Source organism: Tamandua tetradactyla, chromosome 14 (assembly GCF_023851605.1).
Source record: "Tamandua tetradactyla isolate mTamTet1 chromosome 14, mTamTet1.pri, whole genome shotgun sequence".
NCBI classification, from domain to species: domain Eukaryota; kingdom Metazoa; phylum Chordata; class Mammalia; order Pilosa; family Myrmecophagidae; genus Tamandua; species Tamandua tetradactyla.
Window position 1 is genome coordinate 43498797 of NC_135340.1, and position 72089 is coordinate 43570885.

Consider the following 72089-nt stretch of genomic DNA (forward strand, 5'->3'; position numbering starts at 1 on the left):
TTTAAGCATAAGAAAAGAGAGAGTGTCAATCAAAGCATAAATTAATGAAGTGAACTACAGGAAATAGTAGAAAAAATTAATGAAACCAAAATCTGGTTCTTTGAAATGATCAATAATACTGATAAACATCCACCCAGCTTAACTAATCCTTAAAAATGAAATATAGGGAAGCCCAATAAGACTATGGGTAGATTTCTCAGCAGAAACCATGGAAGCTAGGAGACAGTGAGATGATATATTTAAATTACTAAAAGAGAAAAACTGCCAACCAAGACTCCTATATTCAGCAAAACCGTCCTTCACAAATGAGGGAGAAATTAAAACATTCTCAGACAAAAAGTCACTGAGAGAATTTGTGACCAAGAGACCAGCTCTGCAAGAAATACTAAAGGGAGCACTAGAGTCAGATACGAAAAGACAGAAGAAAGAGTTATGGAGAAGAGTGTAGAAAGAAGGAAAGTCAAATATGATATATATAATACAAAAGGTAAAATGGTAGAGGAAAATATTATCCAAACAGTAATAACACTAAATGTTAATGGACTGAATTCCCAATCAAAAGACATAGACTGGCAGAATGGATTAAAAAACAGGATCCTTCTATATGCTGTCTACAGGAAACACATCTTAGATTCAAAGATAAACATAGGTTGAAAGTGAAAGGTTGGGAAAAGATATTTCATGCAAATAACAACCAGAAAAGAGCAGGAGTGGCTATACTAATATCCAACAAACTAGACTTCAAATGTAAAACAGTTAAAAGAGACAAAGAAGGACACTATATACTAATAAAAGGAACAATTAAACAAGTAGACATAACAATCATAAATATTTACACACCGAACCAGAATGCCCCAAAATACATGAGTAATACACTGCAAACACTGAAAAGGGAAATAGACACATATACCATAATAGTTAGAGACTTCAATTCACCACTCTCATCAATGGACAGAACATCTAGAAAGAGGATCAATAAAGACATGGAGAATCTGAATATTACTATAAATGAGCTAGACTTAACAGACATTTATAGGACATTACATCCCACAACAGCAGGATACACCTTTTTCTCAAGTGCTCATGGATCATTCTCAAAGATAGACCATATGCTGGGTCACAAAGCAAGTCTTAACAAATTTAAAAAGAATGAAATCATACACAACACTCTCTTGGATCATAAAGGAATGAAGTTGGAAGTCAATAATAGGCGGAGTGCCAGAAAATTCACAAATATGTGGAGGCTCAACAACACACTATTAAACAACGAGTGGGTCAAAGAAGAAATTGAAAGAGAAATTAGTAAATACCTCGAGGCGAATGAAAATGAAAACACAAGATATCAAAACTTATAGGATGCAGCAAAGGCAGTGCTAAGAGGGAAATTTATTGCCCTAAATGCCTATATCAGAAAATAAGAAAAGGCAAAAATGCAGGAATTAACTGTCCACTTGGAAGAACTGGAGAAAGAACAGCAAACTAATCCCAAAGCAAGCAAAAGGAAAGAAATAACAAAGATTAGAGCAGTAATAAATGAAATTGAAAACATGAAAACAATAGAGAAAATCAATAAGACCAGAAGTTGGTTCTATGAGAAAATCAATAAGATTGATGGGCCATAGCAAGATTGACAAAAAGAAAAAGAGAGAGGATGCAAATAAATAAGATCAGAAACGGAAGAGGAGACATAACTACTGACCTCACAGAAATAAAGGAGGTAATAGCAGGATACTATGAACAACTTTATGCTAATAAATACAACAATTTAGATGAAATGGATGGGTTCCTGGAGAGACATGAACAACCAACTTTTACTCAAGAAGAAATAGATGACCTCAACGAACCAATCACAAGTAAAGAAATTGAATTAGTCATTCAAAAGCTTCCTAAAAAGAAAAGTCCAGGACCAGACGGCTTCACATGTGAATTCTATCAAACATTCCAGAAAAAATTAGTACCAACTCTCCTCAAACTCTTCAAAAAAATCGAAGTGGAGGGAAAACTACCTAATTCATTCTATGAAGCCAACATCACCCTCATACCAAAACCAGGCAAAGATATTACAAAAAAAGAAAACTACAGACCAATCTCTTTAATGAATATAGATGCAAAAATCCTCAATCAAATTCCAGCAAATCATATCCAACAACACATTAAAAGAATTATACATCATGACCAAGTAGGATTCATCCCAATTATGCAAGGATGGTTCAACATAAGAAAATCAATTAATGTAGTACACCATATGAACAAATCAAAGCAGAGGTATCACATGATCATCTCAATTGATGCAGAGAAGGCATTCGACAAGATTCAACATCCTTTCCTGTTGAAAACACTTCAAAAGATAGGAATACAAGGGAACTTCCTTAAAATGATAGAGGGAATGTATGAAAAACCCACAGCTAATATCATCCTCAATGCAGAAAAATTGAAAACTTTCCCCCTAAGATCAGGAACAAGACAAGGATGTCCACTATCACCACTATTATTCAACATTGTGTTGGAGGTTCTAGCCAGAGCAATTAGACAAGAAAAAGAAATACAAGGCATCAAAATTGGAAAGGAAGAAATAAAACTATCACTGTTTGCAGACAATATGATACTATACGTCAAAAACCCGGAAAAATCCACAACAAAACTACTAGAGGTAATAAATGAGTACAGCAAAGTAGCAGGTTACAAGATCAACATTCAAAAATCTGTAGCATTTCTATACACTAGCAATGAATAAGCTGAGGGGGAAATCAAGAAACGAATTCCATTTACAATTGCAACTAAAAGAATAAAATACTTAGGAATAAATTTAACTAAAGAGGCAAAAAAACTATACAATGAGAACTACAAAAATATGTTAAAAGAAATCACAGAAGACCTAAATAGATGGAAGGGCATACCGTGTTCATGGATTGGAAGACTAAATATAGTTAAGATGTCAATCCTACCTAAATTGATTTACAGATTCAATGCAATTCCAATCAAAATCCCAACAACTTATTTTTCAGAAATAGAAAAACCAATAAGCAAATTTATCTGGAAGGGCAGGGTGCCCCGAATTGCTAAAAACATCTTGAGGAAAAAAAAACGAAACTGGAGGTCCAGCACTGCCTGACTTTAAGGCATATTATGAAGCCACAGTGGTCAAAACAGCATGGTATTGGCATAAAGATAGATATATCGACCAATGGAATCGAATAGAGTGCTCAGATATAGACCCTCTCATCTATGGTCATTTGATCTTTGATAAGGCAGTCAAGCCAACTCACCTGGGACAGAACAGTCTCTTCAATAAATGGTGCCTAGAGAACTGGATATCCATATGCAAAAGAATGAAAGAAGACCCATCTCTCACACCCTATACAAAAGTTAACTAAAATGGATCAAAGATCTAAACATTAGGTCTAAGACCAAAAAACAGTTAGACAAAAATGTAGGGAGATATCTTAGGAAACTTACAATTGGAGGCGGTTTTATGGACCTTAAACCTAAAGCAAGAGCACTGAAGAAGGAAATAAATAAATGGGAGCTCCTCAAAATTAAACACTTTTATGCATCAAAGAACTTCATCAAGAAAGTAGAAAGACTGCCTACACAATGGGAGACAATATTTGGAAATGACATATCAGATAAAGGTCTAGTATCCAGAATTTATAAAGAGATTGTTCAACTCAACAACAACAAAAAGACAGCCAACCCAATTACAAAATGGGAAAAAGACTTGAACAGACACCTCTCAGAAGAGGAAATACAAATGGCCAAAAGGCACATGAAGAGATGCTCCATGTCCCTGGCCATTAGAGAAATGCAAATCAAAACCACAATGAGATATCATCTCATACCCACCAGAATGGCCATTATCAACAAAACAGAAAATGACAAATGCTGGAGAGGATGCAGAGAATGAGGCACACTTATGCACTGTTGGTGGGAATGTCAAATGTTGCAACCATTGTGGAAAGCAGTTGGGCGGTTCCTCAAAAAGCTGAATATAGAATTGCCATACGACTCAGCAATGGTATTGCTGGGTATCTACTCAAAGGACTTAAGGGCAAAGACACAAACGGACATTTGCAGACCAATGTTTTTAGCAGCATTATTTACAATTGCAAAGAGATGGAAACAGCCAAAATGTCCATCAACAGACGTGTGGCTAAACTGTGGTATATACATACAATGGAATAATATGCAGCTTTAAGACACAATAAACTTATGAAGCATGTAATAACATGGATGGTCCTAGAGAACATTATGCTGAGTGAGTCTAGCCGAATACTAAAGTATAAATACTGTATGGTCCCACTGATGTGAACTGACATTTGAGAATAAACTTGGAATATGTCATTGGTAACAGAGTCCAGCAGGAGTTAGAAACAGGGTAAGATAATGGGTAATTGGAGCTGAAGGGATACAGACTGTGCAACAGGACTAGATACAAAAACTCAAAAATGGACAGCACAATAATACCTAATTGTAAAGTAATCATGTTAAAACACTGAATGAAGTTGCCTCTGAGCTATAGGTTTTTTTTTGTTTGTTTGTTTTTTACTATTATTATTCCTTTTGTTTTTTTTCTCTATATTAACATTCTATGTCTTTTTCTGTTGTGTTGCTAGTTCTTCTAAACCGATGCAAATGTACTAAGAAGCGATGATCATGCATCTATGTGATGATGTTAAGAATTACTGATTTCATATGTAGAATGGTATGATTTCTAAATGCTGGGTTAATTTTTTTTCCATTAATTAATAAAAAAAATGAAGTATACAGAAATTGGGATCAGAAATGAAAGAGGAACATCACTATAATCCCATGAAAATTATAAAGATAGCACAAGAATATTATGGGTCAGGCTATGCTCACAATTTTGTAACTTAATTTAAATGGACAAACTCTTTGAACAACCAATCTATAAAAACACATGCAAGAAAGAATCAGTACTATAAAAATTTAATCAACAATTAATAATATACTAAAGAAGATATTACCAGGTCCTCTTCATTTCACTTGTGAGTTCTATCAAACATTTAAAGAAGAAACAATAACAATTTTCTGATATTTCTCGCAGTAAATAGAAGCAGAGAAAATATTTCTTAATTGATTTTATGAGGCAAGCATGTCACTATTACCAAACCCAGAAAATAATATTAGGAAAACTTTAAAACGAATATCTCTCAAAAAGCAAAATTGAGAAGAAAGAAAGAAAACTCTTTTCACAGAGGATATGTCAATTCTTTATTGACAATCATCAAAATTGTGGAGCTAAAATTTAATAGCTAATGTAATAAAATATGGACAAAAACTGCATGAGGAAAACTATGAAATCTGATGAAAGAAACAACAAAAAAGCCCCTAAATAAATGGATAGAAAATCCATATCCATTGATTTATCTTATTATTGATAAGAAGTATCAATATTATTAAGATTCCAATTCTTCCTAACCTGATGTATACATTTAAAGCAATACCAATGAAAACTCCAAAAATTATTTGTGGATTTCAACAAACTGATTCTAAAGTTCATTTGCAAAGGCAAAAGAATTATAGTAATCAACAAAATGCAACAAAGAAAGAGGACTGACATTATTGGCTTCAAGATTTAACTATAAAGCTTCAATGATCAAGACACTTTGGTAAATATCAATGGAACAGAACAGAGATCACAAAACAGACCCACGCAAATATAGTCAACCAATCTTGATGAGAAACAAAGCAATTCATGGAGAAAAGAAATTCTATTATTAAATTATCCTTTCATTCATTTATTCTTTAATGCAATTTCCTGAGATATATTTGTACACTATACAATCCATTCAAATATACAATCAATGGCTCACACTGTCATCACACAGTTGTGCATTCATCACCACAACAAATTTTAGAACATTTCACTATTCCAGGAAACAACAACAAAAAAGAGAACACACAAAATATCCTGTGCTTCCTATATACTTACCGTCATAATTGAACCCTAGCATTGGTACAGTGCATTTATTACTGTTGATGACTAAGTATTAAGTATTACTGTTAACTAGAGTCCATAGTTTGTAGTTGGTTCATTTTTCCACATATACCACTCTATTATTAACTCTTTGTAAAAGTTTCATACATTTGTTCTAGTTCATGTAAGAAATGTTTATATTTGTGCTGTTAAACACAGTTGTCATCCAGCACAAGCTTTACTAAGTTATACATTCTCATGTTCTAACTTCTGCCTTCCCTCCTGTTGACATATATGATTCTAATTTCCCCGATCAACCACATTTACTCACAGTTCAGTACTATTAGTTATACTCACATAAAGTGCTACCATCACCTCTATCCATTTCCACTCATTTATATTCAACTTAGTTAAAATTTGGCATATTTTAAATAACTTCTCCCCATTCTCTAGCCTCATTCTATCTCCTAGTAATCTATAGTCAAGATTCTACATCTATGAATTCAAATAGTATAGTTATTTCATATTAGGGAGATCAAATCATACACTATTTTTGCTTATACGCTTGACCTATTTCACTCAATGTCCTCAAAGTTCCTATAAGTTGTCACATACATCAGGACTTCATTATTTCTCACTGTAGAATAGTTCCACTGTATGTATATAACAGATGTTATTCATTCATTCCACAGTTGATTGACACTGAGACTGTTTCCATATTTTGGAAATTGTGAATAAGTCCACAGTTACCATCTGTATACAAATGCCTGTACCAATCACTTCTTTCAATTCTTTAGGGTAATTACCAAGTAACAGGACAATTCTATACTTAGCTTTCTGAGGAGCCATTGAACTACCTTCCATAGTGTCTATATAATTTTACATTCCTACCAGCAAAAAATAAGTGTTCCAATTTCTCCAAATCTTCTTCTATATTTGTAGTTTTCTGTTTGTTTAGTAGTGGCCATTCTAGTAGATATCTCAATGTGGTTTTTCTTTGAATTTCCATAATAGCTAAGTGAAAATGAGCATCTTTTCATATGCTTTTTAGCCACTTGTTATTTTATCATCAAAAAACTATATATTCACACACCGTACATATCATCCAAAGTACACAATGACTATTTCTCAACATCATCACATAATTTTGCATACAACCTATGATCAATTTTAGAACATATTCATGATTCCAGAAAAGATATAAAAATAAAAAAAAAAAAACAAATCCTGTTGGGTGTATTTTGATGACTGATTCAATCCCTTTACTTGTGATTGGATTGTTGAGGTCTTCTGTTTCTTCTCAAGTCAGTGACAGTTGTACATGTGTTTCTAGGAAATTAACCATTTCATCTCAGTGGTCTAGCTTGTTGATGTGCAGCTGTAGTATCCTTTTATAGCATATTTTATTTCCTTGGGGTTTTTGGTAATGCCCCCCTCACATTTCTATTTTTATCTATTTGTATCTTTTCTCTCTTTGTCTTTGTCAGTCTAGCCAACGGTTTGTCAATTTTTTTAATTTCTCAAAAAAGCCAACGTTTGGTTTCATTGATTTTCTCTATTTTTTTTATTTATTTGTTTCATTTATTTCCATTTTTAATTTATTTCCATTTCAATCTTTGCTATTTATTTCCTTCTGCTTGCTTTGGGGTTAGTTTGCTGTTCTTTCTCCAGTTTATCAGTGTGTACAGTAGGGTCTTTGATTTTAGCTCTTTCCTCCTTTCTAATGCAGATGTTTAGGGCTATAAATTTTCTTCTCTGCACTGCCTTAATTGGATCCCATAAGTTTGAAATGTTACCTCCTCACTTTCATTCTTCTCAAGATACCTGCTGATGCTTCTTGCAATATCTCCTTTGACTCACAGATTGTTTAAGACAATGTCCTTTGTATAATTTCAATCTTTTAAAATCTATTAGTACCAGTTTTGTGCTGCAGTATGTAGTCTATCCTGGAGAATGTTTATGAGCATTTGAGAAGAACATATATCTTGTTGTTTTAGAGTGTGATGTTCTATATACGACTGTCAGGTCTAGTACATTAATCAATTTATTAGGAGTTTGTTTTTCATTATGGATGCTCTCCCACTATTACTGTAGAGATGTCTATTATGCCCATCAGATTTGCCAGTGTTTGCTTCATGTACTTTGAGACATCTTGATTAGGTGCATAGATAGTTATAATTGTTATTTCTTCTTGGTTAAATGCCTATTTTAATGTAGAGTGCTTTTCTTAGACTCATACAACATTTTTGCATTTAAATTCAATTTTGTCTGATATTAGTATAACTACTCCAGCTATTTTTGGTTACTGCTTGCATGGAAAATGTTTTTCTGCCACTTCACCTTCAATGTTTTGTACCTGTTCTATCTAAAATGTGTCTCTTGTAAACAGCATATAGATGGATAATATTTTATCCATTCTTCCAATCTTTCAATTGGGAGTGTAGTTCATTAATATTCAATGTCATTACTGTAAAAGCAGTCCTTGCTTCAACTATTTTATTTTGGCTTTATTTGTCAGATCTGTTGTTTCTCTTTTTTTCTCCTTTTAGTTGCCCTTACTGATTTTCTTTATTTCTATACTCTTCTTTGAGTGTCTCTTTCTTGTCTTCATTTTTATACTGGCAGAACTCTCATTAGTATTTCTTGCATGGCAGATCTATTGTTAACAAATTCTTTCATCTCTTTTTAACTGTGAGTATTTTAAACTATCCTTCATTTTTTAACCAAAAGTTAGCTGGATATAGAATTCTTAACAGGTAATTTTTCTCTTTCAAGGTATTAAATATATCATACCTGTACCTCCTTGCCTCCATGGAAACATTTTCCCCGTAGCTCTAAAGCAGTAAAAAAATTTTGACTCTGTCTGTTTCTGAGGCAGATGGAAATAATGGGAAGTCAGCACTTAAACTTATGTGGGTTCCTTTGTACGTGTTGAATAGCTTTCCTATTGTTTCTTTTAAAATTATCCATGCCCCCTTTTTTTCAGCATTTGGCAGTCTGATTACTATGTGTCATGGAGTGGGTCTATTTGGATTTATTCTTTTAGACTACGTAAGCTCCTTCAATTTGCATATATATGTGTTTTTTTTATAAGGACTAGGAAGTTTTCAGCTGTTATTTCCTCAAATATTCTTCCTTGATCTTTTCCTTTCTCTTCACCTTCTCATACACCTATGATGCATATGTTTGTGTGCACTTCAGGTTGCCAATCATTTCTGTGACACAAAGCTCAAATTTTTCATTTTCCTCTATTTATTCTTTAGTGCATTCAAATTCAGTTCCTTAATCTTCTACTTTTCTATTCCTTTATTCTGCTTCTTCAAATTTGCTGTTGTTTGCCTCTTACATTTTTAATTTCATCTAAAGTGTCTTTCATTTCCATAATATCTGCTATTTTTCTATATATTCTTTCCAATTCCCCTTTATGCTTTCCTAGTGTCTTCTTAGGGTCTTTTATTCCTTTGCCATCTCATTGAAATTATTTAGAGTTGTTCAAACATCTTTGGTTACTTTCAATTTCTGTACCTCCTCTGATTTTTTCATTTGATCATTTGGCTTGATCATAACTTCTTTTCACTTGCTATGCTTTGTAATTTTTTGTTGTATTTGTGTATGTGATTATCTGGATATGATTATTTTGAAAGCTCTTTTTCCTTTCTTGTATAAGATTTGTTATAGAATGTTTTCAGGTTAGAAGTCTTCTTTGGCACTTGGGTTGATTGCATTTCTCAGCCAAAACAGGCCAGAGTCCAATGCATGGGGTGCAGATGCATGCACATCCAAAATGTCCTAGAGGAAAGGTCAGGAAAGTAGCTTCCCAAAAGTGCACTTTTCCAGACTTCCCAGTACATGGTGTACTTCAGCAACATATTCCCCACAGTGCTAAAATGATAAAAAAAAAATTCCCTCTGACCCTCTGTTTCTGAGGTAGCTTGGAATTGTGACCCCAAAGTGCTATTGTGTCTGTCTAGGAAGAACTAATGCTGTAGGTCCACATTGCCCAATTTTACTTGTCAAGAGTTATATCAAGACTGTGCTACACTCCTTTTTTCCCTAATGGGGGAGACTCAAACTTTTCCAGACTGCAACAACTTCCCAGGTAAGAATCAGGTGGGCATGAATCTGGGAACAGCTATAATGGCTTTCAGGCACTTGCTGTAGCTTCTCTGTCTGTGGATATAGTGAGACACAAGTGCTTTGGGCTCCTTTGTAGAATGGTTCAAAGCTGCAGGACCCAGAGGCTGAGAAACAGTTAGATCAGAACAGTTTCATTTCCCCTTTTTACCAAGGGGAGGCCTCCATATCTATCCTAGATCACAGGTGCCAGCCAGGTGGGAATTGAGCAGGATCACACCTGCCAACCTTGTGGTGGAAGGTATACACTGGAGCCACAGAGATATCAGTCACTGGCCTCTGTCTTGCTGTTTGTGAAATAATGGAGCTCTGAACACCTCAGGCTCCTGAATGGAAATGATCAAGTCTCTGAGACCCAGTAGGTTAACTTTGCTGGTCAACAGTTGGTTCAGGACTCATACATATATCATCAGCTGGGTGAGAACTAGGCCAGTCCACAACTCTCAACCTTATGGGTGAAGATGGGCAGGGGGAGCCATAGCTGAATTCATGCAGCACAATTTCTCAGTCATAGTTTCTTTATTTTTTCAATCTTCCTTGTATGTTGCAATAGTCCTCCCATGGTCCCTAGACCCAGAGCCACAGCTTTGGACAGTTTTGTCCTGTACTCTAGGTGTTTTTCATGGAGATGTGAGACCTGCCTTGCTTTATGCCACCATCTTCCCAAAAGTCTGACTAAGTGTTTTTAGTAAATGATGCTGGAACAACTGGACATCTACATTCAAATATATGAGTTTAGTCACAGACATCATACATCTCAAAAACATTGACTCTAATTGGAACACAGATCTAAATGTAAAACACAAAACTATAAAATCACTAGAGGATAACAGAAAATCTAAGCAACCTTCACCTTGGTGATTATTTCCTAGATACAACATCAAAACATGATCCATGACAGAAAAGCATTGATGAATTTGACTTCATTAACATTAAAGTTTTATGCTATGTGAAAAATGCTGTTAAGAGAATGAAACAAAATCCACATATTAGGAGAAACATTTGTTAACAGATCTATCAGATAGACTTGTATCCAAAAAAAAACCCCACAAATAATTCGTAATATTATGCAAGAAAAAAAACAAACAATCCAATTTTTTTAAGTGGGCAAAAGATCTGAGCAGACACCTCAATAAAAATATATACAGATGACAGTAGGATATAAAAAGTGCTCTAGAATGATTGAAATTCAAAACAGAAACTGTACCAAATACTTGTGAGGATATGAAGCAACAGAGACTCATTCATTGTAAGTGGGAATGTAAACTAGTAAAGTACCTTGGAAGAGTTTTTGCAATTTCTTAGAAAGGTAAGATCCAACAATCATGCTTCTAGGTATTTACCCAAATGAGATGAAAATGCATATCTGTGCAAAAAAAAACCAAAATATTGTAATAGATTTATTCATAAATGACATGACAAAAGGTGGAAGCAAATAAGATGTCCTTATGCTATACCAAAGATGAATGTCAATAACAGGGGAATACAGGAGTCTGTGATTTTTGTTTGTCTCAGAAGAAATGAGAATATTCTCCTGTTGACTATTGTGGTGAATATATAGTAAGATGGATTGTACAGTGTGTGGATAGCACTATGTAAATAATAATTAAATAAAAACATGAAATACAGAAAGAAACAAACAAATACATAAATAATAAGATGCCCTTAAACAGGTGAATATGTAAACAAAGTTCGGTGCAACTGTAGAATGAAATATTATTTTAACAATAAAAATATAACCCCTATACCATGGATATACATGGAGAAATCACGAATTCATACATTTAAATGAAAAAAGCTCCTTTGCAAATAGTAAATATTGTATAGTTACAATGAAATCTCATTTTGGAAAAGGAAAAAGTCTACAGAGATAATATAAACACCAGTCATTTAAGGCAATTCAAGGAGAAGAAGGGAGTGAAGAATAGGTGGAGCACAAGGCATTTTCACAGCAGGGAATCTACTCCATATTATATTTTAATGATGGACGATATGCATGGGTCAAATCCCATAGTACTCTATAACACAAAGACTGAACTTTAACATAAATTATAGACTTTAATCAATTATAATGTGTCAATATTATAATCAAATATAATGAATGCATAATACTAAAACAATATGTTAATACTGGAGGAAACAGTGTGTGCAGGAAAAGGGGGTTCAGGGGAACTTACATATTATTTGCACAATTTTTCAGCACATCTAAACTATTCTTTTAAACAAGTGTATTTTTTAACTGGGAGTATAATGGGTCCATCATCAGGAGGATCCAACCTTCCCCTCATTCACAGGGGCTTTATGTTGTAAACTGAACCAAGTATAACAATTGTTTGTGGGGCCACAACTCTGTTATCGTGACTGAGGTCAGCCTTATGTTGACCAGACCTAGAAATTTTCTGCTCGTACAAATCGGAAAGACTTTAAATCTGCACCTCCATTTCAGTTCTGGGAACACTCTGAACATCAAGCCAATGACAAATATCTCAGTACCTCAGACCATTCTGATTACTGCTAAGGTGTTATTTCTGTTACAAGAAAGCATGGCTAACTTGCCATTGCACTTAAGTATCACTACTTGGACCCTGTCACTCTGGAAATCCTATTAGATTCAAAGAGATAAGGATACTTGAACAAATCTCACTGTAATTTCTGACCATCTCAGAGCTCTTCATGGATGCCAGGATTTTTCTTAAGAATGTATTTCTGGAAGTCTAGGAGAAGGGAGTGTTAGCTCGACTCACTAATGACACATGGAAAAGTCGGAGGGTGAATAGATCTCATGTGATAAATCCATTCTAGCATTCAAGTATTTATAAACCTTTCAGTATCATCTTCAATAGTATAACAATGAAGTTTAAATTTTCACCTCAATTTGGGGAGTCCACCTTTGCACCCAGATTGTAGTAGATCAGCCAAGCAAATCAATTCAGGCAATTCCAAACCTCTGAGGTAAAACAGAGTCTATAATCTCTGCCCAGAGATTCCAAGTTAAAATTTCAGCTTAATACAACTTTGTATTTCTTCTACCCTGATCCCACCTCCTTAAAATTCCCATATATGTTCGCCAGTTTTCTACTGATATCTTTTGACAAAAATGTGGTTCTTTGGTATTGCACTTCCTCATGAGTCACGCTCTGTATCTCACCATATGAGGCATATTTTAATCCTGGATACAGGTCTAGAAGTGATGAGAGATGATGAAGGTAGAACCTTAGGAGGATCAGGAAACTTCTCAAGCAATTTACCAAAAGAAAACCATTATGCATTCTTCAGAAAATTTTATCAGACAATGCTAGGAAGTTTGTTTCTATTGAGAAAAAGTCTCAGAGGAATTCAAATTCAGAGATTAAAGGTTCACAGCTTCATCACAATCTGCCCAGATGACTCCATTCCACTTTGCAGGGTACCACTCCATTGTGATAAACACCCTCAGTACAACATAAGAGAACCAGAGAGGTTGCAATTAAATTGTTCAGCAATTCAACAGCCTACATACCTAGAATTTGTAATTTATTTTCAGAAATAGCAACTCTCAATCTATAGAAGAAATGGATTTCTTTTCAGGCAATGATAGAAGCTTTTAGTTCCCTTAAGTGAAGCCACATACCGAAAAATGTGGTACCCAAAAGCATCATTTTCATTCTTCTACTTCTCATGAACACTTTTAAGCCCCAGCTAACTCCATTATATTCTTAATTTCCACTAAACTATACAGTGACATATATTATCTATTGATACGTATATTAATATTGATTTTTATATTACATATTTATATTACATATTGCTGCTGTAAGAATTTGATCGCAAGTGTCTACAGTAAAATTTTAGTACCTATTTTGACAAAGCATTCTATAAAAAACCAATGTCCTTTTTAATATGAAAACATGTTTATTGATACCTTTATAACTAAATAGTAGTCCAGCATGAAGTGCATAACCTAAAAATAAACATAAGGAAATATCAGACAAACACCAAATTAAGTTGTTCTATTAAAAAAGGGATGCTAATATCCAGAATATATAAAGAACCCATATAACTTAACAATACAAAAAGAAAACCAATAGAATTAAAAATGCCCAAAGGACTTGATAGACATTTCTATAGTGAAGATATACAATTTGTCAATGAGTTAATGTAAAGATCCTCAACATGATTAGTCATTAGAGAAATACAAATCAAAAGCATAAAGCCATTTCATACCAACTAAATGACAAATACTTAAAAAATGGAATGCAACAAGTGCTGGAAAGGATATGGAGAAATAAAGAGATCTGTTAATTATTCATCAGCATTTGAAATGCTTCAGCATCTATGGAAAACAGTTAGGCAAACCTTTGAAAATAAACAAAAGTATTCCAATATGATCCAGCAATGCCACTTTTAGGCATATCCTCAAAAGAATTGAAAGCAGGAACTTGAAAGTTATTTGTAGACCAATGTTCATAGCCCCATTTTTACAATTATCAAAAATGGAAAAAAAATAGAAGCAAGCCAAGGGTCAATCAAATAATGAATGGATAAACAAAATGTGTTATAAATGTATAATGAAAATTATTCAGCCATAAATAGGTATGAAGTTCTGATACATGCTACAACATGGATGAACCTTGAAGGCATTGTGTTGAGTGAAATAATCCATATACAAGAGGACAACTATTATATGATCACACATATGAAATAATTAAAATATAAACATTTATAAAATAGGAACTTAGAATATAAGTTGCTAGTGGCAGGGGTAGTATATGGAAAGGGGATTCAATGCTTAATTGACCCAGATTTTTGTTTGGGGTGATAGGAGACATTTGGTTAGGGATCAAAGATTTCATTGCACAGCAGTATGAATATAATTGACACTATTGAATTGTACATTTAAAAGTGTTTAAAATAGGCAGTTTAATCTTGTGTGCATGTTATAAGAACAGCAATTTTAAAAACCATAACATTGAACACAAACAGTGAACCCTAATGTAAACTGTGGACTATATATAATAGTGCTATTATAACATTGTTTCATTCATTGTAACAAAGTGTCACACCAATAGAAACTGTTAATAATATGGAAAACTGTGCATGTAAGCTTTGGCATATTGTGATTTTTTATCTCTGCATCATTTTCCCATAGGCTTATACTTTATCTAATTAAAAACATATATTAAAAATGAGATACCACCTCCTCATACTGAAATGGACAGTATCAAAAATCAGGTCAACTAATATTGTTGATGAAGAGTTGGAGATATCAGAACTTTCACATTACTAGTAAGAATGAAAGTATGCAGCTACTTTGGAAAACAGTCTAGCAGTTTCTCAAATGATTTAACAGAGACTTACCATATGATGCAGCCTTTCTACTCATATGTATATACATAAAGAATTGAAAATAGAGACATAAACAGATACTTCTACTCAAATGGTAATAATAGCATTATTCACAGTAGTCAAAGTGCACACAAGCCATAGTTCTATCAACAGCTGAGCAGATGAACAAAATTGGAAACACATATAATTAAATATTATACAGCCATTAAAAGAACCAAAATACTGATAAATACTACAGCATGCTATTGGTCCATGCTAGTTCATGGGCTTGAATCTGATATTGATAATAAACATATAATATTTGTAGTTCCTATACCTATAATTTAATAAATGTCTAAAATGAGCACTTAACATTCTTAAATCGAAAAATAAGATTGTCACAGCTACAAAGTTAATCACCATCACACTCGGTTACTCTATTTCCCTAATGCTCTTTTCAGCAGGACACTTGGCCCTTGGGAAATCCAAGGTGCATCAAAGACCCAGTTTCAGTGGAAAGTTAATAATGGAGTAAAGCATTCGTCATTATTAATACCCAGCAGTCTTAATTGGTTTCATTCCTAATGGTAGGAACTATTTATACCTCAATATTGAGCAATGTTGATAAATCTAAAAAGGAATCAATATCTGTCTTTCAATCCTTGACGCTGTAGCAGTTCAACCTGAGCCCGAGCAGCTAGGTAGGAAACCCATTCTTTCATTCTCTAGCACTTACTTGGATAATTAACCACTTCTTGTCTTTTGTTTTTTGAACCCCCAACACGCATTCTATTTCTTTTTGGTTTTTCTCTTACTCTAATTAATTCTCATAAATTAACAATTTTCATGCATGTTATTTTACATTCCTGGTCTATCTGTCCTTAGTTTTCATTGAACATAAAATAGTCTTCAAAGCATGAATCTCTTTGTTAAAGTGGAATGTAAGATATCTTGAATAGTCTATCCTTTTCTCTCTGAAAAACAGGGTCATAAAAAGTTGTGTTTATGTCTTTGCTATTTCATTCCAGCTGAGCACAACATAATAAGGTGGGCTAGTTTTAGTTTTGCCAAAACAATGCAAAAACTACTCCTAATCTGAAAAAAATTCTAGATCTGTTTCCTAAAAATCATCAAAATGATCATAACAGATTACAATTTGCACACTTACTATTTGCCAGAGCATTTTCTGATATTTTTTCTTGTTCCACAGTTGTCCTGAAAACAACTATATCAGGTAGATACACTTTATCTGTCTTTTACAGATAAGAAATTGAAGCACCAGGCAGTTAGTAACCCAGCCCAGGAGGACCTGGGGATTCAAACACTTTGGCTATACATGAAACCATTATATTGCATATTAAAAATAGCTTTAATGCAAATTTTCTAATCTTCTAAATTAATTTTGATACATCTCATTCTTTTCAAGAAACAATAAATAATACCTCTAAGTATATAGCAACACAGTTTTAAATAAATAACATTATTGAAACTTCCTCTACCTATAGCACTTTTGGATAAATCCTAAATGTTTACTCAAATGAAATACCATTTGGCAAATTCAAAAATTAAAAATCAAAAGGTTTATACTCAACATCTGTTTCATTGGCTAATTAATATATTTCCATGCTGGTATTAGTAATATAGACATACATAAGAACCTTATAGTCCACAGGCATTACTGTGTGTACTTTTAGTTATTTTGTAATTTCCTTACTGTTGGACAGTTACGTTTTTCTCTTTAGAAATAGTGATAAGTAAAATAACTTTGCAAACATATTTTGTCCATTGACCAAATTACTTCCCTATAATTAATTCCTGAAATAGGATTCCAGTGTCACAGTTAAAAACTTTTTACTTATATTTCCAAACTGCTCTCTGGAGTGACTGGACCACCTACCATGCCTAACAGCTGAGAATGAGAAGTGCTGCTTCTTCCAATTGTGTAATGGGTGGAAAATACAAAAAATAAATGTAGTATATGAATTTAGGGTATACTTAAAAAAGGCTTCTTAATGTCAAGTTTGCAAAATTCAATACATATATCTCTTATTAAAATATACAATTTTACCTCTATATTTAAATCTTCAAATAATCCAGAATTTATTTTTCTGTAATACGTATGGTAAGATACTTACAATTTTATGCTTCTAATTGGGTTCCCTGATTAACAACTTTTGAATATTAATAATTTATCTTATAATCATTCATTTTCCTACATAATTTTAATGACTTCTTTATCATATGCAATATTTCCTAATATGAATCTAATTCTTAACTCTATGTTCCATGAATTTGTTCAATTCTAGTCAAATTAATCAGTAATTACTGGAAGTTTTTGATATATTCTAATGCCTTTTAAGAAAACATTGTATTCTCTCCTTTAACTACAATTACGTCTTCTTTTCAAAACTTCACTGCTTATTGACATATTCTTTTGAATCATATTTTATGGTTCCAAAAATATTCACTGAACTTTGATGAATGCTGCAATTGTTTAGATTAGTTCTGTCAGAAGTGACCTTTTTTTAAAAATAATTTTGAGAGTTTTTTCCCATTAGCATGGCTTGATCTTCCATTTTATTAAGGGTTTCAAGTATTTCATACAAATTTATATCTTTTTCAATAGATTCATGCATATTTATACATCTATTTTAATTGTAAGTGAGATTCCTTTTATTATACTGTAAAAGTTACAACATTGTTTATCAAAATACTTAGATTAAAAATTTTCTGTTTATTACCTTAAGGTTTTCAATTAGTTAATTCTATTGTTGGCAAATGATAGTAGCTCTTCTACCTCATTTTTAATAATGTTTACAGTGCATTTATGAATCATAGTACTAGAAAATTTGGTTGTATTCTTGATTTTAATGCTTTATCATATAATCATGTTGATTAAAATTTCTTAAAAGCAGAATGTTTAACGATGTTGTCTTATTCTTCCTAAAAGTTTCCTTAATTTTTCCAATAAATGTTCAGTACATCCATAACCTATTTTTTTAATTCTCTCTGAAATAAAATATTGCTAATCTTCTCTGCTAAGTGTCTTAAATGATAAACTATAAGATAGCATCAGTTCTCTTTTGATACAACCACCAAAGGCTTAAAGTTGGAGTATCACTATATTTCATCATTGGATAGGCAGATCTTGAAGGAAGATATGATGAGCTACACTGGATAAGGTTGGAGGCAGAGATATATTTCAGGAGCCTTTGAAATTGCCAATATGAAAAGAATGTACCAGGAGAGCAGGAAAAACACAATAGAAAAAAGAAGAGGAAACTATAAGAAATATTTGGAATGTGCAATCAGGGATGGAAGGTGAAGTAGGAACAAGATTTCCCCAAAAGTGTCTATACTTAGCATGTGGGAGATTGGTAATGATATTCACTTAGGCATTGGAATAGATTATATGAGCAATTTTGAAATACTAATCTACAGTGGAGGTGAGATTTTCATTTGGGTATACCACATTCAGCTTTGGACATAATACTCTGAATTGCAAAGATAACCTATGTAATTAGAAATCATCCCATGTAGGTACTAGTTAAAATCAGCAAACTGGAACTTAATAAAAGCAAATACTTAGTCAGAAGCATGAGTTACACAAAAAATTAGGGGTGATAGAAGATAAACGATCATTATGTCAGTGAGACACATGAAGAAGAAGTAAGAAATTTGGAGAATAACTCAGGAAGTACTGTTGTAGAACTGTTAAGAATGAATTCACCCTGAACTGCAAGTAACATTAAACCTGATTGACAGTGCTTAAACAAATGAGAGTTAATTATTCACATATTACAAAAATTGGAAGGGAGAAAATGACTGACTTTTCTTGGATGGCTCAAAATGTCCTTTAGGTCCTAATCCTTTCTAACCTTTCACTTTATCATTTTAAATATGTGAGTTGTAGAATATCATGATTTCTGCATTGTAGATAAAACATTAATATTAAATGCCAGAAAAAGGGTTTGGGGAAAAGTACTTCTACATGAAGCTTTGTTCTTTTACTTGGGAAGGAATCCTCCCAATAGCTCACACTGCTTTACAGCTCATTAAACATCTCTAAACCACAGTTCCATTTTTTTAAACAATTCATTGCCAAATAAAATGGAATTATACTACCTGGTTCAGAAAAATCATGTTATGTCCCTTTGGCCAAAATACGGGTACTTACTACTAAAATGGAGAAATGTTTAATCTTATACTTACACAAATATAATTCATTGAAAGAATTTGGAAGGGGAATGACTTGATAGATGGCAAAGGGAAAGGGTGTTACAGAAACAAAACAATGATAAACAATATCAAATCATGGAGAGAGAACAAGAAAAATGATGGTGAAGCAACTTTTTAATTAGATTGTCAGAATCCAGAGTTGCTTCTCAAAAAAGAAAAAAAAAAGATCTGTGGAAACAAGAATAAATTCTGGTTGAATGAATAAAATGTGAGAAAAGCTCATCACTGTAGGGTTTTACAAAGAAATGAGGAATTAAATTAGAAAGTAACAAAGATTTAGAGACTAGACTTTTTGTAAAGAAACTTGACTGTTAATAGGTCAAGTCATGAAAAACAGTTCAAGAAAATTAAATTGATGGAATCTTGAGGAAGATTCAAGGACACTTGAAGGAATTATTCTTGAAAATCATACTTTGGGGATAAAAGCAAATAAGGTACTTCCCTATTAACTACAAATTCGGGCTCTGATACTGGATGTTTCTTAGACTCAGTTTTTTAATTTGTAAAATGAGTCTAATGGAACTGCTTCTATCTGTGGAATTTTTGTAAGTTTTGAAATGAAATGATTTCATTTGAGATACCCAAATGAAAATCTCACCTCCACTGTAGATTAGTATTTCAAAACTGAACTCATTTCAAAATTAACTCTCATTTGTTTAAGCCACAAGTAACTTCCTTTTGTAAGAAGGAAGCATTTAGTACATGTTATCTATTATGACTATCTTTCTGTAATTATCATCTATACTTACAAAAAGGTATTCAATCTTGTATTCAATGTGCTATTAGAGGTAACATCCCAATAATAAAATGTGCCATGAGCTGTGCAATATGAATAATCTTAAATTTATATACCAGAATTCCACTGAAATTTTTTTCAAAGAAAAATATTAAACACTTTTGGCCTGATAATCTCTATTTAGCCAGTGAAGTAAGACATTCAGTCAAAAAGAAACTTAAGTTGAGTGTAAGTGTTAATTTGAAGGCAACTGAAAGTGCCTCAGCTTAAAGAGGTGGGAAACACCTATATAAAGGATCACCAAAAAGTTCTTAGAATTTCTGGAAAGATTAAAAACAGATCTGAGAATCATATAGGAAGAGTAAAAGTCTTATTAGACTTCATCTATAATATTCATGATAACCATTTATTTTTCTTCTTGTCCTGCTCAAATACATAAAATGATATTACATTTATTATTTGGGGAAAAAATAAACAGGAAATGTACTTTAGTGTCACTGATACTGACTCTACCACAATTTCTACCTCCAGATCATTTGAAATACAGACATTTCTGTACCAGACAATGGATGGACTAAATGACACTGTGGTTTCTGAATTTGTGTTGCTGGGCCTCTCTATGTCTTGGTAAACTGAAGTGTTTCTCACATTGATATTCTCTTTACTCTATTTAGGAATCATCCTGGGAAATCTTTCCGTTTTGATATTGGTGATATTTGATGCTCATTTGCATTCCCCCATGTACTTCTTGCTGGCCAACCTGTCCCTCATTGACGTAGGGGTTTCCTGTACCACAGTCCCCAAGATGATCAAAGACCTTCTGAATGAATACAAAGTGATTTCTTTTCAAGTCTGTCTAACCCAAATATGCTTCATTCATATCACAGGAGTAGTGGAGATGGTGCTCCTCATAGCCATGGCATTTGAAAGGTACATGGCAATCTGCAAGCCTCTTCATTACTTGAAATTCATGAACCCTAAAATATGTGTTTCATTTTTAGTCACTGCCTGGGTAACTGGGGTGATCCATGCCATGTCTCAATTTTTGTTACAAACTTATCATTTTGTGGCCCTCATAAAATAGACAGCTTTTACTGTGACTTCCCCGGGGTCATAAAACTTGCATGCACAGATGGAGCCAAATGCGAGTTTATTATTGCTGCCAACAGTGGGTTCATGTCCATGGGCACCTTTTTCCTGCTGATCTTTTCCTATGTCTTCATTCTGGTCACCGTCTGGAAAGGCTCTTCAAGAGACTTGTCCAAGGCATTTGTCACTTTGTCAGCTCACATCACTGTGGTTGTTCTTTTCTTTACTCCATGTATATTTCTCTATGTGTGACCTTTCCCAACATCATCACTTGACAAATACCTGTTTATTGTTGACTTTGCTATCACACCTGCCTTGAATCCTGCCATCTATACATTAAGGAACAAAGACATGAAGATAGCAATGAAAAGATTGGGCAAACTCCTATATTATGTTCAATTTTGCTGACCAGAATTCTTTTTGGAGTTCTAAAACTATACATCCACTGCCTGTTTGATATCTTCACTAGACATCCTTAGTTTCACACATCCAGAACTGAACATTTTATCTACCTCCATTAAACTATTTCTACTACTTTTATATAATATTTATTTAGTGCCTTTATTACCCTGGGAAATTTGAATCCACTGTTTACGAGTTCATATGATGACAGCCAGCAGAGATATCTACTAATTATTGTCATATGGTTAAAAGTGTGAAAACTTCTACAATAATAGATACACTGAAATCCTTTCTGATTTCGATTGGGTCTGAAAACAAACTGGAACCCTGCTTTGGTGAATGTTAGGAATCTTCACTTTGAATGGTTACAACATGGAAAAGTTACAGCACTACTTAACTATTGAGTAGGTTGCATTGCCACAAAGGAGAGCCAAAGGCAAAATTTCACTGAAGGTAGTTTATACCTAAGCTGTTTCCTGGAAGCATCAACTAGTAGGCGAGGAAGCAAGACAGACAATGGAAGTTTGTTTATCTTGATAAGTATAACTGGATGAAAGCCTACTGTGGCCTATTGAGAGATTATATATGCTCTTTATTGAGACAATTGTCTCAATAAAAATGCAGCAAGCTGGGGTATTTCTTCAGTTTTAGAGGACTGATTTGCAGCATTAGTTCTTTGCATATTAAGCCTGCACATTCTGAAGATTTAGCATATTAGGAAGGTGAAAAAAGTCTATCAGATGCTCTGATCCTGACAACAGAGAATCATATTGTTTGATGAAAACAATAAATGCACATGTATATGAGTGAAATGGACATTGATAACTAAAAGTACTCCCAAATCCTAAAATCACACAGGCACTATTAATCTCACTCAAATGCATCCTTTATTCTTTAAAATATTAGCTGTTCGTGGCTTCAAAGAACAAATGTTTAGAAAAAGGGGAATAGGACAAGTGATACACACACTTCTGCTTCTTGTCCCAAAATGCTGATTAATACTTATCTCCCTCTTCAACCACTCATTATAGATTTCCCTCACCCTCAAATCTCATATTTTGGTCGTCAAAGTTATTTACTCAGTGAGGTGACACAGGTTTTCATTCATGAGCAGTATAAATCCCTGTTTAAATGCTCTGCCAGTCTGTTATTGATACAATTACACTTTTGAAATTATTATCAATGATGAAACCACCATGTGGTATCCCAATGTCTCCTAACTTGTAGATAAACTTTTCTTCATCAACCATTATGAAGTAGCAATTCCGTCTCTTCATGGTAATGATTGTAATTATACCTGACATTGAGGTAATGAAGTAACACATCCAATCAGCATTATATCATCAATGTAATCTACCTTATTGATTTGGAGTGAAGAATGAGAGAGTTAGTAAAACCCTGAGATAGACCAGTGAATGTATATTGCTAGACCTTACAGCTGAAAGTAAATTGCTTCTGAAAGTCTTTATAACAAATACAGAAGGGGAAAAAAGGTATTAGTTTGGTCAATAACTAAATACTCATTAGAAGTGTTGATTTGCTCCAGAAATAAATTAATATCTAGAAATAAATATGATAAGAATCACAATATGATAAAGTTTAACAATCATTCTAAAAGATCCATCAGTCTTCTGACAGGTCAAATAGGCAAGTGGGGAAAAATGCTTTCAGAATCAAAGTCTCTGCATCTTTCATGTCTGTAATGGTAGTAAAAGTCTGCACAATTCCTTGTGAAATACAGTATAACTTTGGTTTGTCATTTTGGAAAGTAGAGTACTAGTTTCCATTTGCCTTTCATGTCATACCAGTCATTGCTTGACTCAGGTAACCGATGTGAAAATTTTGCATCTGGGTAAGTCCATTCCAATTCTGTATTATGGAATTATGAATATAATTAAGGTGACCCACATTGTCCACATCAGATGAATGTAGCCAAAACTACATTGTTTGTCTGAGCTCTGCAAGCTGCTACTTGTCACTGGTGGGCCCCCAAAGCTTGTTGGCTTGACAGAAATGATTGATATTTCAGAGACACTGTGCCATTATTCTCTCAATGTCTGATTACTCTGGAGTCCCTTTAGCAAAAGAAAAGAGGAAGATTTCTAGGAAAATTTGGATGGGTTTCTGGGTTTCCACGCAGAAACAAAGTATCCTGGACATCAACACTCCTATTCTAACAAAAGGAACATAGATGAATTGACTGGGAAATGCAACTCTTCTGACATCATGAAAAGATTGAAGTCTTAATGTGATACAGCCACCTGTTTACCCAAAAGTGGAAAGAGAGTCAGGGACAGACCCACAACTTATTTGGTGCAGATACCCAGGACCAGAAGCCCTTTCCTAGAGATAATTTCCCTAATACCATTTAAATTGTAATTGACAAGTGCTAGAGGCTCAGTGTGGACTACTATGTGAAATAAAACTTCCATGTACTTTTGACTGGGGTTGTCCCCTACTTTCCTGACATATGCTTCCAGGAATCCTATATCAATGCTAAGATTTTAGAAAAACTTTAATATCTTTCTAGCTAGAAAGATGATAAGTAATCATCTTAAAACTTGCCCCAGAGCTGTCCTTCTCTTTAACCAGGAACAAATCAATTTTATCAGAGTCCAATTGACCTCAGGTAAGGAAGCACCCAACCACAAACCCTTTTAACCTTCAAAAAGGAGATAAAACTAAATTCCAGGCATCCTGGCCTTCTGTGTGAAGGAACCAATTTCTTTACTCTTCAAAACATATCTAAGGGTTCAGTGGGTGTAGCTGAGAAATCCTTGTGAGTTTCACAGCCTGAGAGTGATCACTAAAATACTGAGACATAATAATAAGATTATAGAGCACTTCTCCTCTTTCCACACCTTACCTCTGCTTCAATAGAAAAACCTGTATTTTACAGGAGATTACAATTGAAAGATCAGAAGGTTTTATATACCAATTAAGACGTTCTATGAAAATGACAGCATAAGAACAAAGTAAAGACATTGAAGAACTGTTAACCTTTGATTGTGAATTTAAAATAACTATGATTTATATGCTAAGAATCATAAATGGAAAAAGTGGCCAATATGCAAGAACAGATAGGTAATTTAAGCAAAAACATAGAAACTTTAGAATGAATCAAGATGAAGAGCTAGTAATTAAAAACTCTGTAATTGCAATATGGATTTCCTGTGGTGGGTACACCAGTAAAGAAAAATAGTCAAAGGAAGTATCACTAAACTTAAAATATGTCACTAGAACTTTCCAAACTAAAAAGCAAAGTGAAAAAAAACACTAAAACTAAGACACAGACTATCTAAGAACTCTTGGACACTTACAAAAGGTATAATAAATGCATAATAAAAGGAGTTGAAACAGAAAGGAGCAGAAACAATAGTTGAAGTAATAATGATTGAAAGTTTTCCAAAATTAATGACAGACACAAAATTACAGATACAAGAAGCGCAGAGTATGGAACATGTTACATACTAAATAAAAAAAAACTATACATAAGTATATCATTCTAATTGCAGAAAATTGTTGAAAATCTTAAAAGAGGAAAAGAGGTAAAACATTTTAGCCATGTTTTACCTCTTTTAAGAGATTAAACCTTTAATCTCTTTACACCTGATGGCATGAACTTCTCTCTAGAAACAATGCATGCAAAAAGTGAGTTGAGTTCAATATTTAAAGTGAAGAACTAAAAAACACTGGATTATAATTCTGAAATTTCAGACTATAATTCTGAAATTTTCTTCAAAAGTGAAGAATTAAAGAATTTCTCGTACAAACAAATTTGAGAGTATTTGCCACCAGTAGACAAATGTCCTGAAAGAAATATTGACAGAAATTCTTCACAAAAATGGAAAATGGTACAGGTAAGCAAATCATAGATACATAAACAAAGGAAAATAATTACACAAGGAATAAATGAAGGTAAAATACAATCTTTTATTTTTATTTTTCTATAATAGTATAACAGATAATGCCTTATTTAAAGTAATTATAGCAAAAGCATATTGGATAAACTACAGCTTACAGATATTTGTAATAAATGACATTTATAATAAAGGCTAAAAAGAACAAGAAGGAACCAGAACTCTCTGTTACATGCATTACTTGTATCTCTGTTACAAGTATGGATATGTTACTTTCCATAAGCAGCTTGGTCTTAATTAAAAGTAGATATAAGTTAGTTACAAATGTATGTTGCAATATCTAGAAAGCAGCTAAAAATAGTCCAAAAGAACTGTCATTAATATGTAAAGAAAAGAGAAAAATGGAATCATATGAAATGCTTAACTAAACCCAAAGAAGGCATCAAAGAGTAGAAGGCAATAAAAGAAGTGAAGAAAAATATAAAGAATAGAAAAAAGTCACAATATGGAAAATGCTAACAGATTCATCAATAATCACTTTAAGGAGAGTAGTCTTAATGCACCAATTAAAAGACAGACTGAAAGTGGATTTTAAGAAAAAGATCCCATTATATGGGGGCCACAAGAAATTCCCTTTAAGTAAAAAGACACACAAGGGAAAATTAAATGGAAAGGGAAAGACATACCACGATAACATTAACTTAAAAATCTGATGTACTACATTAATTCAAGGAAAGATTTCAAAGAAAGAAATATTATCAAAGCATAAAAAGAGGCTTTACATAATGATGAAGAGGTCAATTTTCCTAGATGGCATGACAGTCTTGAATTTATATGTACCAAGCCAGGGCATCAAAACACATGAAGCAAAAGCTTATAAAATTACAAGAAGAAATAAACAAACACTATATTTTAGTTGGAGCCTTCAGTACCCCTCTATTGGCAGTTGCATGATCCAGCAGGCAGGAAATCCCTAAGAATATAGTTGAACTGAACTGAACTATCAATTAATTGAATCATATAGAATACTTCATCCAGCAATAATAGAAGCAACATACTTCTTAATTCATGCGGAATATTCACTAAGACAGATCAAACCCTGCCCCATATAATGCACCCTAACTACTCTAAATAATATAAATCATGCATAGTACAATCTTTAAAAATAATTCAATTAAATTAGAGATCAATAAACAGAAAGACAGCTGAAAACACTGAACATATTTGAAGATCATATAACACACTTCTTAACAACACAAGTGTCAAAGAAAGAGTCTCAATAAAAATTTTAAAATATGTTTGCTAGTTTGAAACTGTTGTGTACCTCAGAAAAGACTTTGTTCTTTTTTGTTATCCAATTTTGTGAAGGCAGGGCCTATTGTTTAGGGTAGGGCCCTTTGATTAAGTTGTTCCATGGGGATCTGACCCATATAATTGTGGGTGGGATCTTTTGGATTAATTCATTTTCATGGAGATGTGGCCAACCCCACTATAAATGGGACTTTTTGATTAAGTGGCTTCCATGCAGAAGTGCCTCCACCCATTCAAAATGGGTCTTAATCCATTTAATGGGTTCTTTAAGAGAGAACCATTTTGGAAAAAGCTCAGAGTCAACACAGATACATTTGGAGAAAGAAAACACCCAGGGGAAGCTATTTGAAACCAGAAGCCAAAAGACCAGCAGATGCCATCATGTGCCTTCCCAGAACTGAGGTTTCCAGACGTCATTGGCCTTCTTTTAGTCCAGGTATCTTTCTCCAGATACCTCAGTTTGGACATTTTTCTGGCCTTAGAACTGTAAACTTGTAACTTAATAAATTTGCTTTATAAATACTAACCTGTCCCAGAGTATATTAAGCAGGTAATCAAAAAGTAGTGGCAAAGTTCCTTGCGGTATGGGAAAAAATATATGAACTATTAAATTTTGCTACCAGGAAAACCCCTGATACTATGTCAAACACTAGGAACACCCAAATCAATAGGCTAAGCCATTGATCTTGAGGCTTGCCCTTGTGAAGTTTATGTATGTAGTGGAGAAGCTTAGCCCACATATAGGTATGTTGCTCAGTTGTGGCCTCATTCTCTCTAAGCCCAACTCTACAAGTGAAATCATTGCCCTCCCCTCAATGTGGGACATGACATCCAGGGGTGAAAATCTCCCTGGTGGCATGAGAGATGTCTTCAGGGATGAGTTTGACCCTGGCATGATAGGGTCCTGACCGAAAGGAAAAAAAGAAGTGTAACAAATATGGTATCAGTGACTGAGAGAGTTCAAATAGATTCGAAAGGCTATGCTGGAGATTGCTCTTATGCAAACTTGAGTTAGACATTGCTACTTATCATAACTTGCCAAGCCCCAACCAAAACCATTCCAGGGAATCTTAAAGAACACCTACAGCAATACACAAGATTCTACAAAGGTTCCATGCACTTGGGTAACTTTCCAGAAACCTAAAACCTCCAGTTAGGTCCCTGGACCAGATACGTCCTAAAACCTAGAGGGGTCAGCCTTTCCATAACATCAGCTAGTTCCATCTCCCTACCCTTTATTAGAGACAGCCCTCCCAACCTGAAAAAGTTACAATGGGCATAGTCCCAATAACCCTAGTGAGTCGGAGAAAGATCAAAGGTGAAGGTAGAGTTATACAGAGAAGGTATGGTTTAACAAACAAGTATGATTTCTGAATCATTATATTGATATCTCTTTTAGTCTCTAGTATCTTAGAGCAGCTAGGAGTAAAAACCTAAAATTGCAGAATTGTAACCCATACCAAACTCTGAAATCTGTTCTGCAACTAACTGTTGTGTTGTGCTTTAAAATTTATCATTATATATTTATATATATGTGTGTGTATATATATATATATTATTTTTCATAAAAAATAAAAAAGGAGTGATGATAAAAATATATAGTCCTTCTAACCTCCAGTGTTCTGGAGTAGCTAGAAAGAAAAATCTAAGATAGTATGGTAGCCCATAACAAACTATTGAATCTGTCCTATAAGAACAGTGCTTTGAAAACTACTGCTTTTTTCTGTCTTTGCTTTGTATATATGTTACATTATACAACGGAAAAAGTTTTTAAAAAACCCAACCTACTTCTCATATATTGCACTCCAGCAGCTTTAGCAAACAAAACAATACATTTAAATGCAAAATAAAATACAACTTTTCAAAATTTGTGAGATGCAGCAAAAGCAAGCAGTGCTTTGAGGGAAATATAGAGCATTGGATGTATGTATTAGCAAAGAAAAAATATCTAAAAGCCAACATATAAACTTCCACACTAACACACTAGAGAAAGTAGACCAAATCAAATCTTAATTAGGCAAAATAAAAAAGTGTTATAATCAGAGCATAAATAAATGAGATGGACAACAATAAACAGTAGAAAAAAATAATGAAACCAAAATCTGTTTTTTTTGAAATGATCAATAATACTGATAAACTTCTAACCCGCTTAAACAACCCTTAAAAATGAAGTATACAGAAATGATTAAGATCAGAAATGAAAATGGACTGGGTTATGCCCAGAAATTTAGTCACTTAGGTTAAATAGACAAAGTCCTTGAACAACCAATCTACAAAAACATATACAAGAAGAAATAAATATTAAGAAAATTGCATCAAAAATTAAGAACATACCAACGTATATATTACCAGGTCCACTTCATTTCACTGGTGACTTTTAGCAAACATTTAAAGAAGAAATGATACCAATTTTCAGAAAGTTCTCCCAGTAAATAGAAGCAGAGAGAATATTTAATTCATTCTATTAGGTCAGCATTGCACTATTACCAAACCCAGGCAATAATATAACTGGGAAAAAATTCAAAACTAATATCTCTCAAGAAGCAAAATCAGGAGGAAAAAAAAAACTATTTACAGAGGATATGGTTCTGTAGAAACAAAAACAAATGATCAATAAAAAAAGAATCTTGGAACTAAAATCTGATAATAAATGTAAAAAAATGTACAAGAACTGTTATAAGGAAAACTATGAAATCTGAAGCAAGAAATAAAAAAAACTTAAATAAATGGAGAGAAATTCCATATCCATAGATAAGAAGACTCAATATTAATAGAAAGTCAATTCTTTCTAATCTGATGTATACATTTATGCACTCCCAATCAAAATACTGGCAAGTTATTTGCGGATTTCAACAAACTGATTCTAAAGCTTACTTGCAAAGCCAAAATAATCAGAATAGTCAGCAAATTACAACAAAGATGGAGGACTTACATTAAGTGAATTCAAGATTTAACTATAAAGTTTCAGTAATCAAGACACTTGGTAAACATCAATGGAACAGAATAGAGATCTCAGAAACAGACCTGCACAAATATAATCAACTGATCTTTGATAATAAAAGAAAGCAATTCATAAGAAAGGAAAGTATATTATTAAATTTATTAAATTCTGTATTTGTTCATTCATTCATTTCTTACTTCAATTTTACTGGTATGTATTCAACACACAATACAATCCAGCCAAAGTATAAAATCAGTGGTTCAGCAGTATCATCATATAGTTGTGCATTCATCAACACAATAAGATTTTAGAACATTTTCACTACTCCAGGAAGAAAAAAAAAAAGGAACAGAGAGAACAAACAAAACAAATTGCACTTCCTACCTTGCCCCCTATTATTGATCTCTAGCATTGGTACACTACATTTATTAATGTTGATGAAAGAATATTAAGGTGTTACTTTTAACATTAGTCCATAATTTGCAGTAGGTTCATTTTTTCCACATATACCACTCTATTATTAATTTCTTGTAAAATTGTCATACATTTGTTCTAGTTAATGGAAGAAATACCTATATTTGTAATGTTGAACACAGTACATGTCATCCAACAAAGATTTACTAAGTTATACATTCCCATGTTTTAATCTCTGGCTTTCCTTTTGCTGACATATATGGCACTAAATTTCCTCTAACAACCATTCTCACACAGTTCAGTACTATTAATTATACTCACAATAAAGTGCTGTGATCATCTCTATAATTTCCATTTATTTTAATTCAATTTATTAAAAAATTTTGCACATCTTAAGCAACTGCTTTCCATTCTATTCTTTCTCCTAATAACCTATATTCTAGATTCTCTGTCCATAAATCTGCATAGTGTATTTAGTTATGTTATTAAGAGCATACAGTATTTGTCCTTTTTTTTTTTTTTTTTTTTTTTTTAAAGGAAAGACAGAGAGAAGGAAGGAAGGATAGAAGGAAGGAAGGAAGGAAGAAAGGGAAACATTTTTTCTTGTTTTATTGTATTTTTGTTTTTCCGTTTTTTGTTACATGGGCTGGGGCCGGGAATCGAACCGAGGTCCTCCGGCATAGCAGGCAAGCACTTTGCCCGCTGAGCCACCGCGGCCCACCCCTATTTGTCCTTTTTTGAATGACATTTCACTCAATGTAATATCCTCAGTGTCCCCACATGCTGTCACATGCTTCAGGACTTGGTCACTTTTTCACTGCATAATAATATTCCATCATGTATATGCCACAGTCTGCCTATCCATTCATCAGTTGATGGACACTTGTATGTTTTCATCTTTTGGCAATTGTGAATAACTGTACCAGGAATATCATTGTGAAAATATCTGTACATGTCTCTTCTTTCAGTTCTCTTGGTATATACCGAGTAACAGGACTGTGAAATCATACAACAACTCTATACTTAGTGCACCAGCTTGAAACTGTCATATACCCCAGAAAACCAATGTCCTCATTCGATGTTGCTGTGTGGGATCCTTTTTATTATTTCCATGGAGATGTGACCCACATAATTGTGGGTGGTAACTTTTGATTAGTGGTATCCATGGAGATGTGACTCCATCCATTCAAGGTGGGGTTGCTTACTGGAGACTTTTAGGAGGGACCTTTTTGGAAAAAGCTTTAAAGCCAACAGAGCCCACACAGCCAAAGATCTTTGGATATATGGAAGGAAAGCACCCATGGGGAAACCTTATGAAATGAGAAGGGAAAGCTAGCATGCATCTCTGTGTGTCTTCCAAGCTGAAAGAGAAACCCTGAATGTCAGCAGCCTCCTTGAGCCAAGGTATCCTACCCTGGATGCCTTAGTTTGTACATTTTCACAGTCTTAGAACTGTAAACTTGCAACCTAATAAGTTCCCATTTTAAAACCCATTCCATTTCTGGTATATTGCATTCTGACAGCTTAACAAACTAAAACACTCAGGTTTCTGAGGACCACCAGACACCTTCCACAGTGGGTATACTATTTTATATTCCCACCAGCAATGAATAAGTGTTCCAATTTCTCCACAACCTCTCCAACACTTGAAATTTTCTATTTGCTTAATAGTGGCCATTCTAGTAAATGTGAAATTATATTGCTTAGCGATTTTGATGCGCATTTCTGTAATAGCTAATACAGATGACCACCTTTTCATATACTTTTTAGCCATTTGTACTTCCTCATTGGATAAACATGTATTCACATCATGCAGACCATCCAAAGTACACAATGAGTGGCTCACAGTACCTTCATATAGTTTTGCATACATTCTGATGATCAGTTTTAGAACATTTTCATGACTCCAAAAAAGAAATCAAAATTTAAAAGAAAGCCCAAATTCTGTTGGATCGTTCTTGATGACTGAATCAATCCCTTTACTTGTGATTGTATTGTTGAGGTCTTCAATTTCTTCTCAAGTCAGTGAAAACACATGTCACTATACATATGTTTCTAGAAAATTGGCCGTTTCATCGCAGTGGTCTAGTTTGCTGACATAGAGTTGATCATAGTATACTCACAGTACATTTTATATTCTTGGGGTTTTGGGAAATGGTTCCCCTCATATTTCTGTTTTTACTTATTTTCATCTTCTCTCCCTTTGTCTTTGTTAGTCTAGCTAAGGGTTGTCAATTTTATTAATCTCAAAGAACCAACTTTTGGTTTTATTGATTTTATTGTTTTTCATTTCTCTGTCTTATGTATTTACATTTTAATCTTTGTTATTCCTTTCTTTCTGCTTGCTTTGGGATTAGTTTGTTGTTCTTTCTCTAGCTTCTAAGTGTGTACACTTGGATCTTTGATTTTAGGTCTTTCCTCCTTTCTAATGTAGATATGTAGCACTAAAAATTTCCCTCTCAGCACTTCCTTCACTGAATCTCATAAGTTTTAATGTGTCGTGTTCTCGTTTTTATTAACCTCGAGCTATTTATTGATTTTCCTTGCAGTTTATTCTTTGACCCAAAGATTCAGAACATGTAATTTAACCTCCACATGTTTGAGTTTCCCAGTTCTCCAGTTGTTATCGATTTCTAGCTTCATTCCATTATGAACAAAGAAAGTGCTTTGTATAATTTCAATCTTTAAAATTTATTAGGACCTGATTTGTTCCATAGCATGTGGTCTATCCTGCAGAATGTTCAATAAGCACTTGAGAAAAATACATATCCTGCTCTTTTAGGATGTATTGTTCTATATACAGCTGTTAGGTATAGTTACATTTATCATATGATTTGTGTTCTGTTTCCTTATTGATTCTCTCCCATTATTACTCTAGAGATTACTATTATTTATTCCCTTCAGTTTTGCAAGTGTGTGCCTCATGCACATTGGGGTAGCTTGACTATTTGCACAAATATGTATGATCATTATTTCTTCTTAGTGAATTGCCCATTTTATTGATATAGAGTGTCTTTCTTTGTCTCATAAAAATATTTTGCATATAGAGTCAATTTTGTCTGACACTAGTATAACTTCCCAGGCTGTTTTTGGATATTGCTTCCACAGAAAACCTTTTTCTACAATTTCATCTTCAACATTTTTGTGTCTTTCATTCTACAATAGATCTCTTGTTAACATTGAATTTTAATCCATTAACATTCAACATTAACTGTAAAAGCTGTCCTTACTTTGACTGATTTGTCCTTGCATTTTACTTGTCAAGTCTATTATTCTCTCTCCTTTTATCTTTTTATTTACCCTTACTGATACTCCTCATTTCTATACTCTCCTTTGAGTCTCTATTACCAGTCTTTTTTTTTTACATCTGGCAGAACTCCCATTAGTATTTCCTGAATGGGATTTCTCTCATTGTTTGTTTATCATTGAGTAGTCTATACTCCCCGTCATATTTATACCATAGCTTTGCTGGATAAAGTATTCCTGGCTGGCACTTTTTCCCTTTAAATACCTTAGATAGGTTGTACTTCCTTCTTGCCACCATGATGTCTCAGGGGAAGTCAGCACTTAGTCTCACGTGGCTTCCCTGTATATGGTGAATCACTTTTCTCTTGCTGCTTTCAAAATAATCTCCTTCTCTTTGGCATTTGACACGCTGATTAGCATGTGTCCTGGAGTGAGTCTATTTAGATTAATTCTATTAGGAATATTTTGAGGTCCTTTGATTTGCATATTTATGTCTTTTATGAAGGTTGGAAATTTTTCAGCCATTATTTCCTCAAATGTTCTTCTTGGGCCTTTTCCTTTCTCTTTTCCTTCCTGTAGACCTATGATGCATATGTTTGTGAGTTTGTTAATTTTATGAATCTCAGAGAATCAATGTTAGGTTTTATTGATTCTGTCTATGACTTATAGTTCATTGATACTTTCCTCTGACTTTCAAATTTGCTGTTGAGTGTCTCCAGCATATTTTTAATTTCATCTACAGTATCTTTCATTTCCATAAGACCTGTTACTTTTCTATGTATTCTTTCAAATTTCCCTTTATGCTCTCCTGCTGTCTTCTTAATATTCTTTATCTCTTGCCATCTTATTGAAATATGTAGATTTCTTCGAACATCTTTGATTAGTTCCAAATTCTGTATCTCCTCTGACATTTTAATTTAGTCATTTGGCCTGTCCATGTCTTCTTGTTACTTACTGTGACTTGTAATTTTTTGCTGGTATCTAGGCATCTGAATATATTGATCAGATTATTATTTTGAAAGTGGTTTTCCTTCTTCTGTCTAAGATTTCTTATTGATTAGGATTATATTAAAGGTCTTCTTTGGCATTTGGTTTGTCAGTAATTCCTGATCAAAATAGGTTCAGAGTCCCAAGAAGGGAATGTCTTGTAATTGTTTTGTTGGCATCTGGGTATCTGATGATCTTAATAAGATTACTTTGAAAGCTGTTTCCCTCTCGTGTTTAAGATATATTGTTGATTGGTATTTGGTTTGCTAAAGCTGTGAGAATTCAATATATCAGAAAGAGGTTCACTTTTACAAGGGTAGCTTAGTAGCTTGCAAATTTGAATTCCTAAATCTATGAAAATATCCAAATTAAGACATAAACAGGGTGATACCTTTTCTGAAGACAGGCTGCTAGCATCCAGTGTTTCTCACTCAACTGAGAAGACATATATGGTCATTGTCTGCTGGTTCAGCTTCCATGTATCCTTTTCTGGTCAGCTATCTCTAAATTTCTGTCTTTTATTCTCTCTGAGATGACTCTAGTAAAGATTTAAGGCACACCTTGAATATAATGGGTCACCTTTCAATTGTAACCACCTAATCAAAATGTCCCAACCAAAATAGGTCTGCCTCCTATTTAAGGCAGGCATTGAAAGTTCATGATCTTTTCTGGGGAAAATAACAGTTTCAAACCAGCACAATTGAGTTCATGCTAAAGGTCTTCCTTGGCAATTGGTTCAATACCATTTCCCAGCCAAAACATGACAAATGCATGCTGCGCAGATCCATCCCAAATTGTCCTAGATAGAGGGTCAGGAGAGCAGCTTGCAAATAATGTGCTTTCCCAACCTTACCAGGAGATTGTACACTTTGGTAATTTATTTCACACTGCCCTGAAACTGTAAGTGATATTGTACCCTCTGTCCCTCTGTTTCTGAGGCAGATATGTATAGTGTCTCCACAGTGCTATAGGTGCCTGTCCTGAAAGGACCAAAACTATGGAACCCACTGCCACAATTTCCCAGCTATTATTTGTATCAGGACTGTGCCACATCCCCCTCTTTTCCTGGGGAGAGTGAGTCCCAATCTCTTCCAGACTATAGCAATAAGAAAACTGAGAACCAGGAGGGTCCTTCATGGATGCCAGAACTTTCCTTAAGAATGTATTTTTGGAAGGCTAGAGAAGGAAGTATTTGCTGAACTAGCCAATGGCACATGGTAAAGTTGAAGATGTATAGGTTTTATAAGATAAATCCATACTAATGTGCCAGTATTACAAGACTTTCAAAGTCTTCCTCAAGAGCATAACAATGAAGCCTAAATTTTCAACTCAATTTGGGTAGTCCACCTTTGATCCCAGGCTTTAGTAAATCAGACAAGCAAATCAATTCAGTCAATCCAAGCCCCTAAGGTAAAACACTAAGTCTATAATTTCTTCCCAGTGATTCCAAGTAAAAGTTTCAGCTCGATACAACTTTGTATTTCTCCTAACCTGATCCCACTTCCTTAAAATCCCCATACATGTTTTCCAGTTTTCTATTGATACCTTTTGACAAAACTGTGATTCTCTGGTATTGCACTTCCCCAGGATCACATTCTGTACTCACCTTATGAATATCTTCTAATTTTGGATATAGGTCTAGAAGTGATGAGAGATGATAGACATAGGAACTTAGGAGGATCAGGAACCCATTTCAAGTCAATTTCCCCAGTAAAAATCATTGCAGATTCTTTGAACAACAGGAGAAAAACCTTATCAGACAATGCTAGAAAGTTTGTTTCCATCAATAAAAAAGACTCAGAGTAATTCAAATTCAGAGATTAAATTCAGAGGTTAAACATTCACAGCTTCATTAGAAACTGCCCATATGCTTCCATTCCACTTTTCAGGATGCCACTCCATTATGATCAATGCCCCCACTACAACATAAGAGAACTTGAGAGGCTGATAATTAAATTGCTTAGTAATTGAATGACTTACATAGAATTTGTAATTTGTTTTCAGAAATAGCAACTCTCAACCTACAGATGACAAAGATTTATTTTCAGTCAATCACAGATGCTTTTTGTTCCCTTATATGATCTACAAAAATTGTTGAATTTGAAAATAGAGACTCAGATACTTTTACTCAAATGTTAATGACAACATTATTCACAATAGCCAAAGTGCAATAAAAACATGGGTCTATCAACAGTTCAATAGATGAGTAAAATGTTGTACACATGGAATTAAATAGTATAGAGCCATAAAAGGGAAAGAAATACTGATTGCTTTAAATACTGCAGCATAGAGATCCTTGAAAATTTTCTGCTGAGTGAAATAATCTAGTCACAAAAAAACCACACATATTGCTTCTGTTCATATGAAATGTCCAACAGGACAATCTATAATGATGGAAAGTAGATTAGTAATCGGGGCTGTGTACAAGTAGGAATCATTAATAGCTAAATGATGTAGGGTTTCTTTTCAGGTAAAGTACTCCAATATAGATTCTGGTAATTGTTGTGCATATACATTAATATATTTAAAACCAATTTTTAAATGGGAGAATTGTCTATTTTAAAACAGTTAAAATGCAAACTCAATTGTGTTTAATGAAATTGCTGTTATTCATTTCTGGTTTAATAAATATTATATCAAGTTTGTCATAAACCCTAAGCTGGGGAGTTTGTGAGAAGTTGACAAATTTGTTGAGTTAATTATTTAAAAGTCTAGCAGACAGAACATACACATAAGTGAGATTCTTTTAAACCATACTTGTACACAGTGATGAACAAATGTATAATTAATAACAGAAAATAACCTGTTGCAAAATGATTGAAAACTGTTTTAAAATTAAACAGAAAAATGAATGATTGATGTAAGTATAGAGTATACATATTTCAGCTTCTAAGCTGAAATTTAACCATCACACAGTTAGGAAGTGAGCCTTCTATCAATCCAAGAAAATGTGTACATGGATCATCATCTGTCTGAATTGCATAGGAACACTTTATATACCCTTAATTCTTAGTCTTTTGAGATGAAAGTGTTTCTGCCTCATTAACATAACTTCTCTTTTTGTAGTCTGATTTTGAAGTGCAAGGAATATATTAATTTTCATAATTATCAAGCTATAAACTACAATTCAACACTCAGTAATTTAAATAATACATTGCCAAATCAACTTAATTGGCACTGTCTTATAATGTATCCATCAGTACTAACAGGAACAAGGCAAAAGTAGAACAGCTAGTAAATAATACAACTCTTTGATTTTCATGATGCTAAATCAGATATTCTATATGAATGAGTAAGTTGGCATGGGATTGTGAGGGCAAACCTAATCTTAAGCGGAATTGCTTGCCTATGCATTTCAGACTGAGAAATGTCAAAGATTTGAGCACAACCAATCATGAGCAATAATCAGTGCTATGCACAAGTGGGAAACATGCGATCATTATTTTGATTGTTAATGTATAATGCAAATCTTTTGATTGTTAAATTAGTAAGAACAGAATTGTTTGGAAGGTTAAACTCTCATACCTTCTTTTTTTTTCATACCTCCTTTTAAAAGGGTGTCAATGAAGGAGGCCAAATCTATGCTTTCATGGTTTGAGGTCTTGAAAACGTTGCCTGCTCAAAATTCTATGGCCTATTGAATTGAAATACACCTGATAGTTGTATGATAAAAGTTGCTTCTTTACAGTTTTATGACAAGTATCCAAACTAAAGATATAAGCATATTACTTTGAACATATCTCTTTTTATTTGATAGTAATTCTTATATGAGAAAAGAATTTCAAGAAGACTGTGTTAAACTCCTTCTCTTTTCCTAGTTCTTTTTCTTTTGCATATATTGAAAATATCCCCTATATGTATACTGCATCTCTTTTAGACACACATAAAAGATCATAATATATATGAATTCTAGAATGTATTTTAACAAATTTTTCTAAGAAGCTGACCTTGGTCAAGATGGGAAGCCAGAAATTTGAGGCATGAAATTCTAAGATTTCTTATAACAGGAGCAGAAGCATTGTATATTTATCAAGCACTCAGAATCATATTAGGAACCCATGGTATGGGTAAAGGCAATTTTTTAATGTAAAAGCTATACAGAGGAGATCAAAGTCTCAGCAAACAGCTTTCTAAGTAACTGTGTAATAATAGGAGAAGAATAAATAAGTGAAAGATTATTTACAGTCTAGCAGTAAACTTTGAAAAATACAAGCCTGGATTATCAAAGAAAACTGTTGGAAATGATGTTGCACTTTATCTATTTCTAAGGCCTCAGACATGCACATGTCCCTGAAATGATGGGTCAATTTTCTCATTTACAATGGTACTTTCTGCACATCAGGAATGCCTTGAATTTCAGTGCCACTATAATTTATAGAAAATTAATTTGTTAATGTTGTTTTCTCCAGATTAATGGGTCTGTTTTTTTTCTGTTTTAGAAAATGACTTCTAGATTCAGTTTTGGTAATACATATTTTCTTTTATAGTTATCAGTTCAATGTCATACTACTATTTTAATTATAAAACTCTTTATATAATTATCTTAAAATTCATCTATGCCTGACATGATCTGTTAAAATACTGTGGTTCTATTTTCTTACTGAAAAATACCAGCACTCTTCCATGCAGGAGACTCAGGTTCTCCAGAGGGGACACAGACTATGGGACAACTAGTCAATAATATTTATAAAGAAATAAAACATGTCATATAGACACCAGAAGAGCATAAGGAAAAATTCAAAAGATTAAATAGAAAAATAGTGGACCTCACAGAGAGGAAATGTACAGTAGACCAAATTAGAAGTATACTAGAAACATACACTAGCAGACTCAAGGATGCAGAAGAAAGAAAAAGTGACCTAGAAGGCAAAATAATTGAACTAGAGCAAGCAAGAGAATAAATGGCAAGAAAGATGGAAAAAATGAAACTGGATCTTATGGAAATGATGGATGACAAGAGGTGAACAAATATAAGGCTCACTGGTGTCCCAGGAGGAAAAGATAAAAGGGCTTGGAAAGTTAGCTGAAGATATAATCGTGGAAAACTTCCCAACCTTTATAAAATACCTAAATACACAAATAAAGAGTTCCAATGAACTCCAAATAGAATAAATCCAAATGGGCCTACCCCAAGACACATACTAATCAAACTGTTAAATGTTGAGGAGAAACAGAAAGTCTGAAAGCAGAATGAGTAAAACAATTTACTACACAAAAGGGAAAACACATGTTTGAATTTGGACTACCCAACAGGTAACATGGAAGCATGGAAGCATGATATATTTAAAATCCTGGATGAGAAATCTTTCCAGGCAGGAATTCTTTATCCAATCAAGTTGTCCTTCAAAATTGATGGAGAAATTAAAATCATCAAAGACACATAAAGACTTAGAGAACTATGCAAACAATAGGCCTGCCCTATAAGAAATACTGAAAGGAGTCCTGTTAGCTGAAAAAAAAGGAGAAGGAGGTATGGATGGGGACACAATTAATTGAACAGCATTGCTAAGTAACTTCAAGGATAAAAAGAAAGAAAGCATAATCAATTTATAGATCTGACTATTAACACCTAAGGATAAGATGGTAGATTTAAAAACAGCTAATACAGTAATAACTTTGAAACTTAGCAGTCTAAACTCACCAATTAAAAGATGCAGATTGGCAGAATAGATTTAAAAATGGAATCTATCTGTATGTTCTTTACAAGAGATGCACCTTAGACGCAAGGACAGAAGTTAATTTAAAGTGAAAGGATGGAAAAAGATGTTCTGTTCAAGCTGTAACCAAAAAAAGCTGAATAGCTATATAACATCAGATAAAATAGACTTAAAATGTGAAGATGTCATAAGAGACAAAGAAGGATACTACATATTAATAAAATGGACAATTCTCCAAAAGAAACTAAATATCATAAATGTTTATGCTCTCAATCAAGGTGCTCCAAAGTACACACAACAAATATTTGCAAAACTGAAAGGAGCAATAGACATTTCTACAATAATAGTGGGAGGCTTCAGTATACCACTCTCCATTATAGATAAAACAACCAGACAGATGATCAACAAAGAAAACCAGAAACTAAATAATATGATAAATGAATTAGACCTAAATAGACATATATGGATCATTATACCCAAAAACGCCAGGATATGCATTCTTCTCTAGTGCACACAGAACATTCTCCAGGATAGATCATATGCAGGGAAACAAAATAAGTCTTTATAAATTTAATGTGATTAAAATTGTCCAAAGCACTTTGACCCCACCAAATAGAGGCTTGAAATTAGTAATCACCAAAGAACCAGAGCTTTCACAAATATATGGAGATTAAACAAGAAACTTTTTTATTATTTATTTATTTTTTATTAATTAAAAAAATTAACTAACACAACATTTAGGAATCTTTCCATTCTACATATACAATCAGAAATTCTTAATATCATCACATAGATGCATATTCGTTATTTCTTACTACATTTGTATCGATTTAGAAAAAGAAATAGAAAGACAACAGAAAAAGAAATAAAACGATAATAGAGAAAAAATAAAAAATATATTAAAAAAAACTATAGCTCAGATGCAGCTTCATTCAGTGTTTTAACATAATTACATTACAATTAGGTAGTATTGTGCTGTCAATTTTTGAGTTTTTGTATCCAGTCCTGTTGCACAGTCTGTATCCCTTCAGCTCCAATTACCCATTATCTAACCCTATTTCTATCTCCTGATGGTCTCTGTTACCAATGACATATTCCAAGTTTATTCCCTAATGCCAGTTCACATCAGTGGGGCCATACAGTATTTGTCCTTTAGTTTTTGGCTAGTCTCACTCAGCATAATATTCTCTAGGTCCATCCATGTTATTACATGCTTCATAAGTTTATTCTGTCTTAAAGCTGCATAATATTCCATCGTACGTATATACCACAGTTTGTTTAGCCACTCATCTGTTGATGGACATTTTGGCTGTTTCCATCTCTTTGCAATTGTAAATAATGTTGCTATAAACATTGGTGTGCAAATGTCCATTTGTGTCTTTGCCCTTAAGTCCTTTAGTAGATACCTAGCAATGGTATTGCTGGGTCATATGGAAATTCTATATTCAGCTTTTTGAGGAACTGCCAAACTGACTTCCACAGTGGTTGCACCATTTGACATTCCCACCAACAGTGGATAAGTGTGCCTTTTTCTCCACACCCTCTCCAGCACTTGTCATTTTCTGTTTTGTTGATAATGACCATTCTGGTGGGTGTGAGATGATATCTCATTGTGGTTTTGATTTGCATTTCTTTAATGACCATGGACATTGAGCATCTCTTCATGTGCCTTTTGGCCATTTGTATTTCCACTTCTGAGAGGTGTCTGTTCAAGTCTTTTTCCCATTTTGTAATTGGGTTGGCTGTCTTTTTGTTGTTGAGTTGAACAATCTCTTTATAAATTCTGGATACTAGACCTTTATCTGATATGTCGTTTCCAAATATTGTCTCCCATTGTGTAGGCTGTCTTTCTACTTTCTTGATGAAGTTCTTTGATGCATAAAAGTGTTTAATTTTGAGGAGCTCCCATTTATTTCTTTATTTCTTCAGTGCTCTTGCTTCAGGTTTAAGGTCCATAAAACCACCTCCAATTGTAAGATTCAGAAGATATCTCCCTATATTTTCCTCTAACTGTTTTTTGGTCTTAGACCTAATGTTTAGATTTTTGATCCATTTTGAGTTAACTTTTGTATAGGGTGTGAGATACAGGTCCTCTTTCATTCTTTTGCATATGGATATCCAGTTCTCTAGGCAACATTTATTGAAGAGACTGTTCTGTCCCAGGTGAGTTGGCTTGACTGCCTTATCAAAGATCAAATGTCCATAGATGAGAGGGTCTATATTTGAGCAGTCTATTCGATTCCATTGGTCGATATATCTATCTTTATGCCAGTACCATGCTGTTTTGACCACTGTGGCTACATAATATGCCATAAAGTCCGGCAGCGTGAGACCTCCAGCTTCGTTTTTTTCCTCAAGATACTTTTAGCAATTCAGGGCACCCTGCCCTTCCAGATAAATTTGCTTATTGGTTTTTCTATTTCTGAAAAACAAGTTTTTGGAATTTTGATTGGTATTGCATTGAATCTGTAAATCAATTTAGGTAGAATTGACATCTTAACTATATTTAGTCTTCCTATCCATGAACACGGTATGCCCTTCCATCTATTTAGGTCTTCTGTGATTTCTTTTAACAGTTTTTTTGCAGTTTTCTTTGTACAGGTCTTTTGTCTCTTTAGTTAAATTTATTCCTAAGTATTTTATTCTTTTAGTTGCAATTGTAAATGGAATTCATTTCTTGACTTCCCCCTCAGCTTGTTCATTGCTAGTGTACAGAAACACTACAGATTTTTGAATGTTGATCTTGTAACCTGCTACTTTGCTTTATTCATTTATTGGCTCTAGTAGTTTTGCTGTGGATTTTTCAGGGTTTTTGATGTATAGTATCATATCATCTGCAAACAGTGATAGTTTACTTCTTCTTTTCCAATTTTGATGCCTTCTATTTCTTTTTCTTGTCCAATTGCTCTGGCTAGAACCTCCAACACGATGTTGAATAACAGTGGTGATAATGGACATCCTTGTCGTGTTCCTGATCTTAGGGGGAAAGTTTCCAATTTTCCCCCATTGAGGATGATATTAGCTGTGGGTTTTTCATATATTCCCTCTATCATTTTTATGAGGTTCCCTTGTATTCCTATCCTTTGAAGTGTTTTCAACAGGAAAGGATGTTGAATCTTGTCAAATGCCTTCTCTGCATCAATTGAGATGATCATGTGATATTTCTGCTTTGATTTTTTGATGTGGTGTATTACATTAATTGATTTTCTTATCTTGAACCATCCTTGCATACTTGGGATGAATCCTACTTGGTCATGATACATAATTCTTTTAATGTGTTCCTAGATTCGATTTGCTAAAAATTTGTTTAGGATTTTTGCATCTATATTCATTAGAGAGATTGGTCTGTAGTTTTTTTTTTTTTTTTGTAATATCTTTGCCTGGTTTTGGTATGATGGTGATGTTGGCTTCATAGAATGAATTAGGTAACTTTCCCTCCACTTCAATTTTTTTGAAGAGTTTGAGCAGGGTTGGTACTAACTCTTTCTGGCATTCTTGTCAGAATTCACATGTGAAGCCGTCTGGTCCTGGACTTTTCTTTTTTTGGGGAGGGGGAAGCTTTTGAATGACTGATTCAATTTCTTTACTTGTGATTGATTTGTTGAGGTTATCTATTTCTTCTTGAGTCAAAGTTGTTTGTGCATGCCTTTCTAGGAACTTGTCCATTTCATCTACATTGTTGTATTTATTAGCATAAAGTTGTTCATAGTATCCTGTTTTTACCTCTTTTATTTCTGTGAGGTCAGTGGTTATGTCTCCTCTTCCATTTCTGATCTTATTTATTTGCATCCTCTCTCTTCTTCTTTTTGTCAATTTTCCTAAGGGCCCATCAATCTTGTTGATTTTCTCATAGAACCAACTTCTGGTCTTATTGATTTTCTCTATTGTTTTCATGTTCTCAATTTCATTTATTTCTGCTCTAATCTTTGTTATTTCTTTCCTTTTGCTTGCTTTGGGGTTAGTTTGCTGTTCTTTCTCCAGTTCTTCCAAGTGGACAGTTAATTCCCGAATTTTTGCCCTTTCTTCTTTTTTGATATAGGCATTTAGGGCAATAAATTTCCCTCTTAGCGCTCCCTTTGCTGTGTCCCATAGGTTTTGATATGTTGTGTTTTCATTTTCATTCGCCTCGAGGTATTTACTAATTTCTCTTGTATTTCGTCCTTGACCCACTAGTTGTTTAAGAGTGTGTTGTTGAGCCTCCACATATTTGTGAATTTTCTGGCACTCTGCCTATTATTGATTTCCAACTTCATTCCTTTATGATCTGAGAAAGCGTTGTGTATGATTTCAATCTTTTTAAATTTGTTGAGACTTGCTTTGTGACCCAGCATATGGTCTATCTTTGAGAATGATCCATGAGCACTTGAGAATAAGGTGTATCCTGCTGTTGTGGGGTGTAATGTCCTATAAATGTCTGACAAGTCTAGCTCATTTATTGTAATATTCAAATTCTCTGTTTCTTTATAGATCCTCTGTCTAGATGTTCTGTCCATTGATGAGAGTGGGGAATTGAAGTCTTCAACTATTATGGTAGATGTGTCTATTTCCCTTTTCAGTATTTGCAGTGTATTCCTCACGTATTTTGGGGCATTCTGATTTGGTGCATAAATATTTATGATTGTTATGTCTTCTTGTTGAATTGTTCCTTTGATTAGTAGATAGTATCTTTCTTTGTCTCTTTTAACTGTTTTACATTTGAAGTCTACTTTGTTGGATATTAGTATAGCTACTCCTGCTCTTTTCTGGTTTTTATTTGCATGAAATATCTTTTCCCAACCTTTCACTTTCAACCTATGTTTATCTTTGGTTCTAAGATGCATTTCCTGTAGACAGCATATAGAAGGATCCTGTTTTTTAATCCATTCTGCCAGTCTGTCTTTTGATTCGGGAATTCAGTCCATTAACATTTAGTGCTATTACTGTTTGGGTAATTCTTTCCTCTACCATTTTGCCTTTTGTATTATGTATATCATATCTAATTTTCCTTCTTTCTACACTTTTCTCCACACCTCTCTCTTCTGTCTTTTTGTGTCTGACTCTAGTGCTCCCTTTATTGTTTCTTGCAGAGCTGTTCTCTTGGTCACAAATTCTCTCAGTGACTTTTTGTCTGAAAATGTTTTAATTTCTTCCTCATTTTTGAAGGACGATTTTGCTGGATATAGAATTCTTGGTTGGCAGTTTTTCTCTTTTAGTAATTTAATTATATCATCCCACTGTCTTCTTGCTTCCATGGTTTCTGCTGAGAAATCTACACATAGTCTTATTGGGTTTCCCTTGTATGTGATGGATTGTTTTTCTCTTGCTGCTTTCAAGATCCTCTCTTTCTCTTTGCCCTCTGACATTCTAACTAGTGAATGTCTTGGAAAACACCTATTTGGATCTATTCTCTTTGGGGTTCACTGCACTTCTTGGATCTGTAATTTTATGTCTTTCATAAGAGTTGGGAAATTTTCAGTGATAATTTCTTCCATTAGTTGTTCTCCTCCTTTTCCACTCACTTCTCCTTCTGGGCCACCCGCAACACATATATTTGTGTGCTTCATATTATCGTTCAATTCCCTGAGCCCTTTCTCAAATTTTTCCATTCTTTTCCATATGGTTTCTGTTTCTTTTTGGATTTCAGATGTTCCATCCTCCAGTTCACGAATTCTAACCTCTGTCTCTTGAAATATACCATTGTAGGTTTCCATTGTTTTTTTCATCTCTTATACTGTATCTTTCATTCCCATAAGTTCTGTGATTTGTTTTTTCAGACTTTCCATTTCTTCTTTTTGTTCATCCCTTGCTTTCTTCATGTCCTCCCTCAATTTATTGATTTGGTTTATGAAGAGGTTTTCCATTTCTGTTTGTATATTCAGAATTAGTTGTCTCAGCTCCTGTATCTCATTTGAACTATTGGTTTGTTCCTTTGACTGGGCCATATCTTCAATTTTCCTGGTGTGATTTGTTATTTTTTGCTGGCGTCTGGACATTTAATCAGATTTCCCTGAGTGTGAGACCCAGCAGGTTGAAAGACTTTCCTGTGAAGTCTCTGGGCTCTGTCTTTTTTTATCCTGCCATGTATCTGGTGCTTGTCTGTCTGTGGGTCCCACCAGCAAAAAATGTTATGGCTCCTTTATTAATGCCACTATTGGTGTTTGGTGGGACCCAGTCCCTGCCACTCTTGGAGACTCCCTCCTCTCCCTCCAGGCAGCTGCCTGTGGGTGAGGGGCACTGGCCGCCAGCCGCCACGTCTTGGGGAACTCGCTGATCCAAGTACGCTGTGTGTCCGGTCCCTGCCGTGGCCCTGGGAGCTGTTCTGCACTATTTCTGGTCACCTAATAGTTGCTCTGGTGGACGAACTAAGATGCACATACCTTACTAAGCCACCATCTTGGCCTCGTCTGAACAAGAAACTTTTAAATAATCATTGGGTCAATGCAGAAATTACTAGAGAAATTAGTAAATATCTGGAGACAAATGATAATGAGAATACGCCACAACAGAACTTATGGGATGTGGTAAAGATAGTGTTGAGATGGAAACGTATTGCCCTGAATTTCAATATTTAAAAGTAAGAATGGGCAAAAATCAAGGACTTAAAACTCCTCTCCTGGAGAAGTAAGAGTAAGAAAAACAAACTAATGCCAGAGCAAATAAGAGGAGAGAAATAGTAAATAAACAAACTGAAAAGCAATAAACAATAAGAAAAATCAATAAAACCAAATGTAGGTCATTTGAGAAACATCAATAAAATTAATGGAACTTCAGCTACACTAACAAAGAAAAAAGAGAAAGGACAAAAATAGGAAGGATGGGGGGTCACTACCATGGATCCTGAGGAAATTTTTAAAATCATAAGAAAATATTATGAGCAACTATATCCCAAAAAACTACACAATGTAGAGGAGATTGACAAATTCCTAGAAACACCACAAACTACCTATACTGACTTGAGAAGAAATTGAAGAGTTCAGCAAACCAATTACAAGCAGAGAGTTTCAATCAGTCATCAAAAGTCTTACTGAAAAGGAATGTCAAAGACCAGATGGCTATACAGGGGTATTTTTTCCAATACACTGAAAGGAACTAATACCAATCTTGCCAAAACTTTTCCAAAAATGTAAAGAAAAAGGAATGCTATGTAGCTCATTTTATGAACCTAACATCACTCTAATAGCAAAACCAGATAAAGATGTTAAAAGAAAGGTAAACTACAGACCAAATTGCCCTAATTAACATGGATGCAAAAACTCAAGAAAATACTAGCAAATCAAATCCAACAACACATTAAAATAATTATATGTAAAAATCTAGTGGACTTTATACCAGTAATGCAGGGGTATTTCAACATGCACAAAAAAAAACTCAGTCAAGATAATGCAGCACATTAACTAATAGGAAGGTAAAATCATATAATCCTATCAATTGAGGCTGAAAAAACATTCAACAAAAATTCAGCATCCGTTCCTGATAAAAAAACTTCAAGAGGTAAGAATCAAAGGAAACTTTCTCGATATCATAAAGTGCATATATGAAAAATCCAGAGCCAGCATCATGCATATTGATTAAAGACTGAAAACATTCCTCCTAAGATTGGGAACAATACAAAGGTGCCTATAATCACCACTGTTATGCAACAATGTACTAGAAGTCCTACCTGAAGCAACTGCACAGGAGAAAGAAATAAAGCACATCCAAATCAGAAAAGAAGTAAAACTTTCATTATTTGCAGATGATGTCCCAATTAAAGCAAGTCTATAGAAATGTCCAATCAAAGGCATCCATCCAGGGAAAGATACTGTGGTTCAAGAAGACCAATGAAATTCAGGGTTTCTCTCTCAAATAAGAAGGCACATGGCGAACACAGTCAGGGTTTCTCTGTCAGCTGGATGGGCACATGGTGAACACGGGATCATCTTCTAGTTTTCTGTCGTGCTTCTGGTCTCATGAAGCTCCCTGGGAGGCGTTGTCCTTCTTCATTTCTAAAGGTTGCTGGCTGGTGGACTCTCTGCTTCTTGGTGCTGCAGCATTCTCTGCTCTCTCTGAATCTCTCATTCTCCAAAATATTTCTTCTTTTATAGGACTCCAGAAACTTCTCAAGACCCACCAAATGGGTGGAGTCATGTCATCACCTAATCCAGCTTAACAACCAGTCTTGATTAAATCACATTTCCAAGGAGATGATCTGACTACAGTTTCAAACATATAGTATTGAATAGGAATTATTCTGCTTTTATGAAATGGGATTTAGATTAAAACATGTCTTTTCTAGGGGACATACATCCTTTCAAACCAACACAGCTTGCTTTCCTGGAGCCCATAATTCCCAGAGAGTTCCTAAGTCAGATAAATTCTGAAACTAAGAACTCTAGTCTCTCCAAAATTATTGATTAATTGCATCTCCCTATCCTGTAATGCCTACACTCCTTGCCAATGTGAAGAAATCAGAATAGGCATTTCCTAAATACCCCCATAGATTGGGAGAAGAATCAAAGGAGAAACATGAGGTATAACAGAGAAAACAGGATTTAAAAAATGAGTATGACTGCAGCATCATTATATTAATATTCCTTCTTGCATCTAATGTTTTGGAGAAGCTAGAAGGAAAAATTTTAAATGGCAGAATGGTAGCACATGACAAACTCTGTGATCTGTTCTGTAACTACTTTTTGAAGTGTGCTTTGAAAATTATTTTTTTCTTTTCTTTTTATATATGTTATATTTTACAATACAAAGTAAAAATCAAACACATAGACAAAAATATTAGCACTGTAACTTACTTACTGAATTTTCCACTGAGAAATAATTGTGGATATATTCATCTATTCTTTTATATATCTGTCTTAATAGATTAAATTAACAGATATGCATCCTATCAACTTCGCAACTCTAGGAAACTATCCCCTCATAATAACATCTAACACACTATTTTGCCTGTTTGATTTCTGTTTTCCTCAATAATTGGTGAGCTTGACAATGGCAAGAATGGTTGGTGAGTTTTGGCAAATATAAAGTTAAATTTAATAGTGTTGTAAAAGTAAATAAGTATTAGAAATGAAATAATGGGCCTCTTTCAATGAAAAACCAAAAGAACTATTCAGGAGAATATAAAGAAGAATTCAAATGAAATGAAGTATTCTTTCTAAGAGGAAGGGTGAATACCTAACACCTAACACTGTATTAGCCATTGGACAGCACCACTAATTGGTCTATTCTGGTTTTGGAATTTGTGTTGGTTTGAAATTGTTATGTAGCTCAGAAAAGTCTTGTTCTTCTAGTCCTGATTCAATATTGCATGGTCGGACCTTTTGATTAGATTAGTTCCATGGACAATGAGGCACCATTTTTGGGTGCGACCTTTAGCTTAGATGTAGATGTGACTCCACTCATCCAAGGTAGGTCTCAATTAGTTTATTGGAGCCCTTCAAAAAGCTGACATAGGGAAATATCTAGGAGAAACCTTAAACACAGACGTTTTGAAAGGCAGATGTCCCAGGAAATGCCAGGAGCTGAGAGAGCTGACAGAAACCAGACATGAACCAGAGCACAGCAGGTATATCACCATGTGCCGTTCCAATAAGATAATAAGAAAATAGATGAAACCCAGAGTTTTGCTCCAGAGAAGGTAAGTCAGGACCCACAGATGCCTAAATAGAAAGCCACTAGAATCAGAAGATAAAAGCAATGGAACAAGGAACAAGGGCCAGCAGATACCAGCCATACGTCTTCCCACATGACAGGCATCAGTCTCTCTTGTGAGTTAAGTTATCTCTATCTGATGCCTATTTTGGACATTTTTATGGTCTTAGAACTGTGAATTTGTAACTTAATAAATCCCATTTATAAAAGCAACTCCATTTCTGTATGTTTGCATTCCAGAAGCATTAACATACTAAAACAGACCTAAACATAATATTGAAGATAAACATATTTTCAGTGGTTCCTTAGGATAAATAATTTAATGAACATCTAAAATGAACAACTAAATTTCTCAAATTGGTAAACATGTAGTCACAGCTACAAAATTAATCGGGATCACACTGGCTTGTTCAATTTTCCTATTACTCTTTTCAGCATGAAACTTGGCCCCTGGGAAAACCAATGTGCATCTAGGACCTAGTTTTGGTAGGAAGTTAATAATGGAGTTAAACATTTGTCATTAATACCCAGTCCTGCCAATTGGTTTCATTCCTAATGGTAGGAGCTATTTATAACTATTAATCTTGAGCAATGAAGATGAATCTAAAAAGAAATCAATATCTGTCTCTCAATCCTTGAAGCTGTTACAGTTGAAACTGAACCTGAGACTGAATTGATAGGTAGGAAACCCATTCTTTAATTTTCCAGCACCTACTTGCATTATTATTATTCACCTTTTCTCTTTACTCTCCACATGCATTCTAATTCTCTTTTGTCTTCATCTCATTATGTCTCTTTATTTGAATGATTTTCATGCGTGTTATTTTATATCCTTGGTCTGTCTCTCCTAGTTTCATTGACCATAAAATATTCCTCAAAGTGCTTGTCTCTTTGTTAAAGTGAAATATGAGATATCTTTAGCAGATCCTGGAAACCAGGATCATAAAAAAAGTAATGTCCTGCCTATACATTTCAACTGAGTATAGCATGAAAATCATGCTAGATATATTTTTGCCAGAAGAATGCAAACATTATTCCCAATCCGAAAAAATCTAGATGCTTCCTGTGAATCATCAAAATGAACTCAATAGATTACAATTTGAGCATCTAAAATATACCAGAACATTTTCTGACATTTATTTTTTCTGTTTCGACTCATTTAGTCCTGAAAACAATCATACGAGGTAGATACCTTTTACATGCCCTATACAGATAAGAAACTGAGGCAACAGTGAACTCAGTTCAGAAGGACACAGGAACTCAAACACTTTGGCCCCACTGTCTATGAATGAAATCATTATACTGCACATTAAAACTAGCTCTTATGTACATTTTCTTATTACCATCATTAATGTCTATACATCTTGTTTTCAAAACTACAGAAACAATGAATAATTTCTCTGAAATCATGGCAAGCAATTGAAGATAAACAAAATTATTGAAAAACCTTCCACTGGTAGCACTTTTGGATTAATACTAAGCATTTACTCATATGAAATACCATTTACCACACCCAAAACTTAAAAAAAAAAAGATTTATACTCTGTACCTGTTTGCTTGACATATTAATATCTTTCCATGCTGGTTAATAGACATTTACATAACAACTTTATAGTCTACAGTACATTACTGTGTATACTTTTAGTTGTTTAATAATATTCTTATTGTTGGAGAGTTAAATTTTTCTAATTAATATTATATGAAATAGTTATAAGTAAAATAACTTTGCAAACATATTTTCTCCATTGGTCAAATTAGTTCTGAATAATTAATTTCTAAAATAGGATTCTAGTGTCACAGTTAAAAAATTTTGACTGTTGTTACCTAACTGCTCTCTGGAGTGTCTTGAACCACCTCCCATTCCTGACAGCTGAGGATGAGAGATGCTGCTTTCCCAGTTGCTCAGAATTCAGTTGTAGTAAAAGTATAAAAAATAATTGTCATTTCTGAATTTAGGATAGACTAAAAAGACCTTCTTAATCTCAGATTTATAAAAGTTAATTCACACATATTTTATTAAAATGTATTATTTTAATTTTGCTTTTAAATTTTCAAAATATACACGATTTATGGGCGGGCCACAGTGGCTCAGCAGGCAAGAATGCTCGTCTGCCATGCCAGATGGACCCAGGTTCTGTTCCTGGTGCCTGTCCACGTAAAAAACAAACAAACAACAACAAAATATATATATATAAATATATACATATATATATATATATATACACAATTTATTTTTCTGCATTATGTATGGTAGGATACTTACAATTTTATATTTCTAGTTGGGTTCCCTGATGAACAAGTTTCAATATTAATATTGGGTATTAAAAATTTATCTTAAAAGCATCCATTTCCCTACATGATGTTAATGTCTTTTTTGTCATATGCAGTATTTCCTAATATGAATCTAATTTTAACTCTATTTTTATTCCAATATCTGTTCAATTCCAGTAAATTTAATCAGTTATTAATTAGTGAAAGTTTTTGACATATTCTCATACCTTTTTAGGAAGCATTATATTTGCTCCTCTAGAGCCCATTAGGTCTCCTTTTCAAAATTTCCATGGTTATTGACACATTCTCTTGAGTCACATTTTATGCTTCCAAAACCATTCACTGAACTTTAATGAGTACTACAGTTGTTGAATAGATTAGTTCAATGGGAATTGATTTTTTTTTATAATTTTGAGGTGACAGCTTTTTTCCATTAGCATGGTTTGATCGTCCATTTTATTAAGGATTTCAAACATATTATGAAAATTTATATATTTTTCAGCAGATTTCACACACCTTTTTACTTTTTATTTTTTTTGGTAAGTGAGATCTCATTATATTTAAGAGGTTACAACATTTTTAATAAAGTGCTTAGATTTGATTTAATATTTCCATTTACTTGAATTTTTCTAGTAGATAATTGTGTGGTTGGTAAATGATAGTAGCTCTCCTATCACATATTTAATATTACTTTATTTAATCTTCTTGTCAAATTTATAGTACTTTTCTCGACGTATAGGACTAGCAGACTTTGATGTTTACTTAATTTTAATGTTTCATCATATATTATTGTTCATTTAAAATTCTCTTAAAAGCAGTATGTTTAAGAATGTTCTCTGATCCTTCCTAGCAATTTACTTAACTTATCCAATAAATATTCAGTAGTCCATTCCCTAATTTATGGATATTACCTTTGAAATCAAATATTCCTGATCTCTTCCACTCAGTATCTATTATGATATGCTGTGAGATTTAATGATTTTTCTTTTGACAGAGCCATCAAAGGCTTAAAGTTGGTGTATCACTGTATTTTCATTATTAGGTAGACATGTGGAAGCAAAATATGATGTGCTGCATTTGTAAGATTGAAGGCAGAGAAAACTTTGAGAAATCTTTGGAATTGCTACTATAAAAAGTATGTAGCAGGTGTGCAAGAAAAAGATAATAGAAAAAAGAACAGGGAACTTCAAGAAATATTTGAAAGTGAGTAGTGTTCAATTCAGAGATGGAAGATGAAAGAGGAACAAAAATGCATCACTAAGTATCTATACTGAGCATGTGGGAGGTTGGTAATGATATTCATCAGGGCATTGGAATAGAGTATATGAGTCAAGTTTTGAAATATTAACCTAAGGTGGAGGTAGGACACTCATTTGGGTATAAAGCATACAACTTTGGATATATTACTCTGAATTTAAAATATAAGCCATATAGTTAAAAATTGTTCTATCTAGACACTAGTTAAAATGAGTAAACTGGTAACTACATAAAAGCAAATATTTAGATAGAAGCATGAGCCACACGAAAAATTAAGGGTAATAGAAGATAAATGATCATTGTCAGTGAAATATATACAGAAGAAGTAACGAATTAGGAGAATGACCCCTCACCTCCACCCTGTCAATAGCTGACAGTGCATTTTAGCTCCTTAAGCAGTTCTGGGTCACACATCCCATCTTAGACTAATTCACAGCCAAGTCAAATGACACCAACTGGTTCAGAAAAAAGTCACCCCCTTGTTGATTTCATCCTCTTGTTTTCATCTCCTTGGAGTGAGATAGGGATATTTACTCTAAAAATGGAGAGATATTTAACCTTCTAAGTAAACAAGTATAATTTGTTCAAAGAATTGGGAAGTGAAATGACTTCACAGAAGTCAAGAAACCAAAGGCAAAGGGCTTTACAGAAAAAGGCAATGATATATAGTGTTAAATCATGAAGGGTGATGAAGGAAAAAAATGATGGAGAAGTAATTTACGAATGAGTTGTTAGAATGCAGAGCTTTTCCAAAGGGAAAAAAAAAGGATCTGTGGAAACCAGGTTGTTTTGGCTTACTGAATGAACAAAACATGAGAAAAGCTTACCAATGCAGGGTTGGACAAAGAAATGAGTGATTAGAAAGGAACAAGGAATTCAGAGACTTGATTTTTAAAAAAAAAGATATTTGACTGTCTTAATAGTCAAGTTAAAAAGTTGAAGAAAGTTAAATTGATGGATTCTTGGGACAGATGCACACATACATGAAGTAAATGTCTTTGAAGAGCATAGTGCTGGGATCAAACCAAAGAGTATGAGGTCTTATTAATCTGAAAATAAGTCCTGGCTCTGATATGAGATTTCTCTTAGACTCAGTTTTTTCTAATGAACTAGGTTTTTTGTGTGTGAATTTTAAAAGAAAATGTATTTAGTAAAAATCTCTTGCAAGAAGAAACCATTTAATTAATGTTACCTATTAGCAGTATGCTTCCTTAATATCTGTACTTATTAACAGGTATTCAATCTTTTGCATGAAATATTTTATTACAGATAACGTCTCTATAATAAAATGTGCCATGAGCTGAGAAAGGTGAATAATCTAAATTAATATACCAGAATTCTGCTGAAATTTGAAATTCAGCTCTTTTGTTTCAGAAAACGGATGGACTAAATGACACTGGGGTTTCTGAATTTGTGTGGCTGGGACTCTCTACATCTTGGGAAACTAAAGTTTTTCTCCTTGCTCTATTTAGCAATCATCCTAGGAAACCTTTCCATTTTGATATTGGCGATATTTGATGCTCACTTGCATTCCCCCATGTACTTCCTACTGGCCAGTCTGTCCCTCATTGATACGGGAGTATCTTCTACCACAGTCCCCAAGATGATCATAGACCTTTTATAGGAATACAAGGTGATTTCTTTTCAATGCTGTCTAACCCAGATATGTTTCATTCATATTACAGGAGGAGTGGAGATTGTGCTCCTCATAGCCATGGCATTTGACAGGTACATAGCAATTTGCAAGCATCTTCACTACTTGAAAATCATGCACCCTAAAGTGTGTGTTTCATTTGTAGTCACTGCCTGGGTAATTGGGGTGATACATGCTATTTTTCAATTTGCTTTTGTTATAAATCTGCCATTTTGTGGCCCTAATGAAATAGACAGCTTTTACTGTGACTTCCCCAGGATCATAAAACTTGCATGCACAAATGGAGCCAAATATGAGTTTATTGTTGCTGCCAACAGTGGGTTCATATCCATGGACACCTTTCTCCTGCTGATCCTTTCCTATATCTTCATTCTGGTCACCATCTAGAAATGCTCTTCAGGGGACTTATCCAAGGTATTTGTCTCTTTGTCGGCTCACATCACTGTGGTTGTTCTTTTCTTTACTCCATGTATATTTCTGTATGTGTGGCCTTTCCCAATATCATCACTTGACAAGTACCTGCTTATTGTTGACTTTGCTATCACACCTGCCTTGAATCCTGCCATCTCTACATTAAGGAACAAAGACATGAAGATAGCAATGAAAAGATTGAGCAAACACATATATTACATTCAGTTTTGCTGACAAGAATTCTTTTCAGTTTTCAAAAATTTCCACTGCCTGCTTGTTATGTTCAGCTAGACATCCTAAATCTGACACGTCCATAACTGAACACCTCATATACCATCATAAAACAGCTTCTTCTACTACTATACAACCTTTACTTAGTACCTTTACTAGCCTGGTAAATGTGAGTCCATTGTATAATAGTTCATATATTGGTAGCTGCCAGAATATCTACTAATTACTGTCTTGTACTTAAAAGTGTGATGACTTTTTCAATAACAGAAATACAATGACATCCTTCTGATTTTGATTAGGTCTGAAAACAAACCGGAATCCTGCTTTGGTGAGTGTTATGAATCTTTGTTTTGAATGATTACACATGTATAAGTAACAGCACTACTTAACTATTGAAAAGATTGGATTGCTGCAAAGCAGAGCCAGGGAAAAATTCCATTGAAGGTCATTTATGGCTAAACTGATTCCTTGGAATATTACTAAGTAGGCAGGGAATTGAGACAGATAAGGAAAGTTAGCTTATCTTGATAAGTAAAATAGGATGAAAGCCTATTGTGGTCCATGGAGAGACTCCATATGTTCTGAGACATAGAATTGTCTCAGTTAAATTGAGAAATATTCAGCTATTTCTCAATATTTGAAGAACATTAAATATCAGTATTAAATATGGGTATGTCTTTAGTTTTGAAGTATTATCTGGAGTATTAGTCCCTGACCTATCCAGCTTGCCCACTCTGAAGATTTAGCATATTAGAAAGGTGCACACACACCGCCAGGTAGATACTCAGATCCCGACAACAGAGAACCATGTCCTCAATTGGAAACAATAAATGCAGAGGTATATGGTTGAGATGATATGGATAACTGAAAACATTCCTATCTCTTACAACCACACAGGCAGTATTAATCTCACTTAATAGTCTCATTCATTCTCTAAAGTAATAGCTGTTCACAGTCAAAAAACAAATTTAGAAAAAGAGGGATAGAAGGACTACTGATACACGCGCTTTTGCTCTTAGTCCCAAAATGCTAAATAATACTCATCATTTCCTCTTCAACCACTCAGTTTAGATTTCCCTCAATCTCAATTATCACTTTTTGCTGGTCTAAGTTACCTTCTCAGAGATGTGACATTGGACTTCATTCACAAGCAGTATAAGCCATTGTTTAAATGCTTTGGCTTGTCTGCTGTCAATACAATTACCTTGTTGAAATTATTATCAATGATGAAACCACCATGTGATATCTGTGTGTATCCTAACTTGCAGACAAACTTTTCTTCACCACTCATTATGAAGCCGCAATCCTTTCTTTTCATGGCAATGAGTATAATTATACCTGACATTGAGGTAACTAAATACTACATTCAATCAGCTTCATATCCTCAATATAATGGACCTTAATGATGTGGAATGAATAATGAGAAAGTAGATAAAACCTTGATATAGACCAGTGAATGTATATTGATAGACATGACAGCTGAAAGTAAACTGCTTCTGTAAGTTTTTGCAACAAATATAGAGGGGAAAAAAGAATTTTCTTGGTCCATAACTGTGTACTCATTATCAGGAGAAGTGTTGATTTGCTCCAACAATGAAACAATATCTGGAGATATGCATGCTAAGAATTAAAATATGATTGAGTTTAACATTTTGCAAGCATTCTAAAAGATCCATCAGTCTTCTGAACAGGTTAACTAGGGAAGAGGAAGAAGACTGTGTTAGGAATCAAAATCTCTGCATCTTTTGTGTATCTAATGGTAGCAAAAATTTCTATAACTCCTTGTGAAATACAGTATAGCTTTGTTTTGTTATTTTGGAAAGTAAAGTGCAGGTTTTTATTTACCTTTAATACCATACCAGTTATTATTTAGCTCAGGTAAGTGATGTGAAAATTTTGCATCTGATTAAGTCTATGCCAATTCTGTATTATGGAATTATGGAAATAATGAAGAGGACCCACACAGTGCACTGTCAGATGATTATTGAGACTTCAGAGACACTGTCCTATAATACTCTCAACTGATTACTTTGGAGTCCCTTTGGTGAAAGATAAGAGGAAACTTTACAGGAAAATTTGGACTGGAGTTTTGGTTTCCATTAAGGAATGAAAGGTTTTGGAAGGCATCACTCCTATTCTTACAATAGGAAAAAAGATAAATCAAGTGAAAACCAGCAACTCTTCTTACATCCATCAGAGGATTGAAATTTTGAAGTCATTTACTCAAAATTGCCTCTCTAAAACTGGAGAGGGAGACAAGAACAGAACCACAGTTTACCTGGTACAGAAACCTAGGATCTAAACCCCTTTCTAGAGTCATTTTTCATAGTAATATTTAAATTACAATTGCTGAATACTAGAGGCTCAGTGTGGACTATTGTGGGAATTAAAATTTCTGTGTATTCATGACTGAGGTTACCCCCACACTTTCCTGACATTACTTCCAGGGATCCTACCTCAGTGAAAAGATCAGAGAAAAAAATCTATGTATTTCCAGTTAGGATGGTGATTAGTAATCATCTTAAAACATATCCAGAGCTACCCTTTTTCTTAACCAGAAGCAAACCAAAGTTATCAGTGTTCAACTGATCTGAGGGTAAGGAAGCACCAACTATAATCCCTTCTAGACTTCAAAGAGTAGACATACCCAACTCCAGGCATCCTAACTTTCTGAATGGAAGAAATACATAACCAACTCCACCTTTCTAATCTTCATGACATATCTGATGATCAGGTGGAGGTAGCTTAGAAATACTTGTGAAGTTCACAGTCTGAGCGCATAGGCTCACTAAAAGATTAAAAGATAATCATAGCACAATAGAACATTTCTCCTCTCCCCATAACTTACCTCTACTTCAATAGGGATTCTGTGTATTGCAGGAAAATACATCTGAAAGACTTTCAAGTCATATATATTATTTAAGAAGTGCTATGACAATGTCAACATAAGAAGACAAAAGTAAAGACATCAGAGGAAATTTTAACCTTTGTTTGGGAATTTAAAATAGCTACAATTTAAGGCAGACAATTGTGGCACAGTGGCAGAACTCTTGCCTGCCATGCTGGAGACCTGGCTTCTATTCTCGGTGCTTGCCTATGCCAAAAAAAAAATAAAAAGCTTTGATTCATATGCCAAGAGCCATAAACCGAAAAAGTGGTCAGCATGCAAGAACAGATGGGTAATGTAAACAGAGAGATAGACTCTCTAAGAATGAATCAAGATGAAATGCTAGAAATTAATAACCCTGTAATTGGAATAAGAATTTCCTATGGTGGATTCACCAGTAGGTGGAAACAGTCAAGGAAAATATCATTGAGCTGCCAATATGTCAATAGAACTTCCCAAACTAAAAAACAAAGAGAAAAAATCACTGAAAACTATAACACAGAATATCTAAGAACTGTTAGACAATTACAAAAGGCATAATAAATCCATAATTAACATAATAAAAGGAGATGAAAGAGAAAGAAGCAGAAAGAATATTGGTAAACTGTGGTTCTGTTCTTGTCTCCCTCTCCAGTTTTAGTAACAATGGTTGAAGGTTTCACAAAATTAAGGACAGACACAAAACTAGAGATCCACGAAGCTCAGAGAATGCTGAACAGGATAAATCCTGCCCCCACCAAAAAAAAAACACACACAAAAAACCCACACTTATGTAAGTACATCATATCCTAATTGCAGAAAATTATTGAAAGTCTTGAAACAGCAAGAGGGGGGAAACACTTTTCCAACATTGCACTGTTGAAGCTCTTTATATGATAGTGCAAACTTCTCTCCAGAAATCATACTTGCAAGAAGTGAGTGGTGTTAAATATTTAAAGAGATGAAAAAAAAACATCAGATTATAATTCTGAAATTTCCGACTGTATTCTGAAATGTTCTTCAAAAGTGAAGGAGAGGGTGGGCAATGGTGGCTCAGTGGCACTTTCACCTGCCATACTGGATACCTGCGTTTCATTCCCAGAGCCTACCCATGACAAAAAAAAAGGGGGATGGGGAACTAAAGAATTTCTCTGACAAACAAATTTGAGAGAATTTTCAGCAAAAGACAAATGTCCTGAAAGACATGTTAAAAGAAATTTTTCAAAGAGATGGAAAGTGTTATGAGTAAGCAAATCATACATACATAAATGAAGAGAATTATAGAAGGAATAAATGAAGTTAAAATAAAATATTTTATTTTTATTTTTCCAAACTGAAAAAACAGATAACTATTTATTGTGAGGATGTGGACCAGCAGGGGCTCTCATTCATTTTTAGTAGGAATATGAATGGTACAGCCACTTTGTAAGAGTTTGGCAGTTTCTTTAAAGCCAAAATCCAGCAGCCATGCTGCAAAGTATTTACCCAAATGAGGTGAAAATGCAAATACACACACACAAACACACATAAATAAAAACACACAAAATATATTTACACTAGTTTTATTCATATTGACAAAAGGTGAAAGCAAATATGATACCCTTAAATAGGTGAATGGAAAAACTGCAGTACGTCCATACAAAAGAATATTAATCAGCAGTAAAAAAAATGAGCTATGAAACCATAAAAATGCATGGAGAAACCATTAATGCATGTTGTTAAATGAAAGATGCTAGTCTTGAAAGGCTAAATACAGTGTAATTACAGTGATACAACATTCTGGAAAAGGCAAAACTATAGAACTAATAAAAACAACAGTGGTTTCAAGTGGTTCGAGAGGAGGGAGAGAGGGATTAATAAATAGTGCACAGTGTGTAGTCAAGGCAGCAAAACTACTCTGTATTACATTCTAATGATGGATACGTGATATTATGCTTTTGTCAAATCCTGCAGAAGTACACAAGACAAAAATCAAATCAGAATGTCAACTATGAACGTTAATAAATTATAATGTGTCATTATTAGTTAATCAAATGTAACAAATGTACAACACTAATACAAGATATTAGTACTAAAGGAAGCAACGGCTGGGGGAAAAGATGATATATGAGGACTCTCACTATCTGCACAGTTTTTCTGTAAATCTAAATCTAAATATCATGCCAAAGTTTTTCATAAACTTTAATCTGGAGAGCTGGAAAGAAGCTAAGAAATTTTATGAGTCAATTTAAAACTCTAACAGGGTCTCTGGTCTCCCCCTCCCCCACCCCCACCCAGCCACTCTATGCTGAGACTCTCTGACACTGCTGGAAGAACCACTGCAGGAGGCCGGTGCTGTCATGACCAAGAATCCTGGCTTGGAGAACGACTGCATCAAGAACTTCAAGAAGCAGAGGGGCGATTTGGAGACAATGCAAAGACAGAGAAATGAAGTGACAGTTGAACTGTGGTAGAAGAAAAAGAGATGAACCCTTATTGAAAAAGAGAAATGCTCTCCAAGGAGAAAGTTTAGAAAATTCAGGGGTTGATACCAACTTTAAACCACAAAATGTTACACTACAGGCTACATCACAGAAAGCCACAAGTGATAAACCAGTGGTCCAGTTCAGTGTCATCCAGGCTGTAAGAAAGCTTTTGTCCAGTGAAAGAAACCCACTGGTTGATGACCTAATAAAAGCTGGTATTTTACCAATTCCAATCAAATGTATTGAAAGGGATGATAACATTCACTGATGTTTGAAGCTGCTTGGGTGCTAATTAAAATACTATCAGGAACTTCCTACACAGATTTAAGCTGTTGTACAGACTGATGCAGTGCCTCTTTTTCTGAGACTTCACCATTCACCACATCAGAATGTTTGGGAAGAAGCAGTATGGGCTTTGGGAAATATCGTAGGTGATGGTCCTCAGTAAAGAGATTATGTCATATCACTGGGAGTTGTCAAATCTCTTCTGTCCTTTATCAATCATTCCATTCCTATCATCTTCCTTCAGAAGTCACATGGGTATTGTCAATTTCTGCATGAATAAGGACACTACATCACCTGTGGAGACAGTTCAGGAGATTTTGCCAGCATTGTGTGCCCTCATATACCATACAGACATGCACATTCTTTAGACACTGTGTTCTATCATACCTGACACATGGAGACAATGAGCAGAAACAGATGGTAATTGATTCAGGGATTGTGCCATTTCTCAAGCCCCTTCTGGGCCACCAGGAAGTGACAGTTCAAACAGCAGCACTCAGGGTTACTGGCAACATAGTGACAAGCACCAAGGAGCAGTCCTGGGCCATTCTTAATGGTGAAGTCCTATTCCACTTCTCAAATCTCCTGTCACACCCGAGGGAAAGTAAGAAAGCAGTGGGTTCCCTTCCAATATAACAGCAGGAAACCAGCAAGATATTCAAGATACAATAGATGCTGGATGAATCTATATGATTATTCATCATCTTGCTAAGGGGAATTTTGGAACACAGAAAGACCTGCTTTGGCAATGAGCAACTTAACAATAAATGATAGAAAAAATTAGGTTGATTTTTATATAGCAGAATGTAATATCACCATTCTGTAATTTACTCTCAGTAAAAGATTCTCAAGATGTTCAGGTAGTCCTAAATAGTCTGAAAAATATTTTGATAATGGTTAGTGACAAAGAAAAGCGCAATAACTGAAATAATAGAAGAATGTGACAGTGTGAGGAAAAAATTGAAATTTTACAGCAACATGAAAATGAAGACACATAAATTAGCATTTGAAATCATAGATCGGTATTTCTCTGGTGATGATGTCAATGAAGATCCAAGCCTCATTCCTGAAGCAACACAAGGAGGTACTTAAAATTTTTACCCAACAGCCAACCCTCAGACAAAACAATTTCTAAGTTCAATCGAGTGCAGCATTTTTCCCACATTCTATATGAAGTCCCACCAGATGGTTACCAAATGAGAACAACCACAACAGCAAAAGGCTCCAAACACACAAGGCTCTTTGTTTCCATGCTTCTAATGCAAGCCACGTCTCAGTCACTTTGCAGTTAATAAAAGTCACTCTCACATGGACTTTAAATGCATCTGCATGATTTCCTAAACTGTTTTAGAATTTCCCTTATCAATCTTAAGCACCCCTTTTCTCCCCACCTCTGGTGGCACACACTGACAACTGCAGTCACCAGTTGAGAATGCTCCATGGCAGTGGCATGTCCGTGCCAACTAGTACTCCTGTGGAAACTGGTGCACGGTGGATCAGGACAGTATAATGTGACACATACACATGTATGAAGATTTCAGAGAGGTGCAGTCTGGTCTGAACCTAAGCATTGTCCTCTACAAACATATTTTCATACTTTGTATGTGGAAGAACTGATTTTAAAGTACAAGCCAAATGACTTTCATTTGGGACTGACACAAAAGTAACAGTGAAAAGTAACTTGGTTATTGATTAAACCAGCAACTTTTAAAAAACTGTCCTTCATCAGCCAGTCATTGATGTGGTTATTGTCTGCCTCAGAAGCCAGGGTTGAATGAAGAAGTTATAGCTATGGATCATAATACTTTCACCATCATACCTAATTTTTGAGAGCATCAAGCCTTCTTTCACCACTAATTCCAGCCTGTGTGCTCCTGCTAGTAAAGTAATCTAAAGCTGTGCATGTTATTTTACCTGAGCTGAAACCTGTTAAGGACATGAACTTATGTTGAAGTTGAAAGCAAGAGTCCCTAACTATAAAGAAAAACAAGACAAAGATCTAAAACCCCCATTGATGATGTAAAACGAAACAAACTCTTGCTTTCAACTTTCAGTACTTAGTTTCTCGTTTTACATTTTTTTTTGCATGGGCAGGCACTGGGAATTGAACCTGGGTCTCCAGCATGGCAGGCAAGAATTCTGCCACTGAGCCACTGTCACAACACTGTAATTTTTGTTTTTAATCAATAATTGGATATGGTTGATATAAGTTAAGTTTAACCTGCAGAGTACATTTTAAACATGTACTAAAGTACATGTTTACTGTAATTTAGTCTTAAAATACACCTTACTTAACAACCAGATCTTTTGATAATGTGGTTGGCAACAAACCAGCAACTCTTTAGAAGTGTCATGAAACTTCACTCTTTGAGTATTGGGAAAGGTCATTCAAATTCTACTCTAAAAGCAGATTAACATTTAAAAATATTCTGCCAAGGATCTATGTAAAGGTATGATTTTCAGTTGTTTCACATAAACCTGATTTGCACTAATTTTTAAATAATTCTGCAAAATATGATATTACTATGTAAAGTCATGGCTTTTCTAGCTTGTTTGACCAGTTATTAATGAAAGAACATGGATTTGAACGTATTTAAACTAAACAATTTATGTTGCCACAAAAAATGGTTTTGGCACTATCATTTACTGGGTATAATTTCCCAGTGCATTGGTGTGTACGGATACAAGATCTAAACTAATTCAGTTACCAGGTGGGGCATGTATTTCCTGTGATGAAGATGAGATAGATATCATCAGAGCTTTGTGAACCAGCTGAGGTTTTTACACTGATAAATAAAGCATAGTAGATATGCATTCATTAAAAATATGCCAAGAGTGGAGCCACCTTAAAGGGTTAGTTTTGTCTTGTATCTAAATTGGATAAAAGCATATGTTTAAACTGTAAGATTTTTGCAAACTGTGGAATTTGTTTTAGTATAGTGGTTTGGCCTCTAATTATTTATGAGTTATATAAATTTTAAAATCAATTTCTCTTTGAGGTGACTCCAAATTTTTACCTGTTGTGTACATAAAATTGAGTTAAAGTTTCCTGTGCTTTTTTTTCTTCATCCAGTTTTTGAGTTAAATCTTCATATGATAACTGCATCCTGTTTTAACACCATAGTCTAAATTTTTGAAAGTGTGTGGTGTTCACTAAAAGTACAAATAATAAAGTCAAAATTAATAAGTCACAAATTTTGGTAAGACCATTAAATTCCAAATCTTCTTGATGTTTTGAATTGTACCACTTCCACTTTCGTTTCTACTGGACTCTCCATGCTTATTCATAGTTACCCTTAAGATTTTGCACACAGTAAGGTAAAAATTGGCCTATGTTGTGAGATTCACCTTTACTCTTGCATTCTCGATACAGACGGACATTTTTAGATGAACATCAGCATCATGTAGTACAGAATTGTGTGTGCATTTGCTTGATTCAGTTTGTTGTGACCTTATCAGTTTTGAATTGGAATTGAGCCATTTCATAGATAAAGGATGCCATATTGATGCACTTCTACATTTTCAAAAGTGTTAAAAATTGCATTGTTTGCATTTTTTCTGATTCAGTTAAATAAAGACTAAAACATTCTTTCAAAAGAAGCATCTAATTGTGTTCCTAATGTTGTATATACATTTAGGTTGTGTAACCAATAAAAAAAGCTGCTATCAAAGCAAAATAGTCTAGCAAGCACTAAGAAGACACATAAGTGAGATTTTTAAAACCATGCTTGTCCACAGTGACAAACAAATGTATAAAAAATAGCAGAAAATATTGCCCCCCAAATGGTTAAAAAAATCTATCTTAAAATTAAATTTAAAAAACTTTGATAGCTGAAAGAATAGAGTGTATGTATTAAGCTTCAAAGGTAATATGATCATGTAACAACTGAATGTTTAGGGAGTGATCCTTCTACCACTACAAGAAAACACAAAAATGAATCATCATCTGTCTGAATTGCCACAGGAAAAATTATATTCCATCAATTTCTAAAGTCCTTTCATATGGAAGAATTTTTAACTCATTAATATAACTTCCTTTTTGAAATCTGATTTTGAAATTCTAGGAGTCTATTCACTTTCCTCTTATTAAACCACAAACTACCTTTCAAAACTCAGTAATTTAAATTAAGCTTTGCCAAATTAATTTAATTGGCACTGTCATATAATGCACCCATCAATACTAAAAGGAACAAGGCAAAAGTGGAAAAGCTAGTCAATAATGCAACTCTTTGATTTCCATGACATTAAATCAGATATTCTGAATGGATGAATAAATTGGCATGGGATTGTGAGGGCAAACCTAATCTTACAGCAGAATACATGCCTATGCATTTCAGACTGAGAAATGTTGCATCAAAGAGCTGAGCACAACCAACCATGTGCAATAATCGTGCGTGGGCAACATGAGGTCATTATTTTAATCATTAATGGTTATTATCTACCTTCTATTTGTTAAATTAGTGAGAACAAAACTGTTTGGGAGGCTAAAACTCTCAAACCTCCTTTAAAAGGGTGCTCATGAAGGAGACCAAATCTGTGCTTTCATGGTTTGAGGTCCTGCTCAAAATTCTATGGCCTGTTGAACTGAAAAGATGCCTGATATTTCTATGATAAAAGTTGCTTCTTTATAGTTTTATGACAAGTACCCAAACTAAAAATCTGAGCATGTTACTTTGAAACATATCTCTTTTTATTCAATAGTAACACCTATATGACAAAGGAATTTCAAGAAAAATGAGTGTTAAACTCCCTCTCTTTTCCCAGATTACCTGAAGTACCCACTAGAAATATTTTCTTTTGCATCTATAGAAAATGTCTTCTGTACATATACTATATCCCTTTTGTAAACACATAAAGGATATTAATATACATAAACTGTAGAATTTATTCTAAGAAATTTATCTAAGAGACTGTTCCTTGTCAATATGGGAAACCAGCAGTGTGAGACATCAAATTCTAAGATCCCTGAAAACATGAGGGTAAACACTGTATGTGTGATAAGGTCTCAGCATCATATTTCAGACCCAAACTAAAAAAAAAACTGTACATAGGAGAATAAAGTCTTAACACCCAGCTTTCTAAGTAAATATTAACAATAGAGGAAGAAGAAATAAGGGAATGATTACTTACAGTCCAGCAGTCAACTGTGAAAAACAGGAACCTGGATTATCAAGGAAGACAGTTGAAAATGATGTTGCACCTTATCTACTTCCAAGATCTTCAGACATTTATATATCCCTGAAATGATGGAACAATTGTCTCACTTAATTGGGTGTTCAGTACAGGCCAGGAATGCCTTGATTTTTCTGTAATGCTGTACTTTAAAAAATATTGGTTTGTTGATTTTTATTATAGAATAAGGGTTTGTTCTGTTGTTTTTGTAAATAATTTCTAGAGTTAGTTTTGGTAATACATATTTTCCCTAAAGATATCAATTTAATATCATATTATTATTTCAATTTTGACACTAATTATGTAATTATTTTAAAATTCCTTCTGTGCCTGGGATGATTTATTCATCCTGAATTAAAATACTGTAAAAGTATTTTTTTCTTTATTTAGAAATACTAGCACCGTATTTTACTTTCCATTTTACAGAAAGAAATAATCTTGGATTTATCAATTTTATGTCAGTGTTTTAATTGATAATATCTAATTTTCTATATATCATTTGCTGCCATTTTGCTTGAATTTAATACATTTTTATTAAATAAATTTAAAAATTGATAAAAAAATTACAATAGCTTTTCATTCTTATTTGGTGTGTAAAAGCCTAAGTCTATAAAACTTTCACTGAATTTCTTTTCAACTATAAACTAATAAAAGTTCTGATTTCTATTATCATTATTGTATACTAGATTACTTGAAATTTTTAATTTGATTTCACTCCAACTAAACTGTGAAAGAGTATTTTCTGTGTATTATTTTAACAGGTAGTTTTTTTTCATTTTCTATGTTTTCAGTATTTACTTATTTTAGGTCATTATTAATAAACAATATGGCCGATAGCATTTCTACACTTAGATATTTTTGATAATCTGATATATGAGAACATCTGTCCTTTTCAGGATCTTATAAATGACTTTTGAAGACTGGTAAATGATTAGGATTTGTAAATAGTGCGTGTATATGAACAGAGTTCTGTTTTCAAAGGCCAAATATTCAATTTTATTAGAGATGTCAAACTGCAATGTTCATTTTGATTTTGGCATGTTTGTACACTTCTATATCAGGGGCTGAAGGAAATAATTAAATTCTAATACTAATGCTTTACCATCTATTTCATTCATTATCTCCTGTAGTTTATATTTTAGGTATTTTGGTTGTAAATTATTTAGTACATAATTCATGACAAATTTTCACTGTGGATCATTTTTTATCACAATAAAACACATTTCTTATTGTCTTTTAGTGTGTTTTAGGAGGTTATTAACTATTGATTCAATGATTTTAATTGATACAAGGCTACTTGAGTCATCTTTTCTCCTTGTATGAGTTTTGCCACTTTGTGTCTTTCAAAGAATGGGTCCATTTCACACCTAAGTTATATTTGCGGGCATTATACTTTTAAGCTACATGGGTACAATATTGATAACCTTTCAAAATTTCTGATGTTGGCCATTTATGTTTTCTTTCCTTTCTGGTTAGCCTAATTAGAGGTTTGTAAAGTTTATTGATTTTTTTAAAGACTTAGCTTTTGGTTTCATTTTCTCTTGATTTCAAATTCTCAAATTTGTTGATTCAGATGGAATTATTATTATTTCTTCACTAGATATAATTTTCTTTATCTAGCTACCTAAGGTAGCAACATACTTTCTGGTCTTATTTTTTATTCTTTCTAAGATATGCATTTAAAACTATGAAATTCTAAACTTTAGCTGCATCCCACCAATTTTGATCAATTTTACCTTCATATTCATTTAATTCAAAGTATTTTTAATATTTTTGAGACTTCCTCTTTGACACATTGTCTTTTTAGAAGTATGTTGTTTGATTTAAAAATATTTTGGGATTTACTGGATATCTTTTGGTTATTGGTTTTCAGTTTAATTTCATTGTGGTTTGAGAACATACCTTGTGAATTTCTATTACTTTCAAATTTGTTATACTTTTGTTTTTAATGGGCTACAATGTGAACTACCTTGGTGACTGTTCTATGTGACCTTAGGAAGAGTGTATTTTGCTATTTTGGGATGTAGTACTCTATAAATGTCTGTTAGATCCAGTTGATTGAAAGTGATATTCAAATGATTTGTATCCTTACTGATTGACTTCCTTGATAAATCTATCACTATAAGACATATGGGTGTTGAACTCTCCTTTCAGTAATATCAGCTTTTGGCTCGTGTACTCTGCTGTTCTGTTATTAGATTTATATACATTCAGAATTGCAATGTTTTGGAGAGAATGGAGTCATTTCCTTGCATTGAATTGAAAGTGGAACTTTAAGTGATGACCTTGCATATTTATCTGAGGACATTTCCAAGCTAAGAGTGGAAGCTGCAGTTGCTTCTCCTTGCAGCTTATAGTAACATATAACAGAGAAGGGTTAAGCTGAGAATCAATTTCTAAAGCACAAAAGAATCAGAAAATGATAATGTGGAAAATTCTCAGCATACCCAGATAGCAGGCTCTGAAACTAGGGACAGAAATATTTCCCTTAGGGCTCTCCTTGAACTTATGGGAAGTGAGCTCATAAACCACCATGCTCCATTTGTGAGTTTATCTAAATAAGTTTTTGGTAAGAGGGTGTGGCAGAATATGGATCCATAGCAAGGCAGGCTGGAAGTGAATTAACCAGAAAGCAGCTGGAGAAAACTCTTTTATCAGATGGTTCAGACCCCCTTGAGCTATACACAGAGCTGACAAGGTTTTTACAAAATTTGTATAAGCAGACTGGATTTGCAGACTGGACTTAAAGAAAAAATTACTTCAAAGGCAGAACCATGGAAGCAAAGGTCATGACCAAAAAAAGAAAATCTCTTCCGACTAAGAGACAGGGTCTTCTCATGTCTATGGAAAGGGCAGATTCACCCTTGCACTTGGGCGGGGAGGGCAAGCCAACAGCGCTGGGACTTGGGGGGGGCATGGCTCCCATTCCATTGGAGGGTTTGTCCACACCACAGTGCTCAAAAAGCATGTGACCTATTCCCAAGTGTGTTAGGAGAATCCTATTCCTATCCTACCATTGTATTTTGGAAGCAGGTAATTTGTTTTCTAGGTTTCACAGGACCACTAATGGAGAGGAATGTTGCCCCAGATGGACCATGACCATAACTCATTTTGGTGAGACCTTTTTTAAAAAATATTTTTATTGACAAAACAGCATACAAAAAACGTTCTTAACATATGAAGGTTCCATACTTGGTATACAATCAAAGAATCACAATACCATCACATAGTTGTATATTCATCACGATGATCATTTCTTAGAACATTTGCATCAATCCAGAAAAAGAAATAAAAAGAAAAAAACTCATACATACCATACCCCTTACCCCTCCCTCTCATTGACCACTATTATTTCCATCTACCCAATATATTTTAACCTTTGTTCCCCCTATTTTTTTCCTGTACCCCTTCCCATTCCCTTCCATTGATCACTAGTATTTTAATCTACTCAATTTATTTTAACATTTGTTCCCCCATTATTTATTTTTTATCCATATTTTTTACTCATCTGTCCACATTGTAGATAAAAGGAGCATCAGACACAAAGTTTTCACAATCACACAGTCACATTGCAAAAGCTATATCATTATACAATCATCTTCAAGAAATATGGCTACTGGAACATGCTCTACAGTTTCAGGCACTTCCCTCTAGCCTAATACACCTTAAACTAAAAAGGGGATATCTATATAATACATAAGAATAACCTCCAAGATAATCTCTCAACTTTGTTTCAAATCTCTCAGCCACTGACACTTTGTTTTGTCTCATTTCTCTCTTCCCCCTTTATGTTGAGAAGGTTTTCTTAATTTATTTTTGCTGAGTCCAAGCTCATTCTAGAATTTCTGTCCCATGTTGCCAGGGAGGTTTAAAGCCCTGGGAGTCATGTCCCACATAGAGATGGGGAGAGCAGTGAATTTGCTTGTCATATTGGCTGAGAGAGCGTGAAACCACACCTAAGCAACCAAAGAAGTTCTCTGGGGGTGCCTCTTAGGCTTAATTTTAGTAAGCTTAGCCTATCCTTTACAGAGATAAGTTTCATATGAGCAAACCCCAAGATTGAGGACTCGACCTATTGATTTGGTTTTCCCCACTACTTGCAAAAATATCAGGAAGTCTCCAAATGCGAAAGTTGAATTTTCCCCATTTCTTGCCATTCCCCCAAGGGGCTTTTCAAATACTTCTTTATTCACTGTTCAAATCATTCTGGGATTTAATGGGGCATCACACTAACCTGGACAAACCTACCAAATCTCATGCCCTTGTACTCATGTTCCATGTACTTATGGTGTTTAATTAAACTATCCACATAAGTTAAATTTGGAAATGCACTAGTCAAAATATAAATTTCGATTGGTGAGACTTTTTTTTTTAACATGGGCAGGCACAGGGAATTGAACCCGGGTCCTCTGGCATGGCAGGCAAGTGTCCTTGCCTGCTGAGCCACCGTGACCTGCCATTTTTTTGTTTTGTTATGTTTTGTTTTGTTTTGTTTTGATTGGTGAGACTTTTGATTTAAAGTTGTTCTAAGTTGGATTAAGGCCTTTGGTTTGTTATAATGGAATGAATGTATTTTGCATGTGAATGTATTTAACATGTTCTTTTGGGGTCTAGAAGGCCAACTATGGTAGACTAAATTATGTACCCTAGAATAAACAGGTTCTTAATCTTAATCTTTTTCATATGAGTGTGAACCTAATGCAGTTACCAGCTATTTTTTTTACTGTTACTTAAGGTGTGGTCAGCTGAATTAGGATGGATTTTAATCTTATTACTGGAGGCCTTATAAAGAAAGGCTGGGGAGGAGCAAGAACCCAAAAATCAACAGGAACCTGGAAGAGAAAATTCAGGACATCACCATGTGATAAGGAAGCCACAGGACCCAAGAATTACCAACCAACCAGATTGCTATAAACTCCAAGAAGAAGCAATTCTCTGAAACTGTGAGCCATAAAGTCTTGCTGTTTAAACTAACCAATTACATGGTATTGGTTACGGAAGTTGGAAACTAAAGACAGAGATACATCTTATACTCCATAACAATATCTTAACGTCTCTATTAATTCCATTCCTGTGCTGGTTTGAAAGGATGTATGTACCCTAGAAAAGCCATGTTTTAATCAAAATCCCATTTTGTAAAGGCAGAATAATCCCTATTCAATACTGTATGTTTGAATCTGTAACTAGATCATCTTCCTGTAGATGTAACCCGATTAAGAGTGCTTGTTAAGCTGGATTAGGTGATGACATGTCTCCACCCATTTGGGTGGGTCATGATAAGTTTCTGGAGTCTTATAAAGGAGGAAACATTTTGGAGAATGAAGGGATTCAGAGAGAGCTAAGCAGAACAACATAGCCGTGAGAAGCTGAGTCCACCAGCCAGTGACCTTTGGCTATGAAGAAAGAAAATGCCTCCCAGGGAGCTTCATGAAACAGGGATCCAGGAGAAGAAGCTAGCAGATGATGCCATGTTTGCCATGTGCCCTTCCAGATGAGAGGGGAACCTTGACTGTGTTCACCACATACCTTTCTAGATGAGAGAGAAACTCTGACTGTGTTTGCCATGTGCCCTTCCACTTGAGAAAGAAACCTTGAACT

At 34.1% G+C, this 72089-nt stretch overlaps 3 pseudogenes; all 3 read left to right on the top strand.

Annotated features, from left to right (window-relative positions):
• Nucleotides 1-20916: 20916 nt before the first annotated feature.
• Nucleotides 20917-25624, top strand: LOC143655398 (olfactory receptor 4F3/4F16/4F29-like; annotated as a pseudogene).
• A 69-nt stretch (nucleotides 25625-25693) lies between these two features.
• LOC143655399 (olfactory receptor 4F15-like) lies at nucleotides 25694-55706 on the top strand (annotated as a pseudogene).
• Nucleotides 55707-60908: 5202 nt separating this feature from the next.
• On the top strand, nucleotides 60909-62519 carry LOC143655400 (importin subunit alpha-4 pseudogene; annotated as a pseudogene).
• Nucleotides 62520-72089: the final 9570 nt, after the last annotated feature.